The sequence below is a fragment of the Paramisgurnus dabryanus genome, chromosome 19, assembly GCF_030506205.2.
Source record: "Paramisgurnus dabryanus chromosome 19, PD_genome_1.1, whole genome shotgun sequence".
Classification (NCBI taxonomy): Eukaryota; Metazoa; Chordata; class Actinopteri; order Cypriniformes; family Cobitidae; genus Paramisgurnus; species Paramisgurnus dabryanus.
The window spans coordinates 26,843,112-26,915,200 of record NC_133355.1 but is presented as its reverse complement, the minus strand read 5'-3'; positions in this window follow the sequence as shown (position 1 = coordinate 26,915,200).

The following is a 72,089-nucleotide window of genomic DNA, read 5'->3' as shown; positions in this document are numbered from 1 at the left end:
TAATTTGCGGACATCAGGAGACGCTAGGAATATGCCGGAGACACCCGTAACTTTCGGGAGACTTGGGATGTCTGCTATCGTGTATCGGCGATCTCACAGGCTTACGATAGGGCGATTTCAATCACCCAACACTATTATCTAACTATCTTTCAAAGTAACTTCCCAAATACAGTTTTTTACATGTTGGTACAATTGACATCCTATAAGTTCATACGAAATTGCCACCATGTAAAACAAATACGTTTTAAATGAGATCAGGTTGGGAAACACAGAAAGAAAAGTTCATTATGAAGTAGTCGTGGATCACAACTTGCTTATCTAGTACTGTGATATTAAGTAAACAGACTATTTAAGTACACTAAACTACTTGTATTATTTCTTTTCAATACAGATTTAATGATGTTTATCTTTATCTGTCATCCAAGGTTTGTTTCGGCCAAATGCATTCTGGGATATTTGCTAATATATTTGGCTAAAGAATGAATCTTAAGAGGCAGAATAATTATGCAGCGTATCTTTTGGAAGAGACTTTACATCTGGAACACGACTTTAATGCCTGGATATGGCGCCTGCGTCGACAGCTCACTAACTTTTGGAATGGAGAAACTGAAAAAGAGAGTTTGGACTGGAAAAATGAGCTAAAATGGAAATGATTTCTCGAGACTATTTCAGTGTTTCCTCCAAACCATAGCTTTATGTAACCTCTCAACTTGCTTTCTGTTTTCATCTTTTCCTGAGGGAAGGGAACTTCTCTGGGTACTTGAAGTTTGTCGAGCTCGGAGCCAAGCTCTCATTAGAGTCGAAGCGGATGATTGACAGGTGTTGTTTGCAGACATATTTTTGTCACTTTAATGTCATCAAACCGAATGCACTTGTCTGACCTGACAGATGTAGTTAATTACACTGAAAATGCATGATATCAATCTTGTTATCTAAAACAGAACACCAAACCAGACTCCCTTCATTTTCAGCCCCCCCCCTCTGGGTTTTTCAACATATTCCTTTGCTTCATGCTTATCTCTGTGGACGCATATTAAGATTCAGTAATGCATCTCCAGTTTAAAAGTTGGACACCCACACAGAGACGCTCTGCTAAGAAATACTGTACATATGAATCATAACCCTTGGAGCCTCAACAGAAAGAGAAAGAGAGGATGAGTTTCGGGTGGAAAGCGCGAAGAGGAAAATGGGCCTGACCCGTAACCCACTGAACTGTGAATCCCAAAGCCTTGCTGATACATGAGCTTGCCAAGAAGAAAGACAACCAGCCAAACCAACACGCACACATGCCGTATGTCTCTATTACAACACTCATTCCCATAGCAAATCCACACAACAGACAAAAACTAAAGCTATCCAGATTGCCAGGACCGGCGGACAGATGTGAGCATATGCAGCACATAAACAGATGTTTACACATGACTCTCTCTGAATAATGGCCCTCTTACGTCCCAATGAACTGCTTGTTTTGTCTTTGCATTTTCTTGATCTATCTATAATGGCTTCTATTGTTTCTCTGGGATTTCAGTGCAACTCACCAAACTTTGCTTTAGAGGGATAGTTCAAAAATTTTAATTCTGTCAATCATTTTCCCATCCTCATGTTGTTTGAACCCGTATTAATAATTTTATTCAAAAGTATGCAGTGCCATAGGTACATCTCTAATGTTTATAACAAACCAAACCGCAGCCAGGTGCGGACGTCGACCTCCATTGGCCAGCAGCTTGGGCAAGACATCTAGCATCTATGAACATGAGGATGACTGCAAGATTTTGGGGTGAACTATCCCTTTAATAAAACCACCAACACCTATCTACAGTACAAAAAAATCCAATAAACTTTTTTTGTGCTGTACTGAGAACAGAAGTTGTTTACATAATTAATTCAAGCATTGTTCAATAGTTGGATACATGCATGTATTTTATGCCTATTTAAAGATACCTCAAGGTGTGGCTGGTTAGTATGCTGGTGGATGCTGTAGGTTTACAATATACTGTTTAATCTCTTCTGTTGACATCCTTTTCCATTTTTTGTGTTTTCTATCAAAATTGAATTTTCTCATATATATATTGCTTATATTTGAGAATGCTATTGGATAATGCTGTGGGTTTGTGTCTAGCAGATACATTGAAAAATGAGCATTGTACTCCCCCACTGAACTCCAGCTGTACACACACGCATCGATACACAACAAATCAGATTTTGGCTTTTCACCAAACACCGGCTTTCGATTTCTTTCTGGCATGCAGCAATAGCCCAATGAAATAAAAAACATGTGTTTTTAATCTATACCATATTTTAAACCCTCACATCAATTTCCAACTTTTATCAGACGCACACGCGTCGTTGCGGTTTGACGTGTCTGGGCGGAACTGTTTGTTTAATGGTCTGACTACCGGCTGAATGTCTTACTTAGTATTTTTGTCTTGTTTTCTAATATAAATATCTAAAAATTCTTAAATTGAGATATATTTACTTGGTAAGCAAGTGACTTAAGATATTAAGTATTGTTAATTCACAGCAAAAAATTATTTTTAAGAACAAAAATCTATTCTTAGTATTCTTAGTAGTTGTTTTCAGTAAAAACATCTAAAAATTCTTAAATTAAGATGATTTTTCTTGATGAGAAAAACGACCCAAGAAAATAAGTCTAGTTTTAAGACCAAAAATATCAAATTTAAGTGATTTTGTGCATAAAACAAGCAAAAAATCTGCCAATGGGGTAAGCAAATTTCAGATTTTTTCTTGAATTTAGTGTTTAAGAAAAATGTTCAAGATTTTTTGCTTACCCCATTGGCAGATTTTTTGCTTGTTTTATGCACAAAATCAATTAAATTTGATATTTTTGGTCTAAAAACTAGATTATAACGTTATTTTCTTGGGTCATTTTGCTCATCAAGAAAAAAAACTTAATTTAAGAATTTTTAGATTTTTTTACTGAAAATAAGACAAAAAATACTAAGAATATTTTTTTCTTGAAAATCATTTTTTGCAGTATTGAAATAAATGATTAAAGTCAAGAGGTTTTTTTTACTTAAAACAAGTCAAAATATCTGCCAGTGCAGTAAGAAAAAGTTTTATTTTATACAAGACTTATTATCTTAAGCCACTTGCTTACCAAGTAATTATATCTCAATTTAAGAATTTTCAGATATTTATATTAGAAAACAAGACACAAAAACTAAGTAAGACATTTATTTTTGCAGTGTAAACTCTGAATTTGGTTTCCTAAAGACGAGGAGAGACAACGATAATGGATCACCACTCCGTGAAGGCATCCAATCTGTAGTTAACATTGTATACATTAATTTTAAACAGTAACGTTAGCTCAGTGTAGTTTTTGATACGCTTTAGCTATGATTTAAACGAAGGTAATCTACTTGTTATTTATTAACAGTAGCTTGTTTTCAGAAATAAACTACTCTAAAAGGACTGTATTGTTATTGATTCTTTGCATAAGCTTACCGAAAATTACGCAAAGACAGCACACCACACACAAACAGATTTTCAACCAGAGTCTGGACTGTGAACACAGGAAATCTCGCAAAATCTCACGAGACTTCAGAATAAACTTGGCGGACGGTATGCAGGAAGAAATGTCAATGATAGTGCTTGGAATGATTTTCACAGAAAATTCAAGCGGAAAAATTAAAAAGTTTTGGGTGAAGTCGTGGAGACAGCGGGAACATGGTCTATACAAGTTCACTTTGCATTAACTTCACTTTGTGCTGTGCCATGACTGCTTTCATCTTCCATCATCTGGCTCTCTGATTGGATATTGTTTCGTTTCACGTGATAATCTCAAGAGCGTGCGCTAGTTTGTCCGTTGGGTTCCCCCCACACAGTAGGATTCACGATCTGGGCGGCTCTGACGTTCTTCCGATCAGATTCGGACACTCTTAACACACCTCACACCAAGGGAAAATCTGATGAGATAATCTGTAGAACCATCAAAATAATAGGGTCATAGCTAGGATTAGCTAGGAAATCGGCTCAAAATCATCCTGATTATCTTTTGGTGTTTACCCAGCATAAGTTTAAAAATTGATCTAAATTTCATGCAATTCAGTCATGGGTTTGATCCCCAGGGAACACACATACTGTTAAATGTAAACTTTGTATTGCACTGTAAGTTGCATTTGAGAAAAGTATCTGCAAAGTGCATAAATGTACAATAAATAAGCATGCAATTTGGCATGGATTGTTAAAAAAGAAAAATACTCCATACTGTTCACTATTCTTTGTCTTATTGTTTATTTTGTTGTATTTTTGCTCTTATCCATATGTTTTAATGGTTGGCCCTCTGTCCTCCACGATTTAAGCTGTACTGTACAGTAGCTGCCGCAAATCTAAAATGATATCGATTGGCGTCCTTTGCAGCCTGATAACCTTCTGGTAATGGCGTTTCAGGGGTTGCCATGGATTTTTCAAAATAAAAATCTGTCATTTTCTATGATTTATTGTTCGGATGAGCACCAATTAAAGCTGCAGCGCTCTACTCCGCACCAGCTACGCTAAAGCATCATGGGTAACTGTGGCGACCTGATTTATTCGAACCTGTGTCCATTTCTAATCATGTCCATTAATCAAAACACTGTCAAAGTAGAAAGAAAAACACATTGGCGTATCCACCACCAGGCATCAAAGAGAGGCCATTTTCTTTTAGTAGGGTTTAATTTTCGCCTTTTCTTTCTCGCTCATCGCCCAGAACTCATAGCTGAAAAACAGAATGGCTCTCAGTCGCATGGATGCTTCCGTGTCCCAAACAGAAAGGCGACCGGCTCTAACAGATGGTGAGAGAGAGGGCGTGAAAGCCAGAGACGGAGTGTGGAGCGCTGTACACGGTGACACCTTCATAAAAATTTTACCGCTCTGTCCAATTGCATGCGTTTTTCTTCTCTCTCCTTCTCTTCTTTCGGAAAACAGAGAGAAATGTGGACAGAGGTGCTATTCCTTCTGTGTACTAATGTAAAAAAGCATTAGCATGTGACGGCATGAATTATTCTCGCCGAGGTGAGCCGCCAGCATCCATATCCTCCTGAAATACAATATTATCATCTATTATGCATCTTTACAGTGAGCATCCATTAGCCCTCCACTTATATAGATATATTTATGGAAAACTGTCTGCTCGGTATCCATATTGGAAGAACTTTTGCTGAATCGACTGATTCATTTGGACGAGAGTATATTTATCAATCCCAGCGGCCGTATACATTTATTATGCACCCGATTACAGCAATTCACCAGCATCGCTGCAGTGACCTACCTAAACAGGAACTTTTTGACAACGGTAACTTTTCCCGAATGTTTGCCCTTAAAGAGCCTGTATTGATCTAGCAAAGTGCCTTAAAAGGGATATTTGTCAAAAGATAAATTATGGATTCAAGCTTTTGTATATGTAATGAGTGTTTGCGATCGGGTGCGAAAGCACGAAGAGTCCGAAGAGATTCGGAGGAGAGCGACTATTTCTTTTATTTATTCTGTCCTCTGCCTTCGCACACATCCCTCAAACAGAGGTACATCTGAAAACACAGGCACTAGGGACCATCAGACTGCATCTCAATGAAGAAGACATCGCTCTGAGATGTTGAGTGGGATGGAGCGATGAGATGTATGTGTGGTGTTAGACTGAACAAGAAGCTTGAACAGGGGCACGTAACCTTTACTTGTTATGAAGTTGGCAATAGTTTATTTTATATTTTAGAATATTCACTCACCTAAAGGATTATTAGGAACAACATACTCATACTGTGTTTGACGACCTTTCGCCTTCAGAACTGCCTTAATTCAACGTGGCATTGATTCAACAAGGTGCTGAAAGATTTCTTTAGAAATGTTGGCCCATGTTGATAGGATAGCATCTTGCAGTTGATGGAGATTTGTGGGATGCACATCCAGGGCACGAAGCTCCCGTTCCACCACATCCCAAAGATCCTCTATTGGGTTGAGATCTGGTGACTTGTGGGGGCCATTTTGGAGATGAGTGGTACCCGGTGGGGTCTTCTGCTGTTGTAGCCCATCCGCCTCAAGGTTGTGGCTTCACAAATGCTTTGCTTCATACCTCGGTTGTAACGAGTGGTTATTTCAGTCAAAGTTGCTCTTCTATCAGCTTGAATCAGTCGGCCCATTCTCCTCTGACCTCTAGCATCAACAAGGCATTTTCGCCCACAGGACTGTCCCATACTGGATGTTTTTCCCTTTTCACACCATTCTTTGTAAACCCTAGAAATGGTTGTGCGTGAAAATCCCAGTAACTGAGCAGATTGTGAAATACTCGGACCGACCTTTCTTTCCCATTCTGACATTCAGTTTAGAGTTCAGGAGATTGTCTTGACCACGACCACACCCTTAAATGCATTGAAGCAACTGCGATGTGATTGGATGATTAGATAATTGCATTAATGAGAAATTGAACAGGTGTTCCTCATAATCCTTAAGGTGAGTGTATGGCCCTGTCCCAAATGGCGCACTTCATGTGGACTTTCGGTCTTGTGGCCTTAAATTGCGCGTGCTCGCTTAGTCCACGAGTCCGTAGGGTGTCCCATCTGTCATTTTTATGCTTTGAAGTGTGCTCATCAGCGCCTCCTTTGCCCCCTTGATGCGGTCTTCAGCGAAGCACGCACTGCAGCAGGCTTCGCGCACTTTGCCAACCCAGAAGTCCTTGCGAAAGGGCAATCAGACCAATCAGACGACGGAAGGGAGGAGTTCACGCTGACGGGCAACTTCTCTACCTATTTCCGGTGTGATGCTCGAGTCTGTCCCAAAATACGACTCCGGTGCACCCACGTAGACTCGCATCAAGGGTCCCTAAAGTCTGGACTACGTGATGTCATCAAAGTGTGGACTCTGAGGAGGACCACAAGTCCGGAGTGTGCCATTTGGGACAGGGCGTAAGTGCGTGTGTGTGTGTGTGTGTGTGTGTGTGTGTGTGTGTGTGTGTGTGTGTCTGTGTGTGTGTGTGTGTGTGTGTGTGTGTGTGTGTGTGTGTGTGTGTGTGTGTGTGTGTGTGTGTGTGTGTGTGTGTGTGTGTGTGCGTGTGCGTGTGTACCTGGTAATTATCACGTTGTGGGGACCAATTGTCCCCACAAAGATAGGAATACCAGTGTTTTTGTGACCTTGTGGGGACATTTTGATGTCCCCATGAGGAAACAAGCTTATAAATCAAACAAGATGATGTTTATTGAAAATCTAAAGTACAAGAAAGGTTTTTGTGATGGTTGGGGTTAGGGAATGGGGCAGGTAAGGGGAATAGAATATACAGTTTGTATGGTATAAAATACATTACGTCTATGGAATGTCCTCACAAAACATGGAAACCAGAATGTGTGTGTGTGTGTGTGTGTGTGTGTGTGTGTGTGTGTGTGTGTCTATATATATATATATATATATATATACAATTATTTCCAATGTTTTCATAAGGAGACAGGTAGGAATTTAGTATGTGGTTTCTGTTTTGTATAGCACTCAGAGCCACTGAGACCAGCATGTGCTGCTTCTGGGACGAGACACCTCATTTGTAACCTGTTAATTTGGGCATTGAAATGAACACGCCCTATTCATGCTGTATGTGTGAAATAGGCGTAACAGCGCTCCGTTTCTGCTGCTCCAATTCGGCTTCCCTCAATAGCTGACGAACCGATTATGACACTGTGACTCCAATCCACAAAACAGTGACACTGCAGCCTCAATAAACTTCAGTGCTCAGTCAGACACCTAGCAATGAAACCAAGCTATTGCATACTGTACTGAGAAATATCTGGAAATATCTTCATGGAACATGGTCTTTACTTAATATCCTAATGATTTTTGGTATAAAAAAAACTATAATTTTGACCCATACAATGTATTGTTGGCTAATGCTACAAATGTAGAGTTTGGTTCCAAAACGCAATAAATCCATTTTGACTAATTCAGGTAAACTATACCAAGAAAGGTTTTTAAAGATGAAAACCACAATTTCTTTGACAAACTTTCACATAGCATCTTTAGGTTATAAAACATTCCATAACATCCATAATTTAATTTTCAAAGATTTATTATAAAAACTGAAATTTTTTTCAGCAAAATGCAATAAATCTATGAGAAGTTTTTTTCAAATTGCTATAAATCTATTGAATCAATATATAAATGTGCATTCATCTTTGCCATGTTATATTCATTTAGTTGACTAGTGGTATACACTGATAAAAAAATAAACATTAATGGCATTAATCAAAACACTTACTTTGTCATATTAAGAACACTATCATTGCTTCTGTCATCCTTGGGATGTCGTTGCTTTCGACCGCGATCAGCTGTAAAATGTTTTGGTCTTGCACAATTTTCGTTGACTTCAAGTAAAATAATATTAAGTTTTTTATAAGATCCCCTGCAGGTCAATGTGTTAGCATGACAGAAGCTTGATGCTGTCGTGTCAGAACAAGCAACAGCCGGCATTTTCTCATGTAAACTACGATGTTGATGGCTTACGTTTCTTCCCCGCCACAGAAAACCACCACAGGTTTATCAATGCTATCAAAAGTATTATTTTGTTTTTTATCTACAAAGTAGATGAGGAAAACTAGGATTCCATGTGTATTCAAAGTGCCGCCATTGTTGTTTAATAGTGCGCTGTGATTGGTTGAGCGGATTTTGTTTCATGTTAGGTAATGCATTAATCAATGTTTTGCAATCCAGCGATCAATCCAGCATTTAGGTTAGGATTAGGAGTCTGAATGCCGTACAATTTTCAGTAGAGAAGACAATGAGAAAATGAGGATGAGCCAGGGTGGACGACCATGGAACCAAAGGCCAGACTTAAACTTGCATCTTCCATATAAAGCACCACAGCTCAATGTGTCTGTAATGCAGAGGTTTTATATTACAGATTTACAAGCATATTGAGAACCACGACACACATCTCAAATAAACGTCAGCTACCTTAATTTAATCACTTAGTGCTAGATTAAAATCCCACATCTGGATGATCCATCACTCAAAATAACTTTCTTAAGCCCAACGGACAGTTTCATTTTTCCACTGTTTACACTAATTACCTTTCTAACACATTTCCAGGAGTCTGTGATTAGCTAATCCCACCCGTGATTGATGGACTAGTTAAGGAAAGGAAAGTTATTCGCCAGTGGAGTGATAAATGGTTGGTTTTGTATTACCAGCTTAATCTTTTATCTGAGTCACTAATTACCCCTCTGTCACCAGCCCTGGCAATGCTGACCCGCACGCTGCCGTCTCTGGGGTCTTGTTAGCGTGTCGCTAGCAGCAAATTGTGGCCTAATCGAGAGCGATTGGATGGCCCTAAGTCTTACAGCCCTCACGCTGTCACATCAGTCACACATTTCCTCCGGAGACAGTCAGTCGGGCCCAGAATGTGAAAAAGTCCTGGTGGAAATGCTATTAGTATGGGGTGGAGGGCCGTCGAGCGTGTTTGGGAGTCAAGGCTGATGTCTGGAAGGGGGATTTCGGAGATTTGAGTGGTCTGGCCGTGAAGCCTGTAGTGATGACTGAGGACACCTGCGAGGAGACCACATCAAACATTCACCCAAGGACAGTGTGTTGGATCTGTATCAGGCTGTGATGGTGCTTTTGCAGACTTTTTGTGTATGTTTATGATAGATATAAAGATACATACTGCTGGTTACACCACTGAAATATTTGCATGTTCATCTTTACAATGTACACAAATGCCTTACAGACAGATTTCTTACAGATTGCCTTCAAGAAATGTAATTCAGTAGCAATAAATAATTGGAATTTTAGGACAACACTACATTTTAGTAGCGTTGTTTCAAAGCCACAACTGGCCTGCAATTTGCGGCTTACCTATAGTTGCAAAATCCGGTGGCGGCCAGTGACTTTTCTTCCGCGGGGCGCAAATTCAAAATATGTGTTCAGAAGTGTTGTGTGTTGCTCGTCATGTCAAATATGTGTTCGCTGCATCATGTGAACCATGTGCATCATGCGTCTTGTCAAAATACATGCATGCTGCACACGTGTTAAAAGGGTTTATGATTAAAGAGACGCTCACGTTCACAAAATACACGCAAGACATTCCCTTAACACTAAACTCTGATTAAACACGTGAATAAAAGAGTATCAGGCAAAATCGAGCGTCTCTTTTTTATCATTAACCATTTGAAGCATCTATAGCAAGTTTGTATTTTGAAAAGACGCGTGATTCACATTAGTTTACATGACTCGCCGTACACATATTTTGACATGACAAACCACAAACAACAGGCATGTTGTGACGAGTTTCGCATCGTGAGCTCTCGAAAAAAAGAAGTCACCGGCCGCCACTGGCGCCATCAACTATTCTTTCACTTTAGTAATAGCTAAAGAAAACAAAATAATGAAGATGTTTATGTCCCCAGGTTTAAGTCCTTATAAATAAAAAAGAAAAATTGATTGCTCTAATCCGAGTAAGAAAAATAGTCAAAGACATTGAACAGAACCGGTATATACTTGCCTTTGAAATATACTCTGTATTTTTCTCTTTTAAGGAAAGGCATATTGGATGCGCTGAACTTCATTGCAGTTTTTTTCGGTGCTCTGTGGGATTTGAATATTTCATTATAAAGAATAATGAAACTAGAAACTCAAACAGAATAGAGCAAGTAGGAGGATAATTTTCACGCTGACACGGTTTCTCATAAACCATAAACTTCATTGAAAACAAGGCAAATATGTCAAGTGAGGTCTAATGGATTTCCCAAATAAAGTGTTATCAAATGTTTCTGGAGCTGCAGCTAGATGTTTTCATTATGTTTTTGTACATTTATTTTATTAAAACATTGTACGACACTTGGTATAATGTAAAGATTTTGAGGAAAGAACTTAGGAGCAAGAGTAGGGTAAAGAGGAGATGGTGTCTAATGTTTTTCTTCAGGTTCATATAGTTTTATATTGATTCAGTGCTTTAACCTGTTAACCTGAATACCTGCTTTTGAACCCCCCCAAACAAAAAATGTCATATCCAAGTAAAAAAAAATGTCATAGCGTTTATGAAGCTTTTGCACTAAAAGTATAAGTTTGGTCTCGTTTAAAAGCAGACACTTGGTCAAGAGCAACTATGGTCCGATTAACGCTTTTACATTTGGTGTGTAAGTGTTTTTTAGTACATGTTAACAATATGCAAAAGGTACATACCCAAAAGTAAATAATGACATCAACGTAAATGTCTTTGCTTGGACTACAACAAACACACGAATTGAAGGCAACAGTTTACTTCCTGGGCCTGTTCACATGAACAAGACCGACATTATCATTATTCCTCCTGCTTGGACTCTCAGCCTGTAAGTTAACTCCAGTTAGCATTGCATTGTGAGCGAATTAATTCCTCTCAAATTTTATTCAATGTTTTAATCTTTTAATCTAAATAATTTTTTGATCAAACGTCTCAATTCACTTTCTTTGTATCAAATGCTTTATTTTACTAAAAGAAAGCAGTCGAAATTATTCCTAAAAATATATATCTCATATCTCCAGACAGCAGCTGTTTACAGAACAGCTAGCACATTAGCTTAGCACACCATCAAAATGCGACAAATAAAGGGACTTATAATAAAACTCACTTTATAACATCAAATGTCGAGTGCTTTAAAGGGGAAATATCATGAAAATCTGAGTTTTTCCATGTTTAGGTGCTATAATTGTGTCCCCAGGGCTTCTATAAACCTAGAAAATCTGAAAAAGACACATTTACTTAGATAACTTAGACATTTACATTTACCCACTAACTTAGTTTTGGTAAACCATTCTTTGCAAGCATGTGAAAAAAATAGCTGATTGAAATTTGGCTCCCCTTGTGATGTCAGAAGGGGATAATAACGCTCCTTAATCTGCACTATCCAACCACAGCACTGCCATTTACTGCAGAGATCAGCTCATTTGCATTTTAAAGTACACACCCAAAAATGCCACATTTTTATTCACAACTACAAGTGTCAGTTTTTAACGTTATAATAAATTATCTATATGTTTTTTTTAACACGAACTTCACATACGTACTTTGGGGACACCAGATTTATTTAAGATTTATTTGACATCTTAAAAAAGTCTTGTGAAATGTCCCCTTTAAACAACTATAAGTAACCTGATGTGGCTTCGGATCACAAAATGAGACAGAAAATAATAATAAAGATTAGCATAGCATTATAAATATGCAGTATTGTTATGAAAATACTCGACATAGCGTAAAAACAGATAAACCTTATATAATCTCATATTTTTGGCTCCATACTTCTTTAGCGATTTTGCGTCCTTGTGTTCTCGCTCTACGAGAACACAAGGACGCAAAATCGCTAAAGAAGTATGGAGCCAAAAATCATTAACCGTCGAAGTTCAATTCCAATTCTCAAGAACGCAAGTACAGAGGACACATGAAAATACCTGGATGTGTTCTTGATATCGAGGATGCATCGAGTGCAGAGTTGCACACTGAAATCGCTTAACGCCCCAGAAGTCATTGCGGCAAAACAATGGCGGAGGTCAGGTGACCAACAGGAAGATCGCACACATCTCAATTCTCACAAGTGCGTTCTGTGTTATCACGACCTTCTGAGATCCCTCTTTCAAGATCGCCTGGCAAGACCGATCTCCACAAGAATGCAAATCCGTTCTTGGAATTGAGAAACAGTGACAGACACATCCGACACTATGTCTTCTTCTATGAATGTCATAATGGATCTGTCTGGCACTATAGCGCCCTCCTGCTTCACGTATGAATGAAACACCCTGAGTGTGAATGACTGCAGCCTCCAGCGCTGCTCATATCGCTGTGTTTGGAATAAATTTGGATAAAATATTACCTTCCCTTGAAGCAAACACATAAATTGAATCAATATTTATCCAAGTATGCACATTTTAAATTAAAAGCCCCGATGGATGTTGTTTTATTGAATCCTTTCATGACGATCATGCAGGAGTATTTATTATTTTGAGGTCGTTGCAATGTGCAATCTCACCACTAGATGCTGCAAAAATAAAATACAAATAATCATACTGTACCTTTAAAAAGTGCTTGTGTGCTGTCTTTAAAACTAAACTTAATATTTTGACTTTGATATTCAAATGAAATGAGTTTTAATGTAGGACCACTGTTTAAATAAAACCTTTTTGGTCCACTGTATATTGTACATAATATAGTTACTATTCTGGATATCAGCTAAATTTGATTTGGGTATTAAGATTCAGTGAGTACATTGTCCAATTTGATCAGTAATTTCAGAAATGTGATGTTCTCTCAGCGCCGTCTGTCCCCAGCTGCCTCTCCTGGTTGGATGAGATCTAAACCTTGCCAAAGCTCACACAGGTGTTGGGCTGAATATTCATTAGGCTCCGTTACGCCGTCGTGTGAGGAAGAAGGTACATCGGTATGAGAGAAATCAGAAAATCGATGCGCTCCCTCCCTGCCTCGTTCACCTCTGGTTAGCCACGGTGGATTAATCCACTGCAATGCAATCTACTGCGGCTGTATCAGATTACACAGGCTGAAATCTCAGACAAGGCCTTGCTAATAGATAATACATGCAGTCCTGAGAGATGTGAGGAAACCACTGCAGCAATAAATATTGTCTTGCTACAAAGGGATGAGCAAGGTTGGAAAGAGAAAGAGAGAGGGGCATGGGCGTGAATCGATATTTGCCTTGAGACGTATGGAGAGAGTCAGGCAGTTAAAGCTGTCCTTTATTTGTTTGTGAATTGTATTGCTGTTTTTTTTCTTTGGCCTTCTTCCACGTATTAACTGAGGCAAATATATTATCAATCCTCTAGAGGGGAATCGATAAGGTTTATCACAGAAGCAAGGTGATGTACAGTCCAGCTTAGAAAGAAACAATAATTTTTCCGTATCATGCAGGATCTAACCTGATAGTGACAACAGAAAATGTTTATTTGTGTTTTTTTTATTTGGCGTACACATAGCGCTGTCAAAACAACCCCCGTTTACTACACTTTTTTTACTGGGGAGTGATGCAGATACAGTAAATCAGTCAAACAGTTAATGGTGACCCCGAGATAACTGTGGTTACCCATAGCCACTACAGCAAACACAGTTTATCTTTCATTTTTGTACCAAAATATGGCTTCAGTATATAAATGGCTATCAATCTGCTAAAAACATAATTACTACACTGTAAAAAATAAAAAGTTGACTTAACTTACATTTTCAAGGCAACTTGCTGCACAGCTTTTTTGAGTTTACTCAACTTTTGGATGATGTAGTTCACCCAACTCAATTTACTGAGCAATGACAACTTACACCAAAAGTTGAACCAACTTAAACTGATTAGGCTATTAGCAAATTTCTAAGTTTACTCAACTAGTGACTTAAGTCCTCTCAACTATAACAACTTGTATTCCAGCATCTATCCATAAAGTTAATACACATACAAGTTGGGTAAAGGACAGTTCTTGTGTTCCTGTGTAGCTCAGCTGTAGAACATTGTGTTTGCAGCGCAAAAGGTCATGGGTTCAAACCCAGGGAACACAAGTACTGATAAAAATGTCTAGCTTTTAATGCAGTGTAAGTCGCTTTGGATAAAAGCATCTGCATGTTTTGGACTGTGGGAGTGAACCCACAATGTCACAGAGAGAACATGCATACTCCACAAAGAAAGGTCTCCTTAACAAAGTCTTTATCTGACTTAGTCCTTTTTTGAAACAGAGACCTTTTTTTGCTGTGAGGCAACATACTGCGCGCTAACTCATTGTGCTGCCCTCTACACTGAACACACACTTCTCAATCATGGTAACAATGAACAAACATAATTCTTTAAAAAATACTCTAAATACAACATATAACTAACATTAACAACATAACAACATAAATAAAGCCAGCAAACATTAAAACAGTCATCTTTTTTAGTAAATATTAACTAAAGAAGTGAACATGTCGCAATGCATGCTGGGAACCATTCCAACCATTGTTTTTTTTTTTAAATTGCTTGTTCAGATTGCTTAGTTTGGCAAGTTGGGTGAACGAATTGGACAAACACTTATACATCTAAGTCCAGTCAACAAAATAATATTTGTTAGCTGCAGGGGCGGATTTAGTGATTTGGGGGCTCAAGGCGAACCATGTGTCGGGGCCCTAACTATGCACCCTTTATGCAACCTTTACTGTATTTTTCTCTCCTTCTCATCGCCATCTCTTTTTTCCTCTAGGTTACATACGTTTCAGCCCCCAATGAGGTTGAGATTAATACTGTTTGATAATATGATTGGATTTTATACTAACCGCAGTACTACATGGTAAAAAGATGTGTATAACAATTATGTACTTTTTATTTTACTTTGTGTACTTAATTTATTTAATACATTTTCATTTAATGCCACATTATATCCACAATATATTTTAAATTAAAATACTTTGTATTCAAATGAACATAATATGATGAGAACAAACCCCTTACGAAAATTAACCATGGTTTTATTGTGGTAAAAGTGTAGTAACCATGTTTTTTTGGCGAATTGATTACTATGAGCAAAACCATGGTTTTACTACACTAACCATGGTTTAACTATGGTTTTTGAAAACCATGGTTGTCAAAACCATGGTTATTTTGTGGTTACCATGGTTTTACTACAGTAACCATGGTTTTTTGGTCTTAACTGTAGTAAAACCATGGTTAATTTTCGTAAGGAACATAATATGGTTTTAAAATAATGCAATCATAGGTGTTAAGAACTCGAAATAAGATAAACAAGGGGTGAAATTTGACTTTATATAGTGGATGGTAAAGCGTCATGTATTGCTTCTGCATTACATTATGTAAACAGTTTTTATATTATTGAACTATACAGATGTCATCTATGTACACATCTTGTACTTTGATGTTCGCTAGTGATATACAGGGCAAAGCCGAAGCATGCTACCGTTTTCATATGAGATTTAAATGAGACTAAAGCGATCACAAATTCGTGTGCAGATTGGGGATGAATTACAATCTTTAGTGGTGCTGGGCAGACATTTCGGCGGACTAAAGATTACCTAAAGGCTACTGTACCTGAGATTACACGCTAATATTATATAAACTGTAGATCCTGTATTATTTGCGGAGCATACTCACCGGCACACTATCAGTGTCCGTGGCCGAGAGAGAGCTGTGTCTGACGTGACGGAAAAGAGGTTGCTGAGAGCAGCACAGACCGTGCAGTGTTTGTGTGGAGAAAAGCGGAGACTTTTGCAACATTTTTGTGTGAATCATCTTTTCTGCTCCATTGGTGTAGCTACGTTTCACTCTTCATTCTTTATTTCACTACGTTTATTTCCTTGCAGCTTCGCTCTTTTAATGTATCAAACTCACTCGCTGCTGCCTGCAGCTCTGCTCGCTTTGTTGATTTGAGCTACGCGCGCATACAGTATCCGGTAGTGCATGGAATGATCCACTCTAAACTATAATGGGGGGCGCATTCGTGCAGATGTAATAATAACGTTCAAACCTTTTATGGGAATATACTGAAAAACACAAAAGATGTTTAAATAGAATTCTTAATTAAACAAAATTATGCTAGTTTTCTGGGAATCTTGATGATAAGCAGGGGCAAAAAGTGGCAGCTCACCAAGTACACCCCTGCGTTTTGGGGCCCCTTGGTAAGGCGGGGCCCAAGGCAACTGCCGACCTTTGCCTAATGGGTAAGTCCGCCCCTGGTTAGCTGAATGATTATGCTCTTTTTATTCAGTGAACACAAAATAATTAACTGACGCCCTTCAACAAAGAAATCTTTGTTCAAGTAACTTAATGTTCTTTGTTGAATGAACATTTTAAAGTTGGATTTTTTACAGTGTACACTTTTACTATATCAAACGTCACAGTTTATTAATTAAATAAATCACATAAGCATAAGGAACATAAATAAATGCTAACATTTTCCCAAGAAACATGTTTAGTCAATGGTGTGAAAAATGGCAACCAATGGCATTTAACAAAACTTTTATTATATAGTATAAGAGGGTATTCAGCATCCAACAAAACATTTTAAGCGGGGAAAGGGTAGATTCCTTATTCTGTATCTGATGTTGTGGAAGAATACAAAGTCGATACAGTCGCTAAGAACAGAGTTGCAACACAATTTGATCTTGATTTGTTTTGAATAGGTTTAAAGGGAAAGCTCACCCAGACATGAATATTCTGTAATGATTTACCCACCCACCCTCAGGTTGTTCAAAACCTGTATTAAATCTATTTGCTCTGATGAACACAAAGGAATATATTTGGAAGAATGTCAGTAACCAAACAGATCTCATCTCATATTTATTGCCATAATAGAGAAAATAAATACGATTGGGGCCAATCAGGGATGAGATTTGTTTGGTTATTGACTTTCTTCCAAATATATTCCTTTGTGTTCATCAGAACAAAAACATTTGCATGTATATCGGTTTTGAACAAGATGAAGTTGAGTAAATGATGACAGAGTTTAAATTTTTTGGCAAACTATGATAGAAGAACATCAACAACTATTTTCAGTAAATATTAATGTCACAGGTCGGAGCGGACCACAGACTGTGTGCGTCTCGCTCCTTCCCAAGATCCACCTCGAGGAGGTCCCGAAAGCACCCCAATGACCAAACAACGAGAGATAAGTATAATAAAAACAGTAAACTTTATTTAAATTATTTAAAGTGCCCGTATTATGAAAAACTCACTTTTTCTGGGTTTTGGGGTGTTCATTTGTGTCTCTGATGCTCCCACACGCATACAAACTTGGAAAAAAATCCATTCACGCTGTTTTGAGTGAGATACAGGTTTCTGAATGTCCTCTGCCTTAAGTCTCAGATTGCGCGAGTTAAAACTCAGCTCCGTTGTGACGTAACAAAAAGTTTCGTCACATTCAGTTTGAATTTTCCCGCCCACCACCCCACTCGCAGGTCTCCACCCACCAGGTAGCTAGAGAGCATAGAGCAGTCACTTGAATGAGACCCTCTGTGCTGTTATCATGTCTCACGGAAATAAGAGCGCTATTTGGATATTATGGATTATAATCCCACCTACTTTTAGAAACAAAGTTTTAACGCGTGGTTATTGGAACCCGGAGTAATCTTATATACAGTGTGTTACGACGCAAACAGTCCTCAGATTGTAGGCGACAAGACCTTCATGCGAAATCTGATGTAAACAACAGACTATGTATCTATATTTCACGGATTATACGCATTTGTGGACAAAAATGGTAATTGGATGTATTTTATTGGACTTTCATGGATCATTCACACATCTGAAACAGACTGGATTCGATTCGCGATCGCGTTGTATCATCTCAAAAGGTACGTTAAGTCACGTTATATTTTGTATGTTGTCATCTTCTGTCACAAAATACTACATTTATGATGCTAGAGCTAAAAGCTTTTTGCCAAACTAACCGAGACCGTACGCCCCGGCTTTTCTGACGAGGCGAGCCTCTAATAACTTTACGGTCCGCATAGATATATAAGTTACACGGTCCGGACCCCCCGCTAGCTTCTAGCAATTAGCCCGCGGTCCACAAGCAGTATACATCCCCCAGCGGGTCTTAATTTCTGTAATTTGCGAAAATAATGCGTTTGAAAATGTTTATAACGGGAATATGTTAGTATTGTCCAGAGAAAATGAGTGTATTGTTGAGACTGCTACATCACAATTTACGCTGGAATCTTTGTGTCATGATGAGTTTGACACACCGAGACCGGGCCTTACAGCCCCGGCTTTTCTGACGATGCTAACCCCCGAGCCTCTTATAACTTTACGGTCCGGACCTCCCGCTAGCTTCTAGCAATTAGCACGTGGCCCACAAGCAGTATACATCCCCCGCCGGGTCTTAATTTCTGTAATTTGCGAAAATAATGCGTTTGAAAATGTCTATAACGGGAATATGTTAGTATTGTCCAGGGAAAACAATGTATTGTTCAGACTGCTACATCACAATTTACGCTGGAATCTTTGTGTCATGATGAGTTTGACACACCGAGACCGGGCCTTACAGCCCCGGCTTTTCTGACGATGCTAACCCCCGAGCCTCTTATAACTTTACGGTCCGGACCTCCCGCTAGCTTCTAGCAATTAGCACGTGGCCCACAAGCAGTATACATCCCCCGCCGGGTCTTAATTTCTGTAATTTGCGAAAATAATGCGCTTGAAAATGTTTTATAATGGGAATATGTTAGCATTGTCCAGGGAAAACGAGGTCTGTACTGCTCACGATACCACTGAGCACGCGCACGGGCGCATGACGTTAGTAGTGGGGCGTGATCAAAGGAGCAGCAGCTCATAAATATGTAAGACTAGCTCAAAACGGCACAATCTGAACTGCCCTGAAACAGAGGCTACTAGAGATGGGTAACAATCTTTTCCTACAAGCTATTTCGAGCAAATAACTTTTGAAACATGCTTTATGGAACTCATACACCTATATAACTTGTGGAAAAGCAGTCATAAGATGGGCACTTTAAAAGATAAAGGGGAATAGGGGAAGGAAATCTAAAATATAACTTCTCGCCCTCAGGGGGAACACTATGGGGCCAGGGACGTTGGAGGGGAGAAGTCTACTCTGCGGGACCAGGGGATGGCAGGGCAAGGGCCGGGCGGAGCTCCTTCGTCCTCGGCCCACCTCCTGCGTGGAAAGGCTTCCCGTGGTGCGCCTCGTTGCTCCTGAGGGCAAAATAAACACAAGGTAAGTTCTACGTTGGACGAAATCAAAATAACTCCTTCCTTCTAGGTGCCTGGGTCGTATGGAGTCGATTTGGCAGGGACTCGGGGCAAGGTACATATCTCTTTCTCCACCGGTTTCTCCCTAGGTCTCTGAAGCGGGTCGAGGGACTTCAGTTCGCAACACAGGTGAGTATTTTCTTTCTCTACAGGTTTCCTGGGTTCTCGGGATCGTACTGGGTAGCTTAATTCTGGCTCAGGACCAGATGAGTATCCTCCTCTTCACAGGCTTTCTAGGATTTCGAGTCGTCGCTGGGTAAGTTAACTTTAGCTCAGGACAAGGTAAGTGTCTTCCTCTTTACAGGCTTTCTAGGGCTGTGAGTCGTTGCTGTGTAAGTTAGCTTTAGCTCGAGATGACATAAGTATCTTTCTCTATACAGGCTTTCTAGGGCTGTGAGTCATTGCTGGGCAAGTTAGCTTTAGCTCGAGATGACGTAAGTATCTTTCTCTATACAGGCTTTCTAGGGCTGTGAGTCATTGCTGGGTAAGTTAGCTTTAGCTCGAGATGAAGGGAGGTTCTTCCTCTTTACTGGCTGTCTAAGGCCGTGAGTCGTTGCTGGGTAAGTTAGCTTTAGCTCGATATGGCGTAAGTATCTTCCTCTTTACAGGCTTTCTAGGGCTGTGAGTCGTTGCTGGGTAAGTTAGCTTTAGCTCGAGATGACGTAAGTATCTTTCTCTATACAGGCTTTCTAGGGCTGTGAGTCATTGCTGGGCAAGTTAGCTTTAGCTCGAGATGACGTAAGTATCTTTCTCTATACAGGCTTTCTAGGGCTGTGAGTCGTTGCTGGGTAAGTTAGCTTTAGCTCGATATGGCGTAAGTATCTTCCTCTTTACAGGCTTTCTAGGGCTGTGAGTCGTTGCTGTGTAAGTTAGCTTTAGCTCGAGATGACGTAAGTATCTTTCTCTATACAGGCTTTCTAGGGCTGTGAGTCATTGCTGGGCAAGTTAGCTTTAGCTCGAGATGACGTAAGTATCTTTCTCTATACAGGCTTTCTAGGGCTGTGAGTCATTGCTGGGTAAGTTAGCTTTAGCTCGAGATGAAGGAAGGTTCTTCCTCTTTACTGGCTGTCTAAGGCCGTGAGTCGTTGCTGGGTAAGTTAGCTTTAGCTCGATATGGCGTAAGTATCTTCCTCTTTACAGGCTTTCTAGGGCTGTGAGTCGTTGCTGGGTAAGTTAGCTTTAGCTCGATATGGCGGAAGTATCTTCCTCTTTACAGGCTTTCTAGGACTATGAAATAAGCGTGTCGTCAACTAGGCACAGGAATACAACGGAAACTGAAACCCATACGTCACGATCACCATCTGATGCAGCAGGGGGCGGGAGGGGCCTTTTCTGGCACTCGGCTGTGGCAGACACAACAATGTCCCATTGAAAGTATTTCAGGCGGCCATTGATCACACGTCTTCTTCCCTAGGGCAGGCAAAGATCTAGACGAGAAAGCAGTATTTATCATGCATTTGTCTCACACACAGCGTACATGTAGGTGCCCAGATCCCCTATCTCCCTTAGCACTTTCTCTGCTGCTAGGCCGTCAGGTATAACTATGGTATTCCTCACAGTACCTTACTTGGCGGTTCCGTCAAGCTCCTGCTGTACACAGTTACAGGGCGTAATTGGCTTGGCTGGGCATGCACTGTCGTAGCGGCTCCCGATGGTCTCCACAGGGGTTCAATCCCTCCTGAGGTGAGTACAAACAACAAGGACACGGCACAACACTACAAAAGCTTTGTGTACTCCATCAAAATAGATCACTCACACGTTGCACAGCACACACTCCAGTGAATAAGTTAAGGTCTGTACTCCTCTCCTGGGGGGACTATGCCTGAATAGGGGAGTGAGATCGTACTTCGCTACGTCGTGGGGTGTCTCCACCGGGTTCGAAACCCTCGCTGTCCAGCGTCGGCACAATGCACATCTTTCGGCTCGCCCACCTATCGCACACACCTGGTGGGGCCACTTATAAACAGGTTACACTCTCCTTTAATAATGTAAGTATTCAACATACATCAATGGTTTGCTGTTACTCACGGCTGGAAAGTCTCTAATCGATCTCTCTCTTCCTATTTCCTCCTTCTCCAGGGCATACTCCAATGTAAACAACTTCTTCAATGCGACTCGCCCAGTCCTTCATGCAGACACAACAATAACAAAGATGTCAATGTGTTCGTTCAACTCCAGTGCTCACCCTTACTTGGCTTTGAACTGTTCTTTCTCTCTCCACAGATCCCAGAAGCGGCCAACAGTGTTGTACTCCAGCATTTAAAAGACTAAACCCAGCAGGTACTCACGGCGTCCGTCCAACGCAACCGAACACTGAAAAGTAACTTCTACTTTTGCCTCTTTATATCCTCCTCCATGGCGTGGCTCGCCCAATCATCGCTCGCCCCGTCATTTATGCAGCTGTGCCTTGTTTCGGCGATTGCGAGGATTCCCGGGAAACCCGACAAAAAAGTGTCATTTATTTGTCATTTATGTTTAAATAAATACTATCTTTTATAGTTATAGATATAGTTCTGTCTTAAGGGCGGTTTGGTTGGTTCTTGTCACATGACCTGCGGTGCACTTGCGGCATTCTGAAAAGTTGAGATGTTTTTAACTCGATGCGGTTTACAACAAAGTACTTTTTAAGTAGTTTATTTATATAACAAGCAAAATAAACAACACATAGATTACCTAGGAAACCAAAATATTTGTTATTTTCGATGAGGTATTTGTTCAAGAGTTCAGTTTAGCAACTAGTCAGACCATTAAAAAAACTGAAACTGGAAGTAACGTTCGGGCCAGACGCATATCGCTTCGACGCATGTGCGTCCAATGAGAAGCGGTCTATTCATGAAAATCAGCTGACGTCACTCACATCCCGAACTTGTCTTCTGCCATTTTAAGTACCTAAAGTGGTCGCAAAAGAACTAGAAGCTATGCCTTCAATATGTATTGAGCAACAAATCGCTATTTTTACAACACTAAGAAGGCTCGACACAACATGATACTTTGCTCGAAGTATCGCCTGTGTCTCTACACGTGATCTCCAGCATTGAGAACATTGTTCTTATACACAGAGTTTACTAAAAAGAAGGTTTTGAACAACTGACTTTGGTTGTTTTGGCGTCCGCTCACCGCCATCTTGCCAGTCAAAATGTATTGATCTCCGAATGCGACGTAAGGACGGAGGAGAGTAAAGTTTGATAGCTCCTAAAGCATAGTTCCATATAAATGCACGGATAATTTGTTGTTTTGTCGCAAGGCGGAAAAGGAGCCTCATATGAGATTCATTAATTTGCATTCGGAAATCGATTATTTATGTCTGGCAAAGATGACGAGCAGAAACCATAACAGCCAAAGTCAGTTGTTCAAAACCTTTCTTTTAACTCTGTGTACACAAACAATGTTCTCAATGCTCGCGTTCATGTGTAGAGATCCAGGTGATACTTCCAGCAAAGTTTCATGTTGTGTCGCGCCTTATTAGTGTTGCAAAAATAGTGGTAGTTCGGTAGCAGCGGCTTGAAGAACTCATCAGGGATCGAGTAGACATCACACCTTAAATATTGTTTTTAAATTAGTGTTTCTTTTCATGACAGTCGAGGTGCGAAATGTTGTCTTTCGTAGCCATTTCCCGTATCCGTAAGAATCATAGACAGTAAAAGATAAGAAATTTGTAAATCGTAGCAAGCTAGCCAATGCTTGTCAGTAGCCTATTGGTAGGTATTCTAGATGGCGACAGGCAACTGGAATGACGTAAAAGGTCACATGACTGATATTCATGAATATGACTCTGAAACAGAATAGAAGTATCATAGCAACCAAAGCGCCCAGCTGAAAAAAACACTGGCAAGTGCCCACAGTTGGCATCTGCCTGGCATTTTCAGCCCTGTTTAATCGTTTTTGTGTACACACCCCTAAATGCCGCATCAGAACAGTCTGATTTTTTGTTTTTGCACTGTAGTTATTCTCCTCCAAATGATGAATTCCATTCATTACTTCTACAGACCTGGGGGTCAACACAAGCCACGGCTAAACAGATTTCATTAACCAGGAGCAAGGCTGATTGGGAAAAAAAAGCAGTGCTAGTCGACCTTGGCTGTAAGGTTACACGTTTATTGATTGTTATCCCCTCCTTTTCATCCATGCCTTTCTTCGGCGGGCTAGCGGGTCAGCTCGATAATGTTTCGCCCTTTCTGTAGAGTTTGGGGACTGTATCTTGTTATGTCTATGGGTAGAAAGGTGTAGAGATAAAAAGGCTTGTATTTTGTGGTAATGCGGATTTCAGTATAGATCTTGGGAGTATGCAACGTGGCATGCAACGTCTGCCAATAAACAATGGATGTTGTAACTAGAATTGGTAGAGGGTCCTTATGTACTCTATTGTTGCCTATGTCAAATACGATTGTCACACCTCTTTTGCTCTTGGTTTCGATCAAAACCCTGCAACTTGTTATTAATGTTATGATGTAATAAAATATCAATTGACACTATTTCTTTCTTTATTACCCCTCTTTTTTAAATAATATGTCACTTGGAAATATATTGCATTATAGAAATATATCATGCTATGAAATTAAATTGACTTCCTGCACTTTCTTAACATTGCGTATCTTGTATTTTATATGCGAAAATGGTATTTTAACATTCTTGTATGGACTGCAATGCAGTGCAGTGATAATCTCTTGGTGGAAGATCTCACTAGATTTTACTATGTTATGTGTTTTCAAAAATATATACTATAAAGCATGCTATAAAGCATGAAAGCTCTCTCAGAGAGCCAGACCACACCAGGGGTCTCAGCCTTCACAGGCAACTACAAAGAGCTGATTTTTAATCTCAGTCTGGTGGCGAGTAACATTCAATGATGTGGACTGGTGTGAGATGGAAACCATTCTTCAAGACTCCAAATACGGGGAGCAATTTAATTTGTATGTATGTAATGTACATTTCTCAGCATTCTGCATGCAGATTCGGTGTGATGCATTATTTATGAAATCTCATAAGATAGATGGAAGAATGTGCATGTGAATGAACATTTAGGAATCCCAGGCACAGCCTCAAGACAAATGCACTCTTTAAGGAAAATGCAAATGCATCATGCGTGAAATCTGTTTTCTGCGGGGTGTGACCTCAGTAATTCACTTTTATAATGGAATGAATAGCAGTAATTGTTATGATGAGACTGTAGTAGGCACATCAAGTTCACACTTGGGTTATAAGGGAAGACATCCTATAAGACAAATCACTGATGAGATTGCTTTACTATCAATATGGTTTCTTCTAGACAAGATTAGATGGAAAGCTGATGGAGACAAGCTTCCACGTTTTCAGATTTTTGTGTTGAGATTTTCGTGTGTAAGCTAATGATCTCGACAAAATGTGCTCAGATCAGGTTAGAAACTAGGGATGCACCGAATCCAGATTTTTTGGGTTCGGCCGAATACCAAATCCACTGTTTAAGATTCGGCCGAATCCGAAACCGAATAACGAATCCTACTGTACTCGCATCCTTATTCCATTAACACAGTAAAACACATTAATGAATACAACGTCCACAGCAGTGTATTTTTCATTTTGTTAGATTTTAACTGTAAATGAAAGGATAGGCAAAATTATGCCAGACAAGTGGGAAAAACTACTTTGACAATTACCATAAGCCTATGCATAATGAAAGCGATGCGGTGTGATGCCATAGTTTTTTGCAGGTACGTCCACGAAATGTGAACCGCCCCTAAGGCTCACCGAAAAAAAAAAGAACTTATCTCCACGTCAGCACCCTATGTGTGTAATCAACGGCCATGTGACGTTGCAAGCCTAGGGTTCGGTTCGGTGGGAAAAAAAACTAAGAATCGGCCGAACCCGAACCCCGTCAAAAAGGATTCGGTGCATCCCTATTAGTAACAAAACTTTGCAATCAAGTTGGAAGCATTCTTGTTTTAATGCAAAGGTTTATTTTTTGCAAATTATGTGAACAATCTAAGCAAACATACAATAATTCAAATGTAAAGTCTCTTGATATACAAAAAGAATGACAAAAAAATTGTAATTCAAAATTCCTCTAGGATTAGTCATTATTTAGTCACATATTCATAATTTCCACAGTCATGGAATTCTTTTGATTGTCTTTCTGTATTCTAAGTACCCATTCATAATTAACCTACAGACACGACCAGTCAGATCTAAGCAAAAGATACGACTGATCACAACTGACCTACTGACACGAACAAGCGTGCCGCACAAGCCCTGAAAAGTGAAGACAAAACGTCTCGATTGCCCCCCAGTGACTGGTCCCAGTATAGGTCATTAGCCCCGCCTCCCCCATGTTATTCAATGGGACTTGAGACCAACTAAACAATTTAATTACACTTCTTAATTATCTTTTTTCCGACGCTGGTTTCTGCCATTTATTGTATTTTTTTCACGCTGATGTAAATTCAAGTGTTTGTTTTTAAAATAAGTTTGTTTTTAGTTAGTTATTTAATGCTTTAAAAACGGTGGTGTCACATCATGATTGACAGCTGTGAAATGCGCATTCTGCGAGAGCGAGGGCGGGGCCTTGATTTCGCGGCTTTACTTCCTGCTCACTACTGGGCAGGACCGGTCCCGAAAACGCTACTGCGCAGACTCAAGACCCAAGATGTCAGCGCCGTATCAGGACACTGGCGGCTTCACTTTTTACCAATGGAAGAGAGCGAACGGGTGCCATCCATCTTTTTTTACAGTCTATGGACACAACCAATCACAACTGAACTACAGATACAACTGATCACAACTGAATTACTGACATGACCAATCTCAACTGAACTACTGATACGACTGATCACAACTAAACTACTGAATCGACAAATCACAACTGACATATTGGCACGATCAACCACAACCAAACATAATAAACGACTGATCACAACTGACTTACTGACATGACCAGTCACAACTGAACTACATATATGACTGATCACAACTGAACTACTGACATGAACAATCACAACTGAACTGACCAATCACAACTGACCTATTGACACAATCAACCACAACCAAACAACATACACAACTGATCACAACTAACTTATTGTTTGGACACGACTGTCCAGAACTGACATACAGACACGCCTTATCAAAACAGAACTACAGATATGACTGATCACCATTGACCTACTGACATGACCGATCATGACAGACACGACTGATCACAGCTGACCAAAACACCAGACTAAACACAATTGAACTACAAGTTGAACTACAGACTTATAACCACTTTCATGACCGTACATGCTACAGTACATGACTAATCACAACTGACCCCGGACATATGACCAATCACAAATAATCTACAGACATGACTGATCACAACTAAACTACTTTCACTGAGCTACTGACATGACCAATCACTAATATACTACAGATATGACTGATCACAACAGAGGTACAGAAACGTCCAATCACAACTGACCAATAATAGTTGTCTTTTTCACATGGTCATGGAAATACTCTTATTTTCTTGCGATGTCCTTCTGTTTTTCAAGGGCACGATTACAGCTTACAGACACGACTGATCTACAGGCACAACCGATCCCAACTGTTACCTATAGACACAACTGATCATAACTGATCTACAAGCCCATTTGTAGTAACTGACCTAAAGTCGCCTTTAATTTGTATCAAATGCTAATTACTGTTCTGTCTGACTGTAACTAATTAGGATCAACTTTTAAGTACAGACATGAGTGACAGCCCAGGGCTTTACCTCCTGCTCTGAGGCTCAAATTTAATCCGCAGCACTTTTACGACTGCTGTTGGGTGAACCTGACAGCGCTTATGGGGACGTGTAGCATTAGCGGGATTTGTTCTGCTGGAGTCATCTTCTTGCTTTAAACTACTGGCCTTTGATGCAGGATTATGCCTCTGTGATTGTGACTCATGCCCTCGATTAGTGTCTGTTTTTGGACTGTAAATAAGAACAGGGAATGTAACATTCACAGCTCAGAAGTGTGGCAAAGACGTGTAAGTCCAATCATCACTTTGCGTTGGCATTTTTATCACCCAGAGGGGGAAATTATAACCATTGTTATACCTCCTGTTGGCAAATACACATGTTTTAGGGGGGAGCAGGTTTAAATAGCACCTCATATTGAGAGCTGCTGAAAAGTCCCATCCTTTATTAGCATTTTATGCCTTTCAAGACATTTTTAGACAACGTCAGATAAACAGCTTTCTGAAGGAAATAAATGTTCAGCCCGAAGCGGTAATTTCTTTACGATCAATTCTGTTTTTATTGTTTTCTCAGTCAAACAGGAGCAATGTGTGAATACCAGTTCACATACATGTGTCTCTATGCTGCCAGTAATTTATTGCTTATGTTGATGCCACAAGCTTCCAGTTTGAATGTTCAAAAGCAATCCAGATGCTGCCTGGATATTTGCTGTTATGCTGTACAATTTCATGTTCAGTCTTATAGAAGTAGAAATAGGAAACCAATCACAGAATGGGCAGGGGCAGCAAGACGGTGACGACGAAGCAGTTTTGTTTATCCAACACGGCAGCAGACGCAAAGTTACTTTTCAATGCAGCCTTAGATAGTGTTCAAAGTAGTTTTGTACGCAAGTTTATTTTAAAAAAGAGCAACTTTTGCCGTTTAACAATTTTATATCCAAGAAGGATGTTTGGATATGGCAAGACATGATAGCCACGAAGTTTTATAGGACCAACCTGCTAGGCATCGTTGTCGAAGTCCATTTAACTTATAAATGGTAAGCAGTATTTATTATTATCATATTGTCATAATGTCTGTACTGTGGTTGTCACAGTGCCACTAAGTTGTGTTGCTTTTCAATATCAATACACAACTTCCGGTTTAGTTATATAGCTTTCAGCTGTGTGCACACGTACATGATAAAAGTTGTTTACGTTTGAATTTATGCCGTTCTACATATGTCATCTGGTATAATTGAAACGATTGGCTATGAGCTACGTACAGACACATTTGATAGACATTCGTAGCGCCAAATAAACGGCTCTGGGCGTTCGTAAACCACGCCTCAAATATAAGAAAATTATCATTTGGTTCCCAGACCATGTCTCATTCTCTATGAGACTGGTCTGGTTTTAGCAGGCTAATATTTAATGATATCTTGGATACAATTTTAAAATCATGCAATTACCAATTTTTTGGGGTGTAATGGAAAAGTAATGTAACTAGTAGTGTAACTTATTACTGTTGACTGGGAGTAATAGGTAAAGTAATAATATTACTTTTAAAAGGAGTGACTAGTACTAAGAAATATATAAAAAAATTACAGACAATAGCCCAACAATGGTAAATGATGAAAAATGCATAATGAGGTGTGAAGAGGTAATGAAGTTCCCATTATTTATACAACTGCACCATAAAAGAGTACAAAGATGTTTACCCCGTTGCTTAACTGCTCCTTGCAGACCCCTTTAGGCCAGGAGAGGTACCGCATGTGTCCAATACCTACTATGTAAGCATTAAATGAAATGAAGTTTGCGAGGAAGTGCATAAAAAATAACTATGCTACCCCCTTTAATTGGTGTGACTGTGCTAAACGGTGGGCGTGTCTGTTTTTTTGGGAGAGGAGAGTGACCTTTTCAGCACTACACAAACAAGATGTCTTCATTCGAGCATGTTCATGATGATATGGATCATTAGCGATCCTTGGTCCTCACCTTCTCAAGAAAACATTATCAATGAGAGAGAAAAAGGCCACAAGAAAGGTACCAAACAGAGGAGGGGGAGGGAGGTGGAAAAACTGTGATGATTTACTTTACCAAATCCATCTTTCTGGAATGTCACTAAGGCTATTTAAACATTCCTTTGGAAATCCTATTCACCTGCACTGAGAAAGAAGTAATTTTTCTTCTCTGTGTACTATGTGGGTGTATGACGTGTGGGGAAAACTAAGCTATTACTATAGGCATAATAGAAAATAAAGCAATTCATTAGAATCCCTATGATGTATTGATGAAAAGCATGGAAACATTTCCAAACGTAGCCTGCATTTTGTGTTTAGATTGCTGAGTTCACCGGTAGATTTATGTGATGGCACATATGTGTGTCTGCATTCTTTATAAGGCTGCAGAGAGAAAGTGGAAAGTGAAGTGGGATGTTAAGGATGAAAGAGCTCCAGCCTACACCCCTTAGCTTTCTGTAATGAGTATAATTAGTGTGCTGTTAATTTGCCATTTGTGCTCCTGGCCATGATCTAGTGCCTTCATTTGCATCCTGAAGGATCTTTTTCTCCACCAGCTGACTGGAATACCAAGAGGATGAGGAGGGATGAGAGGACAGATCAGAACACGTGGGATTGAGCCAAATGAATGCAATAAAATTTCTCCTTAAATGGTATTTCTTCAATGCCGATCTTTTGTTGATGATTGTTCTGTCTCAAGAATGGCTTTTTGTAACATTTGTTTTTAAAAACTACTTAAATATCCTAATATAACTAAAGTCTAGTCCTGGATTAATCAAAAACCCTGTCCAGAAAAAAACTCCCAAATGCTCCACCTTAAATTCTTTAGATCTTATTTAAACCTGCAGAGGTAATGGGATCTTTATTATCTGTAGGAGATTTTAAGGAGAATTTTATTTACAAACCCTAATATTAAATAAAAAATAAGATTCTTTACCAGAATAAATGTGAAAGTAATATAAAGTAATATTTTAACACTATATTTACAGTACTCTGAAACAATAACTGTGATTGACAAACTCTCATATCAAATATAGTGCATTTGGCTCAGATATGACATTTTTATTTGAGTCATTTTTCTACTTTGACAGCCCATCATCACTTTGAACTGTCATTGTATTGTAAAGAATCAGTTTGGCCAAAAATATTGCCAAAATAGGTTTAATATTGGAAAGCATTTTTAGAATGCAACTTGCTTTTCATTTAATCCATCCTGATATCACAAACCTACTTTTTTATGTGATGATTTCATATGAATTAGTATGATGTGAAGTGTACAAAAATCAGGGATGCACAGATATATTGGCATTGGCAGATAAAAGCATTTTCCCCCACTGTCGGACATCGCAGGATTGTTTAAAAACAGCTGATGATTGGGGCAGATTATATCCTGGCAATCAGAACTTATGCATTATTTTGAATTGGGTGACAATGATAACAGTACTGTAGTTTGTATTGTCATGGAAAAGTTGATCTTATTTTTGCTGTTTTATGATTTGAGCATTTATTGCTGTCTATTAAGAGTTTTATGGTCGAAGGCGCTAAATTAACTAAGCCACATTTTTCTGTCTTGACCTTAAGTTTAGTTGGCTACGCGACATATAACCATGGAAAATTACTGTCTTACTGTTCAGACTTAATGTTTTGTACAAAGGTAAAAATAGAAAGAGCTTTAAAAACAGGATGTGTATGTGTTTAGCAAAACGGAAGCAGCTCAATATAAAACGTGTGAACGCGTAGTTTTGCCATCTCTCTGTACACTTTAAATGGTGCCGATTGATTGCCCTTGCAAGGTATTAAAAATATTTCAAACAGTATTGGGTTATGACTATAACTAGAAAATGCATTTCCGGAGGAACTGCGAAAGTGTGCTTGCTCTGGTGTCACTCATTTCGTTTTTTATCTTATGCATCCTCACATTGGAGTCCCAAGTTCATGTACAAAGTTTGGTTTAAATACGTGAAAGCGTTCCTGAGATATGGACGACTTTCTGTTTTAGTGGCTTCGACGTACATGACCTGGGAATATTTTTTTTGTTTTTTTGTTCAATCCAATATGGCTGAAGAACGACATGGATCCGTGACGTCATCTTCTCAAGCAACTTAGACCGGCACTGCCCAAACGTTTTAAATTTTGAACGGGGTCTCGGTGTCAAACGGCCTAGTCGCAGGAGCTGGCCAAAAATTAGGGCAAAATAATAATAATAATAATAAGAAAACTTATGAAGAACAGTAATTATTCATGTGTTCAACAAGGAAAAAATTTCGCAACTGTACGCTCTGCACAGGATTATACAACATAATAGTAGTAAAAAGGAAAACTAGTGGTATCTATCAATATCGGCAGATGTCATTCTAAATAATCGAATATCGGTATTGGCACAGAAATTCTATATCAGTGCATCTCTAATGCAACCAGGTTAATTATGTGAGAAATAATTGACGACAGGCCATTGAATTATTCAAAAATAATGCACACCCAAGGTGGTAATGTGGCACGGCGCAAAGTGTGCATTATTTTCAAATAATTCAAAGGACCAGTTATTGAGAAATCAATTTTATCACTTACCACGGTTACCACAAACATTGGTTATTTTAAGACATTTGACAGGTTACATGTGCGGTTAACAGAAAAATCATCAACACCCGTGGAACATTTCTCAGAATAAAGCATTCAAAAAGCCTGTGGTATAATAGTAATTATTAAACGACTCCATTGTCCAGTCAGGACATTTTTAGGCTTGTTCCCTGATAACAACTGTTCAAAACAGACTGATCTCACAGAAAGTCATGTTATAATCACAAAAAAATTTGATTAATTATTTGTGTCTAAGGCACGAAATTCAGCCTTTTTTCGTCCCTTGAGCACAAATGTCTTTTTCGTGTCACTCGCACAAACTTCTATAAATAGTTTTTCATGTCCATTGCACAACTTTCTTTTTCGTTTCATTTTATGTATTGTTTCTCATTGTTTTTTTTTTTAATTTTCTTACCATTGTCGCTTGGGGTTGGGGTTAGAATCACTTTCTGTTACATTTTTAGACATCACAACCCCAACTCTAACCCCAACTCCAGGCAAGAATGGTTTTAAAAGCGGAAAAAAAACATGTAGAAACCAACACATAAAAGTACATCCTAACCCAAACCCCAAATCTAACCCCAAGCGACAATGATTTAAAAATAGGAAAAGAAATGAGAAAACAATACATAAAGTGACAAGAAAAAGAAAGTCATGCCATGGACACGAAAAACTATTTATAGAAATTAATAAAAAAATTATGATAACACAACTTTCCGTGAGATCATGTTCACTCAAAACTAATAACACACAGTAACACGGATGCTGCAAATCATTTTGACAGGTACAGTTTAATATTACATTAAATTGAATACAAATATGTCTAATAATAACATACAGTGTTGGGGCTAGTTACTCAAAAAAGTAATATATTACATATTACATATTACTCTCAAAAATAGTAATGCCTTACTTTACTTTATTACTCCCTGGAGAAAGTAACTAGTTATATTACTAGTTATATTACTAGTTACATTTTTTTTCTGGACAAGAATGTTTATTTTGGCAAGCCACGGCCAAGAAAATGCTGGATTCCTTACCCGCTACTGGACGTGGGGCACAGCGTTTGGAGAAACATTAAAGAGTGTGCACTTCACTGTCAAGTTATTTTCCTTCCGTTGAACATAATAAAATATGACTGAATCTCCACCCGTCGAAACTAGCTTTCTGTTGCTGGGAACCTTCCTCTGAAAAAGAGCTTGCCGTTGTTGACGCTTCCATTTACCCGATCTGTCTTTGAGTGTGCCGCTGCCGCTCTGTGCTGCTGGCTGCCGGGTGTCGACCAATCGGTGATGGTAAATGATACCTCGTGCCAAACTTAGACCAATCACTGTTCCATTCACGCCCTCCTCCCCTTCCCTTTTGTTCTCTGTGTTTTGTGCCTTGTGTGATGAAGGTGCTACTGGCGAATGTAACTTAAGTAACTAGCTCGGGAAAACTGTAATAATATTACCATTTTCAGACGGGTAATGCCTTACACTACTAGTTACTGAAAAAAGTAATATTATTACAGTAACTTGTTACTTTGTAACTAGTTACACCCAACACTGATAACATATATAACATTATATTTACAAATGATTCAACCAAATAGTGTTTGTGATATATGAACGTCTAGTCTTATCTTAAAACCAAAAGTAAACAAGTTTTCCTCGCAGAAGGTCTGCATTTGTTAAAAATGAGCAAATTAAATATTTCAAATACATTATTTAATGCTCCTTACTGTACCTTACTTATGAGGTAAATAGCCATGTAATAAGCAGGATAATATATAGGTAGCCAGTTGTTATCTCGAAATAAGCCCCTTTGTGTCTGGTCCTGATCACACTGTCGGGGTTTATTTCTGCGATAACAACTTGCTGCCTATACATTATCCCTTACAAATCAAGTCTCAATACAACCATCGCCTGGACGAGGCAGATCGTACAAAAGCAGATGAATTAGCTTGTACAAATTTAGCTAAAACATAAAATAGTAAACATGAGGTTGTGTTTTCAATCTCATTGTTATTTTACAGAAACAATTTGAGATTTGCTTTTTGTGATTATTTTCTTTCCTGCTATAACATACAGATAGACAGTAAACAGTCTTGTTAGTGTGTGATCTATAAGATGTCTTTGTTTGTATACGGTACCATTTTGCCAAAAGTGTATTTGTTCTCTACCCAGCAATAAACCACAACTCCACCTTGAGCAGATCTGGATTTGTGACTCGTTTTGGCAGCAGTTTTGTTAAATGTCACTGCTGTGTGTGTTAAATTAGATCTTGGTGACAGACACGTCTAAATATAAAGCTGTATTATTCTGCTCTGTTTGGGGTTGCTACTCTGCTTTTGCCCAGAGACTCAGAAGACTGAGGGCTCATTGTGACCCTCCATTTACTCTCATGCACCGGGGGGATAGATGGACACATTTGACTCCAGACCCCTGTCGTTGACAAAGAAATCCCAAGCGCATAAAGAAAAATACTTTTTGTGTGTCAGCTCGTATGCACTTTATGTATATATGTCAATTTCCAAAGTAGAAAGCGTAGTGTGTGCGTTAAAACACGACCTATATTCCCCACGAACAGCTCAAGCAGGGTTAGTGTGGATCTCTCGCACTGTTTTTTCGAGGTTGGTGTGTAAATTCAGGGCAGTGGTCATCTCTCAGCGGGACATCATGTCCTCTGTCTCGGCACCAGAGGCGCCGGCCTTTCAGGTCCAATCTCTTTATCTGACGCTTTGTGGGGAGGCGAGCTTTGCTCACAGAAATACATTTATGCCAAACAATAGCAGATAGGGCGCAGAGAAGAGTGGGTGGTGGTATGGCTTTGTCCTGCTGAGCGAATCAGTGTGAGGCCAACATTGTGTACACGTGTGTGTGCGTGTGCTTTATCTATCAGAGGAACAAGACGATATAACCATCCCAATCAGTTGAGAGATCAAGGCATATTAAAGGGATAGTTCGCCTAAAAATGAAAAATCTGTCATTATTTTCTAATTCTCATTTTGTTCTATATGATCTATATGAATTTCTTTTTTTATAAGGAACACAAAATGAGATATTTTGATAAATGATGGTAAGCACACAGCTGATTGTAACCATTGACTTCCATATTAGGAAAAAAAATACGATGGAATTCAATGGGTACCGTCAACTGTGTGCTTACCATCGTTTATCAAAATATGAAGAGCTTCGTTGCAAAACGAGATAACTCGTTTATTATTATGTTATTTTTTTGTTTTATGGTGCTACTTAGCTGTATTTTTTAAGTTATGAAGGTTTAAATCAAAACAAACCAACTGCAGTTGAATTGATATTAATTGGAATGCACAAGCAAAAAACGAGATTTCTGGAAAAAAAACTCTTCATATCTTCTGTTGTGTTCATCAAAAAAAAAAGAAATTCATACAGGTTTAAAACCATTATGATCTCACAGCAAGTCTTGTTATAGTCACGAAAAATTTGATTAATTTATGTGTGTCCATGGCATGGCTCGAAATTCAGCTTTTTTGTGCCTTAAGCATCAATGTCTTTTTCGTGTCACGCACACAAATTTCTATAAATAGTTTTTCATGTCCGTGGCACGACTTTCTCTTTCATGTCATTTTATGTATAGTTTTCAATTTTTTTTTAAATGATTGTTGCTTGGGTTAGATTTGGGGTTTTGGTTAGGAAGTACCTTTATGTATTGGTTTCTACATGTTTTTCTTCCGCTTTTAAAACCATTGTTGCCTGGAGTTGGGGTTAGAGTTGGGGTTTGGGTTTGGGTAAAGATGTCTAAAAATGTAAGAGAAAGTGATTCCGACCCCAAGCGACAATGGTAAGAAAATAGGGTTACACTTTATTTTGATAGTCCACTTTAGACATTCTACTAACTATAAATAACTTTGCAACTACATATCAACTAACTTTCAATAATTTGCAACTATACGTCAACTAACAGTCATTAGAGTATTAGTAGACTGTAAGGGTTAGGGTTAGGGAAGAGGTTTGGGTTAGTCGAATAAGTTGACATGCACCTGCAAAGATACTTATAGACAGTTGAATGTCTGTTGAGATATCATCGCAATCAAGTGTTAGTAGATATTAAGCAGACAGTTTACTAATTATCTAAAGATTGGTAGTTGATAAGTAGTTGATAAGTAGTTGCAAAGTTACTTATAATTAGTAAAATGTCTAAAGTGGACTATCGAAATAAAGTGTTACCGAAAATAGGAAAAAACAATGAGAAAACAATACATAAAATGACACGAAAAAGAAAGTCATGCCACGGACATGAAAAACTACTTATAGAAATTTGTGCGAGTGACACGAAAAAGAAATTCGTGCTCAAGGCACAAAAAAGCAGAATTTCGTTCATGGACATGAATAAATTGATCAAATTTTTCGTGACTGTAACACAACTTTCCGTGAGATCAGTCTGTTTAAAAGTAAATGATGACACAATTGTCATTTTTGGGTGAACTTTCCCTGTAACATACATGCTATGTTCTTTTGCTGGACACATCCTATAATGTGAAACCCCAGCTGAAGGAATTTTTTGTTATTTACTATTTTGTATAAAATCTTAATACATAATGTACGCAACATTCTGTGAAAATATAACCTTGATAGGTGATCTACAGTCTATTTGGTTCATATTGTGCCCATGCAAAATGTTGATCACTTGCTGAATATCATGTAAGACAGTGATAGACAGCTCTGCTCTGCTGTATTGAACCAGACAAGATTTATGATGTTTAATACTACACTGTAAAAAACAACCTATAGAATTTACTCAAAAAAATTGTTGTAACAATTTGCACTCACTTTGTTTGAGTAAATTATATCTTATATATTTGATTAAAAAGTACCTAAATTTAATTACTATGATAAAGTAAAAAAAATTAGGTAAGGTCTACCTATTTTTTTCATAACTAATTACTTATAAAAAAATGAATAACATTAACCCTATTGGTATTAAGGCACAGATCTATTAAATTATTATTAATAATGATAAGCCATTAAGAAACATTACATATTACTTATTCAGAGAGGGTTGAATAAGAAAATAGTCATGCACAAGATTGCATAAATTGCTTGCTTTATTGACCAAATAACATTCTGTAAACATTTAAAACTAATTATTGGACGTATAATAACCCCAATACATTTCAAGTGAAATACAACATATCATAGTTTTACATAAAGCTTCTTGAACATATTATTTCATAAAACAAAATAAACCAAGGCTTCATGAGATGTTAAAAAACCATTAAAAGCAAGATTCCTAAATACTGTTCTTCACGTTATCATTAGAAAATTAAAGAAGACAATAATATGAGAGGAAAAACTGATCTCATTTACCTCAGTAGACTAGCATGCTATATCGATACAAACAAACATTTCAACTTCATTTAAAACTTATTAAGTGCAAAAATACAACTTCATATTATGCTATAACTCACAGTACACGTGCATAAAACATTGAACACTAACAAGAAGTACTTACATTCAATTTTAAGTGATTCAACTTCATATACAAGTCTCATATATAACATATGAACTCCGAAATACTTTTTTGAACAGACATTAAAAAGCGAAAGGCAACGTTAAGTATATATCCGTAAATGATAATAATAATAATAATAATAAAATGGCTTCATAAATGGATCCCTTCTAAAACAAAACTCAATATATTAACAGATAAATGCAAGAAAACTTTTACAGTAATTATCTAGCATCGACAGCTTTACCGTTGTTTGTTTGTCTGCTCGACGCCCTCCCGTCTGTATCGTACATCAACCGTCCGCTGCTCTCTCTCGTCACGTGGCTTGCTCAAGTTCAACCACTCATATTGAGCAGCTCCGCTGTTCACGAGATTCAGACATGTAAATAATAATAATGGAAGTTAATATTTTAATCATAAATATGGATATTTATTCGTATTCGCAGGTGCAAGAACTGGGCGATGTTTCATTCAAAGCTAACCTGACTGACATATTCTAACCTATCAATCTGTCAACAACAGAGACAGAGAAGCACGCAAATGACTAAACTTCTGGTAGATTTTACAGTTAACCAACTTAACATTTCCATTCATGATGATATCAACAAGTTAAATAAAAACTTACCTGTCAACAAACCGCAGTTCTCCCGCCGATATGATATGAAAAAATGGTGACTCGAGTCCCGCCTGGATGTTGATTCAGTGCCGGTCTTTCCTATACGCAAATTACGCAATTTGCATAGGGCCCCGGACCACTAGGGGGCCCCCTTGATCTCAGAATTATTTAAAACCATTATACCAAAGAAAAATTATTATTATGTTTAATGAAAACAAGACGCTATAATTTAAATAATTTGCAAACTTCCGAATTTATGCGGGTTTTTAAAAATACTTAATTATTTCTTAAATCACTGATATGTACTCGGACAATATGCAGGCAGTTTCTCAATCCGAAGGCTGCAGCCTTCAGAGGTCACATCTGTACGCTGCATATATGCATCATAAAAACGTATTTCAGAATATTAACAATTATAATGTTGACTATTATTCTTAGTTAATGGTTAATTGTTATATTATGCTTATGACTTGCAAATGAAATGCTTATTTAACTTAAATAAATCAGGCTTGATGACGTATGCAGCGCGCGTTTGCGACATCCGGAGGTTGCAGCCTTCAAACGGCCGCGTGCATGACCCAGAAGAGTGATTTGGTAACGATGCGCATATTATATGCCCCAGTGGCGAAGCTACGGGTGGGCCTGGCCGGGCCTGGGCCCGCCCACTTTGAGTTGTGGCCCATCCAATCAGAAGGCCATTTTCCAGACAAATGTGTAAATAATTTAACAAAAATAAATAATAGTACTACGAATAGACGTCTTATCACACTATAATTTCATATATGTAATACAATTATAAATATAATTAAAATATAAGTGCAAGTTTGCATGTTCAAGCAGTTTCGCAGTTTTCTTTTACCCTATTGGTGCACACGCTTGTCAACATGAAACGTTGAATATGATTCGTCAGTCATTGTTAGTTCCGCCTACGCGCGATTGAACTGAATTTGAAAACAGCGAGTCGCAAATCATCAAGTTTAACAACCTTTCCACGATGAAATCTGCTTATGCCTGTTTACTTTTGGAGACGGAGACTATTACATCACTCATGGAAATGTTGGATTACTGAGGACATCTTTTCAAACGTCAACAAAATGAAACGAGCACGTATTACGTTGATAATGACTTCATGCTGTGTTGAAAGACCTATAACGTTACGCTCATCGATGATAAATGCTCGTCTGAGAAATGTATTTCTGCTTTTCTTTGCGCGAAGGGACATTATGATCATATTGGACTTTGTTATTATGAACCAGAAGCCCCGTCTCAGACTACAGGACATGTAATGGTGAGTTTAGACATTTTCTTAATGTTTATAGTGGTGTCATTATTATTTACAGTTTATAGTCAGGAGTATTACTCCAATCAACTATTTAGGGGGCTGTATGATTTAATGTTGTTGGAATATTTACACTTAAATGACAACACATGCAATTTTGTATTGCGCCATGTTGTTTGATGGCCATTGTCTCATTACATAACAATCTTTCGAACGAGTTCTTTAGTAAAATCACTATCTGTTGAATCTGTCGTAGCCTATGACGCTTTCACGTCATGCATTTTGCTGAGGAGGAATGACATATTGTTCGGATCTACGTTCACGCAACGTAAATAACGTAAAAACTAATTCCGTTACTAATTCAGTTTATATTGAGTTCTGTGTTTTCAAGTGGGTTAATAATTTGGTGGGGCACTGCTCATAGACTGTATAAAACAGGCACAGCCCCACCTGCCCATATACTGTAGACAAGCTGGTTGGTTATTTAAGTTGTTTTATAAATTTCCCCTTGAAACATTGTGCTGCCTGCATGGCATTAAGGTAACTTGGCTTAGGTAGCGTGCACCAAAGCTTTTAAACCCGGCTGAAAACGCCTGGAGGACGCCAAATGCCAGCTGTTTTTTCAGCCAAGCGCTTTGGTTGCTGTGATACTTGAGCTGTGAGCCGGTTGGTTGTTGTGATATTAGTCCCGCCCTTTCACCCACTGTGATTGGACGGCTGTGTGAGAACTTACATTGACAAGCTAAGCTTTTCATCCAGAGTTGAATATTTTTAGACCACAGCACGGAAAAAATGGACAGCTGCTGGCTGTTTTGAAAAAAGCCGCACTTACATTGGGGAAAAAAATATACGCCGGCCATGGGCGTAAACACTCCCAATTTATGTACATTCTATGCTTTGCCCACCCTGTTTTATAAAGGCCCACCCACTTGAACATTTCTGGCTTCGCCACTGATATGCCCACCATTGATTTAAAACAAAGCTATCCGTCTTGGGCAGAATAAAGGGGGAAAACGTGAAGCAAGGGAACAAGATAAAGGATTTGCGCGAGCAGATTACACACAAAGTCAATGCAAAGACGCATCCACACGCGACCTAGCATGGGGCGATGCAAATGACGCGATAACAAGCGCTTTTCCCTTTGAACTTCAAGAACGCGCTCTCGCGCAGGATAATTTGACATGAGAGAGAGAGAGAGAGAGAGAGAGAGAGAGAGAGAGAGAGAGAGAGAGAGACAGAGGTAAGAATGTTGCCCACATCGAGAAAACTTAATAGAAGACTTGAAATTTGTAAAGGATTAAATTATATGTCACTCGTTTAATTACAGTATGTTAACTGGATAACACTGGATATAACTCATTGTATAGTTTAATAAAATAATGTATTTTGATTACACAAATCAAACTTAACTATATAATTGTTTTAGCTGCTGACCAGCATAGGGAATCTCTATGGCTAATTTATAAGACATGTTGCTGATACAGTACTGTGTGTTGTACCTTTTCTTGTTAATTGAGTCTTTTTGGGCATCTTATGCCTAGAATTATTCAAGGAGGTTGATTCTTTTAACTTCTTTTAAAGTTTGATCGATTGTGCATAATGACATGTGCAACAAATGGATATAGGGTGTCAAACTCATAGATATGCAATATTTAAAATCAGACACTCTTTTTAAAATATTTGGGGTCAACCTCTGGGACAGCTTTAAAGGGACACTTCACCCATTTGCATTAAGCTTTGTATATTTAGAACCCCAGTCATGTTTTTGAATGGTCATGCATCATTTCCTCAGTTGCCGCTGAGACAGGAGAAATACAGATTTCAGTGTTGCACTTCCTTCTTTCAATGATGTAAAAATCATAATTTTGCATCATTGAAAGAAGGAAGTGCAATGTCTTTGTTGAGGGAGTGAGACTACAAACACCCCTTTTCTCTGTCAAATAGGCACCAAATTCTAAATGTATGTTACAGTTACAGCTTTGCTTAGGGCCCCCCAGCATCTAGGACCGGCACTGTGTTGATTCATGCGCACTTTGCGGTGCTAAGGCCAATATTTTGGGGTATATGTTACTTATTTTTTTAGTATTGCAGTTATTACTGTTAAAAATTGGATAGTGAAGGTAGAATATACCCATTATTTTTTATTTTACTTGCTAGCTTATATACTTAATTAAATTATAACTAATTTTCATGGGTTAAATTTAACACCCTCCAGAGTAATTTTTTACAGTGTAGGAACACATACTGTATTTCAAAGGAATGAGAAAGACTCACTACTGCAGTACAGCCTATTCGAGAAAAAAACCTTATTTATTGAAAGTCTATAACAGAATGAAATCTTATGTTGAGTGATTCAGCAGTTTGGAATTACAACGTGAAGCCCACTTAACCAACAAATCACCTCCAAATGGATCAAGTACCAAAATCCTACACCCTATCTCTCTCGTACATCCAGAGGAAAATGTAGAGAACTGTAAGTGGAGCAGAAACAGGCAGAGATCATGTCATGTCTGGAAACACTTACAATCCAGCCCACATAATACATCTTAATGGAAAGAAGTTCAGTTAGAAACCATAAAAGCGACCCTGTGCCAGATGGTTATGGGACACTTTAACCCTGCATTAAATGCACCGCGGTCTCTTAACAGTCCTGGCCACAAAACAAACATAAAAACTTAGCAGACCGTCACGAATACTGAAACTGCTAAAATCGGAATTCTGGGGAAATACGTCAAAAAGGCTAGGAAAGTGTAATTGCAGGAACCTACAAAGCGATGATAGTTGGAGTATCCAGTTATTATTTACAGACTTTGTCAGAACTACTAGGCCGAAACAAACCTCAACCACATACAGAATGAGAAAACCACAGCTAATTGGCTATTATAAAAGGCAGGCACGAAGAACAAAGTAAATGTTCTTGTGGTTCTCGTGAATGAAAGGTTCTCCTCAATACGTGTTATTTTTTTGGTTCTTAAACTGGGGGGTGCAAGATGGTCCTAACTGGGGGGTTACAGTTTTATGAAATTTTATATAATACAATAATTTATCATAAATTCTGTACAATTACAGCTTAGAAAAATAAAACTGTACCAACAGCACTGCATTTTAACATTTAATATGTTTTGTTTATTTCAAATTCTAAATTTATGTCATAAGTTTTCTTTGGGGGGCACAAATTGATGCATTCTACACTGGGGATGCCGAAACATTTGAGAGCTACTGCCCTAAATGAATAGTTCAATGATGAATGTCAATTGTACTTGCACGTCTTATGACAAAGTATGCATATGATGGTTAGGTTACATAAGACATGTAAGAACAAATGAGATTGAACTTATCGCATTGATCTATATGTTTCTACGGACACGTGATGTACTGATTGCTAAATAACTTGAAAATATTAATTGTTTTCTCTCAGAAATCTACAGAAGACATTTATAACTAGAGTCATTTATATTACTTTCAGAATCAAGGGCACAAATATGCAAAATCCACTTTTACAATGTGTTTGGACGTAAATATGTGTTGGCAGTGTGTGAACACAACAACCCTCTAATGAAAAAAAATCCATGACTCCTTTATCCCTATTAAATCAAAGCAGTCTTATTAGACATGCTGTTTTGATTCTCTTGTTAATGTGACATCACATTAATAAAGCTCCGGCCATGGCCACTGACTAACTGGTTAATTTTACGCTAAACCTTTTCTTAATATGTTTGTTAACATGTTGTAGCGCTAATGCAGCTAAATGTACTCTTGTCTCAGAGTCAGGAATTTGAAACGAGGAAGAACCCAAATGCGGACGTGATGAAACACAGGACATTATTAAACAAACAGGGTAAAAATGGAAAACAAAACCCCACGAGGGGGCAAACAGAACAGGGCAAACACAAATCAAACAAGACTACACTGAACACTATTACTAAAACAAAACACTAAACATAAACTGGAACATAAGATAGTATACTGCAAGACTTACTGTAAGACACTTAGACCAACCAAGTAACACAGACGAACCCGCACTGGACAACAAACACAAGTGCTGCGTCCGAAACCGCCTACTACATACTATATAGTACGCGAAAAGCAGTAGGCGAGGCGAGTAGTATGTCCGAATACATAGTATTCGAAAAACAGTATGCGAAAAGTACCCGGATGACCTACTACTTCCGGTTAGATTTTGCAGTGTGCATACGATGGACGCTTCACTATCCCATGATGCCCCGGACGAGGAGTTATCCAACAAAGAAGAAGAGGCACGCGGCTGTTTTCGCGCTGAAATGACATGACGTGATGACGACGTATGTCACGTGATGTAGCAACATGGCGGATGTAGTACGTCCAAATCTCATTCATACTACCCGGATTCATACTATACAGTACCTACTGTTTTAACGCCAAGTAAGTAGGTACTTCATCTAATTCATAACCTACTATACAGTATGCGGTTTCGGCCGCAGCCAAGGACTCTTAAATAGGGAGAAAGTAAATGACATACACCTGGAAATAATCACAAGTAAGGGATCGGGGAAAAAGTGACGAGACCCGGGAAATGCGTGGTCAGAATAATTCAATACTAAAACCACACATTTCCCACATAGAACATGGTACTGCCAGGACCCCGAACACAAAGACTAGATGTAATAAAACACATGATTTCGGACGGATCCTGACACTCAGATTGTATTCACAGGAATCAGATCTATCTTGGACATGGTACAATAACTACCTGTGGGATATTTTGTTGTAATAACATGTGCCCTTTAATGATATATGCGCTTTTTGGAGCTTTGCCATGTTGACCCCCATATAAGAAGATCATATAAATGCATATTGATTTTAAACTATGGTAACATTTAATTGTACGGTATTTTTTACACATGCATGTACTTATCATGGTAATAACCACAAATAATGCATAATTACATGCAACTAATCCAAAGCTTTACCCAACCCCCAACCCTATTGTAAGTACATGTTGCTGTCAAAAGATTAATTAAGTTTGTGTTTGCATAATATTTTTGTGTGTGCATTGTGTGTAGTTATTATGTACATAATAAAAAAAATGGGTTGAGATCTGGTGACTTGGGGCCATTTTAGTACAGTGAACTCATTGTCATGTTCAAGAAACCAATTTGAAATGATTCGAGCTTTGTGACATGGAGAATTATCCTACTGGAAGTAGCCATCAGAGGATGGGTACATGGTGGTCATAAAGGGATGGACATGGTCAGAAACAATGCTCAGGTAGGCCGTGGCATTTAAACGATGCCCAATTGGCACTAAGGGGGCCCAAAGTGTGCCAAGAAAACATCCCCCATACCATAACACCACCACCACCAGCCTGCACAGTGTTAACAAAGCATGATGAATCCATGTTCTCATTCTGTTTACCCCAAATTCTGACTCTACCATCTGAATGTCTCAACAGAAATCGAGACTCATCAGACCAGGCAACATTTTTCCAGTCTTCAACTGTCCAATTTTGGTGAGCTTTTGCAAACTGTAGCCTCTTTTTCTTATTTGTAGTGGAGATGAGTGGTACCCGTGGGGTCTTATGCTGTTGTAGCCCATCCGCCTCAAGGTTGTGCATGTTGTGGCTTCACAAATGCTTTGCTGCATACCTCGGTTGTAATGAGTGGTTATTTCAGTCAAAGTTGCTCTTCTATCAGCTTGAATCAGTCGGCCCATTCTTCTCTGACCTCTAGCATCAACAAGGCATTTTCACCCACAGGACTGCTGCATACTGGATGTTTTTTCCTTTTCGAACCATTCTTTGTAAACCCTAGCAATGGTTGTGCGTGAAAATCCCAGTAACTGAGCTTGTGAAATATATATACACACATACATGTAAATATTTCTTGAATACATACATGCATGATTGTGTATTTATATATACAAAATCATTTAGATTAATCGCAATTAATCACACACAAAATAAAAGTTTATTTTGTGTGTGATTAATTGCGATTAATCTTTCGACAGCTGTTTTTGTTGATCATTATAACTCAGTAATTAAATGTATAATTACACTGCAACAAGGACAACTTAAAATAAATTGTAACCAAAATGTTTTGTTTGTGTTTAACTGAAGAAACAATGTCATATACATCTGTGATGTATATAAATTCATATTTGGGTGAACTGTAAGACAATTTCCTAAATAAGATAGCACCTCCCCAAAGGACACTGCATGGGGGCAAAGTGAGTGCGCGAGAAAAGCCTCTCTCCACGATTCACAGTGGACTTCCCACTGAGACACATTTGGGTTTCAAAGACACACCTTTAGGTGTCATACATTTGTATTCTTTTCTCTAAAAGCAAACTGTATATGAAATGCTACATGCACAAAGAATCTAAAATCTGTATCTTATTTGTTTTCTATTGAAATGTCTCATCGCAAGTGGTTACAATGGTCTCATATAACAACAGAATTCAATGTTAAAGTATATGTGAAACTTCATTCAATGTTGATAGACACCTCCCATTCTAAGCATAAACCAATCACTCACTGTATAGAGATTAAGGACAGCCCTTAGTTCTACAACAACCAATCAGTACCAAATTCCTATATGCTTTGTTCTCTGGTTATTTAAGGAGATGTGTAGAAGATTTAGGCGGGACTTTCAATATCGAGAAATGCACCCCCATGATGCTGTCCTTGCACAGCATCATGTATTGTTATTTTACTTTGAGGAATCTGTAACCAGATCTTCATCTCATTACCAGGTATGCAATGGGTTTTCGTTTGATTTTCGTATTCGAATTGGAATGTAAATTGGCTTCTGAATTATGTTTTACCTACCTGGTTAATAAATTGTTAAGTTTGATTTATTCTGTGTTGCTCGGTAAATGTTGACACTGCAAGTAATATCGTTGTATCCGTAGTTACCGTAAGGACTGAAATCAGGCTAGGATCGGCCCAAACCCAGTTAGATAGTGAATAATACATCAGCTGAGGATTTGTGAGATACGAATAGCAATTGGCGTTAGTTTAAGTGTACTTAGAAGCGTGGAGGCTGTGTTTCCGTTTAGAGTAACATTTCTGATTACTCTAAATAGGGTCAGCCTCAACCTCTGTTTATTTCAATGTAATTCTATTCATTAATCTTGATTAGAAATAATAATTGTAATAATTAAGTGTCACCTCTAAGGGGACTAAATAAAGTATGTTTAAAGTTGAGCACGCAGAAAGCGGCCGCTTAAGCGTATAGTCCAACCTCTGGCAGCGACCAACACTGATTCGCTTACGACCGTTGACCAGTATATTAATTATGAGGCCCGTACTAGGATCATGTGCGACTGTGAGAACCGAATGAACGAGTGTAATACCAGAGCTTTATCAGAATAAATAAACAAACATCCATCTAAATTCTGTAAGCTTTAAAAGTACTAATCAATCAAATTTGTAATATAATATAAACTAAATCTTTGTCTTTGGAGTCAGATTAGAGATAAATATACCTAAATTACGTAACGTCAAAACGTCATCTGCAAAGCGCCGGAAAAGACCGAACGCGCTATCAATCCTTCCCATGCGGTTTGGACTTCGCCATTGGGCCAAACGGATGGATGGGGGATATAAATTTCACCCCCTTACAGAACTATCCCTTCAAAATGCAGTCTTAGGCATTTTATCAACACAGCCTCCATCCTTGTTGCCACTGAGGTACAGTACATGAGTATATTAGCTATTCCAAGACTATATAAGTGCCGCGACTATATAAGCACTATATTACGCATTGCCAGTATTGTAAATCTTTACCGTCGTGCCAATAAAGCTTTGTCGACTCTGACTCTGATAGAGAGCGAGAGAAATGCTTTGTGATAGGTTTGCTATGTGGTCTCTGGTCTGTGTGTTTCTTTTGGCAGCAGGGCTTGTTATCCATGCGTCTACATTGATCTTTCCCCGCTGGCTGGCCTTACCGCAGCACCTTCACGGCCCATAGCCAAACCCATTAGAGAAAACATAAAGCCCACAGACACACAATATCCCTACACAGCACACAACCCCTATAGTCTCACCTAGCCGGACTTGCATGAAGTCTGGTCCACTCTATACTTTATTCCTGTCAAGAACCGTTCACTTAGACAAGAGCAACATGAAAGTGACCAACCACTGTTTATCTAAAATAATTGATACCATGATAATAAAGTGCTGTTTTAACAACCCGCTCAAATCACTGCACGGCACAGCGGGGTCAGTCCGTGACAAGCAGCGTTAACTACACTGAGGCCGAACAATATTTTTATAAGACTTTTATAGCTGCTTGTGTTTTATTGCAGGATTACAATAATACATTTTACTCTTCTGCATTAGGTAGGTTACGACTGTTTGATTAGTTATAAATAAGACTAAGGTGTTTGATAATAAGCATTTTTGCTCCATTACATATCTTCTAAGTGTGGTTTTGCAACAATTGGGGAAATGGTAATGAGCCGGAGCTTTGTAGGGCAAATGGGAAAAAATTGTATACAGGGTACTTGTAGATACGGTGTAGTATGCAAATGAGATGGTGACACTAATCCATTCATATAAGAGCCAAATAATGAAATATAGTAGGTATAAATTTCCAAATTAAGTTCAGTTCTTTTAAAAAGACAATTTACCGTAAATGGATGCTTGTGCCTATACCTTTCAAAAGCAGTAAGCTCCTCTTCATATTGTTGCTTTATTCCTTTGAGTGTGGTTTAAGGGCAGGCTGTAAAGTGCAATGTACATCCTGCAACATGATGGGCACTCTGGTGCCACAGGATCACCAACTAATGATATTGATTGGTGCTGTAAGAATGAATATAGGGGACCAAAGATGCATTAAAACACTAAATCTATATATGGAAAATATATTGCAGCTTGATATTACAGTTCAGGAAAGGCTAGAGTATATTTTATTTTTTACACAAATGCGCAATTTGTATGTGCATGTGCACTGCCAGATTTCGATCCTGGTCCAAGATAGTCTACAAGCTTCAAGGAGCTACATAATAGCCATTGCCTCGTTATTTTAAGCTGGATTGCACAGCAGGGAGTAGCAAGTACATTGTTAATATTTAGAAGTGATGAGGACGGTAGGCCTTGTATATGTGGCATCTGTATGGGAAGAGTATCTTAGCACAAGGACCCGTGTGAATAAAAGGTAATGCGGACGAGCACTTGAATGTTAATAGGGGCAGCGAAACAGAGGAAGAGTGAGGAACAGGCCCACTGTGTGTTCATAAAGCTCAGTGTAATCCTTACAGATGGATTGGGGAGGCCGGATAAAAGGAATGCTGTTCTGGCATCTTCTCCGCTCCATTAGCCTTGTATGAATTCTCCAGGCAAAGGTCATGCTCTATACGAGTGTCAAAAACGTTGACTCGCACTTTGAAATCAGTCGCACACAGAACATCTTTTTATGGAGGAGTCAAGAGGTAGACTTGAAGTTTACAATTGGGAAAAAAGGCTTGGGATTACTTCCAAAGGAGAAAAGATATAATGAAAACGAATGAGTGTTGAGTGAAATAAGGAGGCGGCATGAAGGAAGTAAAGGAATATTGTTGATGGGCTTCACGTCTGGGTTTGTCAGCAGTAACTTTAGTGTACCTGCCTGTGAGTGGACTTATCTGGTATTAGCAGGTCTGCCGACTCATTGTCCCTGGCCAAAGGCTCATGGGATGTCCATTTCAGCCAGCAAAAATAGCACACACCATCCACAGAAATTCTGCTTATTAGTGTAGCTTTTTTGCTACGGAAATATAAAGACTTCAAAATCTTCATTTTCTAAAAGACATGTTATATAATATCGATAATATCGGATCTTAATTTCTATGGGTTTAAACATATACAGTTTTTAAACAAAAGCTGTCATGCAGTGCCAGTGTTATATCTGAAGATTTTTATGGATGCTATAGTTTAAGTAAGTAAGTGTGGACAATTAAAAGCACAATTATATTAATTGATCATATTTTGGTTATGTATGGTGTGAAAACGTGTAATGTATCGGTCTTGTGTTTTTGGTTTATGGAATTGTGTATTTTGTATTGTGCCTTATGTGACTTCCTGTTGTAGTCCTTGTTCATGAACTTTGTAGTCCTGTCATGTTTCCCTGCCCTAATTGTGTCAAGGTGTTCCTTGTTTCCCTGATTAGTGTAAGTATATAACCCACATGTTGCCATAGGCCGTTTCTCAATCCAAAGGCTGCAGCCTCCCTAGGTCGCATTTGTAGGCTGCATACGTCATCAAGACTGTCTTATTTCAGAATATTAACAATTATAAAGTTGACTATTATTCTTAATCGTAATATGTACCAAAGTGAACTTCCGGTCTGTATTAATTTATTGGTCTGGCTAGTGGCTAAAACTAATCTCTGAAACAAATACCTTGTTAAAAATAAAAACGAAAGACGACGAGAGATGAGCATGGAGCAATGTGTGGAGAGGTTTGGCAGCCAGGCAGGAATTCAAGGAGCTGTAGCTAACATTGAGCTAGCGTTATTATGTAAAAAAAATTATACAGTGATACGCATTAGATTATGATATATGAATAAAGGCAATTTACTTGTCATTTGTAAAATTTTCTGCTCAACAAATCACAGCGCACCATTCCAAGCATTGTAAACAATAATGGCGGCGCTTCCTTATCTACTTTGTACTGCGTGATCAACAAACAAACAAAAACAAAATGGTAATTTTGATGGCATTGATAAACCTGTGGTGGTTTTCTGTGACGGGAAAGAAATGTAAGCCATCAAAATCTAATAATTTAGATGAGAGGCACTTGGGAGACGGAAAAATGCCGGCTGTTGCTTGTTCTCCCGAAATTGAGCTTCTGTCATGCTAACACATTGACCTCAGGGGATCTTATGAAAAACGTTATATTATTTTACTTTAAGTCAACGAAAATCGAGCAGGACCAAAACATTTTACAGCTGATTGCTTCTAAAAAAGTTCAGCGACGACGTCCCAAGGATAACAGCAACAATGACAGTGTTCTTCATATGACAAAGTAAGTGTTTTGAATGAATGCCATTAATGTTTATTTTTTTAATCAGTGTATACCACTAGTCAACTAAATTAATATAACATGAACGCAAAGATGAATGCACATTTCTCGTCATGGATTTATTTAATTTTTTCTATAATTGTTTGATTTTTTTGGAGTACATGTTTTGCATGAATATGAACCAAAACTTAATTAAAGTAAGGAGGATTAAATGTTTGTCTTTATAAATTAGATTTTTAAAATGTTTTTTTTTAAGTCCTTGAATGAACTGGGAAAATAAAGCAGGTGGGAAGAAAAAACAAAGAAAAAGGTAATTTTCCAGAGCAAATGTGAAAATGAAATGAAAATCGAATGTGATAATGGCACATTTTTTTCCTTTTCATGCTCACCTCAGTGGTCTGACACTCTTTTAGATGTGTGTCAAATTTTTTTTTATTTATTGCCTCCAATAGGTTCTACATTCTGCACATCCACTGTGCTTTTTTGGCCAGTAAATGAATCACACAAACACAAAAAAGATATTAGATTTATATTTCAGTTTTTACGTTAAGGTGCAATTTTTTCAGTGTTAAAATACTTCTATATTGCAATATGTAGAGACAACCATTATTAAGCCATTTGGAGGATGATTCATTTACATGTCACTTTTATGCATTTGGCAGACACTTTTATCCAAAATGACTTACAAGGTACACATGTTATGAGTATTTATATTACATGTGTTTGAATCTATGCCCTTGTGCCCTGTTAATGCAATACAGTACCGCTGAACTATACAGAAGCACACTCATCTGATAAACAGTGTAAACATTGTTACACTTCTAAATGTTTCGACTGGTTTCATGGTCCTGTATTAGCAGGTCACCAGTATAGACATACTGGGCCCGGTTCCCCGATAACGTTCACTCTTAGCGTGCTAAGAAGACTCAGAAAGATATATCTTACCAAAGTTGTTGATGTTCCTAAGTGTGTTCCCCGAAGTGTCTCTTAGGAAGCTTCTTAACACGCTGCCTCTAAGTTCGACGTACAATGGCGCTGTCCCAAGTGAAGGTGCTGAATTATTTGCGATCGATCACTCAGGGATCGATTTTCCATTTCACGCGAAGGTGAATTACGACGTTAAGAAAGACAACACGTTATATACAAATGGAACATTACTCAAATTATTCCAGTCACATTTATTTTAACATAGTTTAAGTTATCCGTAAAATATAGACTATTAATTAAATGATCAAATTGTCAGTAATACGGGTAGACGAACCGGGTATCCCTCGCTATTTATCCACCCTCCTTATCCCGTTGTGCCACTTTTGCCGCTTCTTGACATGGGTTTTGACTTTAAAAAAATATGTAATACACTTTTATACGAATGTTAAGGTACTTAACAATCAGAATTGATTGGCAAGCAGCTGCAGTATTTCTGTTTAATGCGGTATTGCTTACCATTAATGTTTTTAATAAAAAGCAACCTAGTTAGATAGAGAATATGGTCTGAGAAGATCTAGCAGCTCTTGGAAGGCGATTTTTTTATTTAGCCACGTCAGGCAAAATGTCAAAAGGTTTAAGGGTTGACGAATAAAAAAATTGGCATGGACTAAACAGTTACGCGGCCGGTGTTGTGTGGAAGTCTTTCCCCCTATGTTTCCCTTTATTGTTTTTATAGCGTTTTTATCACATTATATGTTTATTCTTTATATACATTGAAAGTTTTAATGGCTACTGAGATGTGTGTGTGTGTGCATTTATGTAATGTATCTTGATTGTTCTTGATTGTAAATTATTTTTACAGTATTACAGTATAAATCATATCATATTATATGTACAATATTTATTTATTATATATGGAAACATAACAGTTTTAAAACAAACAATAGAGAAAAAAAGGAAAAAAGACATAAAACTGTCAAATAAGAAATATTTAATAAATTGTATAATAGAATTCATGATATTATTGCTTTTAGTATAACAAATTCAAATCTTTAATCTTTCTAAATAGATTATAAATGTAAACGCTATCAACATAGAGGGAACAGACTTCGATGGAGAACAAACTTCAACACCGGCGCCGTCTTTGATTCATTCTGATACCAAATAAAGTGAACTGCATAAATAGCCCTGTATCCATTGCAAACATATTTTATTACAAGTCTTAAAATGTCCATAACATAAAATCATTGTCAACATACCATAGTTTGACTTGTACTGCGCTTTGCTGATTTCTAAAGACTGCGGCGATAGCGTTTTGCGCTCAAACAACGCTAAGAGAGAGCTTACGAATGGTCCAGACCAACCTTATGAAAGTGTGACTTACAGAAGATATACTTAGCATACGAACCTTTTGGGAATCGTGCCATAGAGTTAAGAGAGAGGTTAAGGAATAGGTTAAGAACAACTTAGCGATAAGAACGCTTTGGGCAACCGGGCCCTGGTCTTCCCATTAGGCTTCCTAACGATGTTATTTCATGGGGTGGGGCTATCTGTTTCTCCAATGGGAGTGTTCAAGAAACCTGTTTGTTGCCACTAGTAATCCAGAAATTACACACCTTACCCAAACAAGACTTCTTTTGTCAAACAACTCCACCAGAAAAACAAACTTACCAGCAACAAGTCAGCATAAGCAAATATGGAAGTTTACGGTCTAACCTAATCTTTTCAGTAGGATTTGAAAACCTTGTTGAACCAGACTAAGCTGATTGGCTGTTTTTAGCTGGTCAAGCTGGTTTTAACTGGTTAGACAGGGAGACCAGCTGAAACCAGATGACCCGCCAGCTTGACCAGGCTGAAAGACCAGCTTAACCAGCTTTGCCAGGCTGGGAGGACCAGCTAATTCCATTATAAACCAGCTACAACCACCCAACCAGTTTAGCCAAGCTGGCCGAGCTTCCAACTAAGACTAGCTAAAAAGTGTTCAAAACCTCTCTAAAACCAGCCTGCTACACCAGCTTAAACAATTAAAACCATGCTGGGAGACCAGCTTAGGCAGGTTTAAGCTGGTCTTTTCACTAGGGAATGTATTCATTAGATGACATTTAGCACTGTGAAAAGTCAGAATAGCTGTTTTTTTATTCCATTCACCCTCTTGTTTGCAGAGTTGATTCACAGCGGTGAACCACAGATTTTGTCCTGACCTCGTCTGGCACCAGAGGGGGCGAGCTTGCCAGTCTGATTAACTCAATACAACCAAACTGACAATGATGAAATCTAACTGAATAAAAATACTACACTGCTGAAAAACATTTCTGACATTCTTCTCATGGGAAAGATGAAAGACAGCAGTTTTATATCTAAATCATATTAACATCCATAAGCTTTAAGTCCAAATGATCCAAGGCCTGACGAAATTTTACATGACACTAACCTACTAGCATTATCTCGTCGCTGTGTCCTCTCACTGTCTCTATCTCTTTCCTTCACCAGTTTTTAATGAGTTATATGTCACTACTAAGGCTGAAAGACACCTCTGTTCTGGGATTGAAATGGAGACCATTTAAAATGCGTTTTAGACATTTCAGTAAATGTCAGAGCATTTGAAATTTCACATATCCAGCTAAATTTTCTTTTAAGTCAGTAAGTCTCTCAATTTTTTTCCCTTAAAAAGTGATCCACTGATTAATAAAACATTATTTTTCTTTATCTTAAAGGTTATCTTAAAAGTTAAAATATGATTTCTTTCGCATTTCATTTGTTAAACTCTTTAGGGTGAATTCATTTAGAGACTTTAAGTATAAATTTAAGGTGAAAAACTTTTTGTCATAAACACGAGGCGGAAAACCCAGATGCAGACGTTTTCACACAAACCTTCATTTATAATTACATAAAGGCCTGTGATAGGGGAAAGCAACGGTAACACTTTATTTTACGACCCGCAAAGTACCGCGTAATTAAACCGAATTTACAGCGTACCTATTTGTAACAACAGAGTACCTCTACAGTACGTACTTGTAGTTATAAGGGAACAATATTTTAAGTTTGGGGTAATAAGGGGGTAAGAATATATGGAAAATTATTCTCTAAGTATTTCATAACTACAGGGTACCTATTGTAATATTACGTGGTATGTATGACTTACGTCTATGGGTAATATGGTCTATGTGTAATATGTTTTTTTTTTTCATATTTGCTACTTACCTGATGAAGTGTTTTGTATAGCCTACAGTTGATGTCTACAAGCCACGTCGGCAAATAAAATATAACACACAATAAAGATAATAGCAACTTGTACCTCTTTGATCTGTATATGTATACAGGAGTTACCAGGTAACTCTTATATTTGCGGGCTGTAAATTGAAGTGGGGCTTATTCCCCGATTGTTCTGTGTATGTACCAGGTAACTCTTATATTTGCGGGCTGTAAATTGAAGTGGGGCTTATTCCCCGATTGTTCTGTGTATGTACCAGGTAACTCTTATATTTGCGGGCTGTAAATTGAAGTGGGGCTTATTCCCCGCTTGTTCTGTGTATGTACCAGGTAACTCTCATATTTGCGGGCTGTAAACTAAAGTGGTGCTTTGTTCACCTCTTGTTAATAAATGTTATAGGGTAAATACCATAAACATACAGAATATTGTTATTTTTATTTTAAAACAACTTATTTCAAAACATCTTTAAAACAATAACACTATAATTAAGCCAACACTTAATGTTTATTATCACATAACTTTTATTTAAAATAAAAAGTCATGACAATTTTTCATTGTTTTTGCGGCTTGGCTTCCTCTGTTGGTGTTCTTGTCCACTCGGATGATGAGTTGATGTCGTCTCACAAATGCTGTTCTGCATTACATATAAAAAACATAAATGAAAGCCTTCAGTAAATGTTTCTTCACTGTGCCTTGACAGAAACAGAGTTTTCTAAGCCAGTTACGTTTATAAATTTTAGGCTTACTTATGTGCTAGCTAACCTGCTACCGTTAGCTAGCAACTTTTTTGAAAAACATTGTTTGAAATGCGTGAGTCATGTATTAACAAAACCATTCACCTTATCCAGCATGCGGAACCTGCTAACATCACTCGCAGCTGTACTCCACAGTGTAGAACGTTTTTAAAACCTCTTAAAGAAATTTCACCTCAGGATCGCGTTCCAGCAAACCTCCTGCAGACGACCGCGCGCTCTACACCTGCGCAGTAGTCTACGCATGTAGTCGTCTTTTGCTTTAGCGGGAGCTGATATCTGCTGTTGTTTCATTCTGGTTTGCCATTGCATAAATTATATTTGGCTAAAATACTTTACAGTAAATAAATTGCAAAGCACCACTTCAAATATGTCCGCAAATGTAGGAGTTTCCTGGTAAATAGGGAATAAGTTGCTATTTTTATTGTACTTACCTTAAAAAAAAGATAACCACATTAAATCAGCTTGACTTTTGTTATTAAAAGCAAGTAATATAGGCTACTAAAATAAAAGTGATATGCTGTTATATTTATTTGCCGATGTGGCTCGTAGACATTGACTGTATACAACATTCAGTAGTCAATATGAAAAATTCACAATAAAAAATAAATAAAACATAATTTCCCCATAGACTTGACTAAGTCATACATACCACGTAATATTACAATAGGTACCCTGTTGTTATAAAATACTTAGAGTATAAAAAATTTATAATTCTTCATATTCTTACCCCCTTATTACCCCAAACTTAAAATATTATTCCCTTATACCTACAGGTTACCTACCCTGTTGTTACAAATAGGTACGCTGTAAATTCGGTTTAATTACGCGGTACTTTGCGGGTCGTAAAATAAAGTGTTACCAAAGCAACTTATAAATCTCATGGGACAGGAAACACATGGAATAACATGGCACAAAACGAACTTGCACAGGTATGCGTTCAGCCCCGAACAAAACAGTGATGCATTGAACACACTGTTCTAATAATGCAAGAGTTGCAACTACGGTAGCGGAGAAGGCCATTCTTTGTTATCTTTTTTAAATGTTTCCAGAGCCTGATGAAATTATTACAAATATGTGTTAAATACTTTAAATACGCTCAATGTTACAGACACTGCACTTCCATGTAGAATGAAAGAAAACATTCCAACTTAAACCCATTGTGCGAGCTGTCACTTTAGTACTGCATGGTTTATTTACATGTTGCTGCTGATTGGACTTCAGTTCTGACAAACCCACCAAACAAGAGAAAACAGCTTGCTAAAATTCGGAGCCCTCTCCTCGGACAGCACACAAAATATGCAACCTGATCTCACAAAATACGTGAAATAGTCACGCATTATTTTGCTCAGTTTTGCGTGACATTGTCACGTATTTCCACCATATTACGTGCCCCTGACACGACTTCTTTTCCGTGACAGTTTCACGTATTGGTTACTCAACTGTTTTTCCTATTTTCTTACAATTTTCGCTTCGGTTTGGGGTTAGAACAACCTTCTGTTACATAAAATGACATCCTTACCCAAACCCAACTCTAACCCCAACGTCAGGCGACGATGGTTTAAAAAGTATACAACTTTTTTTTATAAACCAATACATTAAGTGACATCCTAACGCAAACAGCAAATCTAACCCCAAACCGAAGCGAAAATTGTTTAAAAATAGGAAAAACAGTTGAGTAACCAATACGTGAAACTGTCACGGAAAAGCAAGTCGTGTCAGGGGCACGTAATATGGTGGAAATACGTGACAATGTCACGCAAAACTGAGCAAAATAATGCGTGACTATTTCACGGATTTTTGTGAGATCATGTTGAAAATATGCTTTATCTCATTCCCAATTGATTACATGTTAATGTGAACTCATGAAACAACAGTAAATAAATATGACAAGCAGTTGTTTTGGTCTCTTTATTATCAACTAATACAATAAACATGACAAATGTGACAAATATGTATGGGTTATGCATTCGAAAACGTAGACTTTTGACTTGTTGCCTCGCTGCCTCATGAGGCAATGACTTCAGAAACACTTCAAAGACATTTGAAATGTAAACACAACAGAGAGCGCCTTTGTGATAACTAATTACATATTTGAAAACTACAATACAAATTTTTTGCTAGAAATTCAATTAAAAGGTGTAAAAAGTGATAATACACATTTATTTACACTAAATTTGTGCTCCAGACGCTTTCTTGTTCGCCATTTTATTTTTTTGAACTCGACCAATCACATTCCCCATGCGCACACACACACAGAATTGTGGGACAGGACGATGGAGGTATCTCAAGAGTCAGGAAGTAAACCTAACATTGGATTCGGACATGCCTTAAAGGGACATTCCACTTTTTTTGAAAATATGCACATTTTTCAGCTACCCTATTTGATTCTTACTGTTTTGGAATCCATTCATCTGATCTCCGGGTCTGGCGCTAGCACTTAGCATAGCTTAGCATTATCCATTGAATCTGATTAGACCATTAGCAAAAAAATAACCAAAGAGTTTTGATATTTTTCCTATTTGACTCTTCTGTAGTTAATTAGCCTAGAAATCTAGACGCACCCTAGTAGCCACAAAATATATTCTCCATAGACTTAAGAGCTCCGAAAAACCAAAATTGTGTCAGGCCAATCACGTCGTATATGCGGGGCGTTTAACATAATGACGACAGAGTTGTGACAGTTCCCTGGCACTTGTAAACAAAGAATGGCTGTTGCTGGCGAACAGCTGTCTTTTGAATCGGCTTTGGTCGTGTCTCTGGAGGACTTGGAGTTATGTTTTTCATTGAGAAAAGAAAAAAGAACCCTACTGAAGTCCTTTTTAAGCAAGGAAGATGTGTTTGGAGTTTTGCCGACTGGTTACGATAAAATATTAACTTTCTCCGTTGCTCTGATTGGTCGTATCTTCTTGCGTGCAGAGGCATTTTGAGGGACACCTTTTATCCCGCCCCTCGGATTGAGCCGTCTATGTGACGAGTTGCCAGACCTTACATCTTGATGTAGGTCTGGCTAACCAGGCTATAGTGTACTAAGATCAACGGAATATTAAAAGCTGTGATTTTCTAGGCAGATATGGCTAGGAACTATACTCTCAAACTGGCATAATAATCAGTGACTTTGCTTATGTAATTTGGACCGAAAATAGTCCCCTTGGTTACTTTCAATAGCAGGGGACTATTTTCGGACAGTGCGTAATATCACTACGCCTGCTGCAGCCATGTTACAGCAGCAAAGTCCTTGATTATTATATAAAATCTAAACTCCTTGGTTATTTTTCAGCGCAGTGCTAATGGTCTAATTAGATTCAATGGATTGTGCTAAGCTAAGCTATGCTAAAAGTGCCAGCGCCAGACCTGGAGATCAGCTGAATGGATTCCAAAAACTGTAAAAATATGATGTTTAACTCTAGGGGAGCTGGAAAATGAGTATATTTAAAAAAAAGTGGAATGTCCCTTTGATGCCTTCCTGCCTTGGAATGCTACCTCGGAAGGCAGCAATTTAGAGTTTTTGGACGCAGCCAGGGATGCATACAGCACAAACATGCTACCACACAAGACAATTAGGGCTGTCATGATCCTCCCACAAAGAGAAAAAAATATGTCAAGAAGGCTGAACCATGACACTTTTTTTAAACAATTACTCATGTATAGGTAACACCTAAAATATTGAAACATTTTTTTTTTAATTCACTTAAAGTGAGAAAATTTCAGTTGAAAAAATAAACATTTAAATAACAGCCTCATGCAAAGCATTCTGGGAACCAGAATATGAAAGAAAAAACAGAATAAGGTTGATGAGGATTTCTGGTTCCCAGAATGCTTTGCATGATGCTGTTATTTAATAAATTTATTCTGTAAAGACTTACGTTAACGTTTAATGTTCATTTAACCTTGAACAAACTGTTGCCAGTAAATAACATCAATTTAAATCTACAGTAACTTACTGGCAAACAGCTGCATAACTACAGCCAATTATTTACAGTGTAATTTTTTTAATTGATCCAACTTTTACTTTTACAGTTTATGCAAAGAGCTTTATTTTACTTCTCAGACTCGCATGCATCTCATCGCCATGGGAACTGAAGAATAGATGTAGAGGTTATCCTCAGTCAATCTACGTTACAATCTGCCTTCTTTAAAATAAGTAGGTTTCATAGCATTGCATAACTACAAACATATATATATATATATATATATATATATATATATATATATATATATTGTTCTCAAAATAAGCCTGTCTGACTGCACGTTTGTCATTCTCAAAGAAATATAATCAACACATTATCTATTTAATGCAATTACTGAACATTGATTGCTTTTGTGTTTATTTCAAGATGAATAAATTCGATCTGATTGAGTGGTATGGACTTCCAGTGGATATCTTTACCTCAAAAACTGTTAAGAAGTTTTCTGGAAGAAAGGTTTGAACTCTCTGTCTGTCAAACACCATCAATCATCAAACACGTCTGATCTAACTGACACAGACACACACGGTCTCCTTTGGAACTGTTGTGGAAAAGTGGGCATGTCAGTCACTCTCCGAAAGTAAGGAGAGAAGGAAGAAACATGTTTATCGGCCACCACCGAAAACCATTTTTTGACCCCAGAGAAACCCTGGTTTAATGACAGAAGCTTGACCCACGAGTTTTTGTTTCACTGAAGATCCCATGTGAAAGAAAACGAATAAAGAGTGAACGCCAATCAGCAGAAATGTCAACTCTCATGTTGCAGATGTTTCTAAAATGGATCCAATGCTGTGAAAAACATTGGACACTCGCTTTCTGTCTAGATTAGCACTCGGCTCTTACTTACTCCCTTCAGTCCTCATTTCTTTTGTTTTATTTTCTCTCTCTCTCTCATTGCAGCCATGACCTGAAATGCACACTTTCTTCTCCCGCTGAGAGTCTGACCAGGTTGCAGTTGAGGACAAACTGCTTCATGCCGTCTGCTCCAGAGGGAAAATGATCCACCGGAGGGTTGAGTGTTCTTCCTGTCACAGAGAGAGGTGAATGTGAGACATTCCTACTAAATACATAAAGAAGCCAGCTTAATTTGGTTTTCTGGTTTCTCTGTCTGGTTCAGGCTGATTTTAGAGGGCTTTGGGGGACCAAAAAATGGTCCCAAGCTGTCACTGGGGTAGTAGCCTTCAAAAGAGTCCTAAGGTGTACCATTTAGGTACAGATTTGTATACATTTGCTATCTATATGCACTCTTTAGTTACAAAGGTGTAGTTTTTGAAAGGGTACCATATGAATGAGAAGCTAGAGGACCATTTTTTTTCTGACAGTGTAATAAACTTGAAATTCATACAGCGTATACTCAAGGTTATAGTCAAAACTGATGCAATAGAGGCTTCAAAAGAAGACCAAAACTAGGCTATCTTGTGTCTTTGATGTTTGTTATTTATTTATTTATTTATAACATTTTAGAAACGCTTTAATAAATTGATTGTTATAAGCTTTTATAACTTATCAAGTCATCAGTGCATCAAGGGTCTTAAAGGGGATATTTCACAAGACTTTTTAAAGATGTCAAATTAATCTTTGGTGTCTTCATGCTGCGTTTATAGACCAGCCACTGTAGAGGTGTCAAGCGCAAGTGATTTCAATGTTACGTCAATGTGAAGGTGTCAGAATCCTGCCGGATCCTGTTGGTATTTAGATCTAGTTTAACATGGCAGGGTTCTGAAAGTACATATGTTCTATGTGGGAAATGTGTGGTTGTAGTATTGGTTTATTCTGACCACGCATTTCCCGGGTCTCGTCACTTTTTCCCCGATCCCTTACTCGTGATTATTTTCAGCTGTATGTAATTTACTTTCTCCCTATTTAAGAGTCCTTGTGTTTGTTGTTCAGTGCACGTTCGTCTTGTTTCCTGCCTTGTTTTGATGCCTTGTCTCATGCCCTGTCGGTTCCTGTAAGTTTGTATTATATCCTAGTTTAGATCTGTTTTGTGTTTGATAAGTTTAATGTTAGTTTTGTCGAGCTTAGTGTTAGTTATCTTCTTGTTTTCCCTGTCTTGTTTTGCCCCCTCGTGGGTTTTGTTTTCCTGTTTATCCCTGTGTTTTGTAATAAATCCCTTTGTTTTACGTCCGCATCTGGGTTCGTGTTCTGTGTTACCCAAATCCTGACAGAAGGCACGCATCTGGAGGTCTCACAGCGTGAATGATTCCGCCTCATTCGTGCATCTAGTACGAAAAATGTGAACTTTGGTGAAAAAACGTGCCGCATTAACCTATCAGTAGCTTGCTCTAGTAGTGACGTGATTCTACCCAGTCTCACAAGGTTTCGTGATATAGTCACGTATTTTATTGAAATTTTTCGTGATATCACAAATTTCCACCTTTTTCCCGTGATCGTATAACGAATTCCTGCTTTCGTGGGATTATCACGTATTGGTTACTCCACTGCTTTTTCCTATTTTTAAACCATTGTCGCTTCGGTTTAGGGTTGGATTTGGTGCTTGCATTAGAATGTCACTTTATATATTGGTTTATACTATTTTTTCTGATTTATTTTATTATATGTCGCCTGGTGTTAGGGTTAGAGTTGGGTTTGGTAGGGATGTCATTTTATGTAAATCTAACCCTAAACCGAAGCGACAATGGTAAGAAAATAGGACAAAACAGTTGAGTAACCAATACGTGATAATCCCACGAAAACAGGAATTCGTTATACGATCACGAAAAAACGTGGAAATTTGTGATAATATCACGAAAACAGAATTTTTAAAAATACGTGACTATATAATGAAATTTCGTGAGACTGGGCTGGAAGCGAGCAGAGTTGCAGTAGCCCCTCCCATGACGTGAATTTCCTTGTAAATGTCTCGATGACTAAAATTTCTCGCACGGCTTTCACGCGTGAATGAAGCGAGTAAACTCAAAATGTTCAAGCAGCAAACTAGAAGCAGTGGACGCAAATTTGACGCCTCAAACACGGATGGTGTGAACCCACGGTCAGAGTACGTATGTAAAGTTTTAGCTTAAAATACCCCGTAGATAATTTATTATAGCATGTTAAAATTGCCACTTTATAGGTGTGAGCAAAAATGTGCCATTTTTGCGTGTGTCCTTTTAAATGCAAATGAGCTGATCTCTGCACTAAATGGCACTGCCGTGGTTGGATAGTGCAGAATAAGGGGCGGTATTATTCTGACATCACAAGGGGAGCCACATTTCAATGACATATTTTTTTTACATGCTTGCAGAGAATGGTTTACCAAAACTAAGTTACTGGGTTGATCTTTTCCACATTTTCTAGGTTGATAGAAGCACTGGGACCCAATTATAGCACTTAAACATGAAAAAGTCAGATCTTCATGATATGTCCCCTTTATCGTAAAATAGCTTAAGAATACTGTCCATTTGATCAAATAAAATTTGTACAATTCTGTGCCATTTCATGGTTATTTTTTCGTGGAGTTGTCATACAGCAAGCATTCCTGAAGTTTCAGTGAAATATGCTGCCAAGTGTTTTCAGGGAGGGATGAGATCGCAGTATTGTGTTTGTAATAACTTTATTTTCCATTTGCCTGTTTTGTCAACATTTTGCTTTGTTTCCCGAATTAATTTGCTCTTTGGCAGAAGGAAATATAAATATCAAATCCAATTTGCATTTGACTTTGTACCTGCTTAGCTTTCTCTGCGCCGTTTGTAAATCACCACTTTCTAATTAAATGCTAAAATATTTATGGATAAAAGCATGTTTATTTTGCCCCGTGCTTCTGATGTGGAGAAACAGTTTGAAAGCGAGTAAAGAGGTGAGATTTCCTGGTCACCATAAGCTGGAGAATTAATGAAAGCGAATATAAAAGAGACTGCTGAGGGAGAGATGGGGTGTCTCTAAGGAGCAAGGACAGACGTGGCTACTTCTGCCTGCTTTTTTTCCTCCCGTTTTTATTTCCCTCCTGCTTTTTAGTGTTCCACTTTTGAGACAACTGCCCATGGGTGACATTTTAGTTCCTGGTACACTCCTGAATTCAGGCTTCAATAGGCACCCTGTCCTCTAGCATCTGTCTTTGAATACCACTGGGGTCCACAGTCCCAGCAGACCCGTGCTTAAAGAGAAGGTCTCTTCAAGTTCCTTTCTCCTTTTCAAACTGGCTTTCCATATATACGGCAGATATGGGGCGAAATTCCCTACTGATCCTCTTTCTGGACACTTAGACACAATAAGTGAAGTTCTTTTTACAAGGTTTATACTCGGTTTATTGGGACATCATGAAATGGTGATTTTTTTTAGAGATAAAGCTACCAATGCCACAGTGTAAAAATGTAACTGGAGTCAATAAAGTTTGAATTAACATGTTAGCTAGCCTCATCAGTTTGGTTAAAATATCATTTACATATTTAGGAGAGCAAAATAAAAGATACAGACAATGTCTCATTTTGACATTATTAACTGGGATGCATAAAATCAAACTGCTGTATTTTGGCATCAATCTATAATTCACTTGAATTAGGCAGATGCCAACATGGACAAGTTAATCGACTTTCCCTATTTTTGGAAAATCATAATACATTTCAGTGATATTAAGGACAATTAATTACCTTTTAATGAATAACAATTTTGGTAATGCGTAAGGTCATCACTTAATGCCCAATGTAAAATCTCAACACATGCTCATTCACCGTACATACCTCTTGCCTACATTTCTGCATAACCTAAAATACGTTGCTCCATTTTTTTGATGGAATGTACACTAGAGGCGTTTGGTTTTGGCTATTAAAGTTACGAAGCAGACACACATAGAAAAATTAAAACCTGCTCATCTTTTATGGGCAATTTCATTCCAGAAAGTACAGTGAAAGTCTTTATTACCCAGAATAGTGCACGCACACACCAACCATGGCTGATACGATTTTAACGTTACCATAGAAGTGTGTTGCTGTTTATGAGGGACATTGAAGCTTGTTCAGCTTCCCAAAAAACCCAGCATTATGGAAACCTATATTTTATAGGCTGCGTCCAAAACCTTAGGCAGCTGACTTGTTGCCTTGCTTCCGGTGTGTTTGAGATCATCCGGCGCTGCGCAGACCGATCAGCGAGTTTTGCCGCTTGCAGTCGAGGGAGGAATTGAAGACGGAGCCGTCAAGCCGGACACCTGCTGCTTGCCGTAATGACGTGTGCGCCGTGTTTCCTTGTTTTTAATCGCAAATGAAGTGAATTTGATTCTGAATTTGATAAGAACAAACCTTTTAATAAAAAGTTTCAACCAGAAACATTTTATATCGAATATTTTAATTGCTGCTTATAATGTATACCCGAAAATAACAGGAAACAAGCATATATTATTAAAATACCAATAGAGTTTGTTATTTTCATTTTTATCTTATTACACGACACAATATAACATATTTAAGAATATTAAAGTGTTTTTTCCTGTTTCAAAACATGAATTCATAATGTTTATTAGTGTAACTAAAGGTTGGAATAAACTTGAAACGCACGTGATCGTTGTCATCAGTGAGGCGACCAATCACGTAAAGCTGTTACGTCATCACAACTCCGTGCAGCCGCTCTGGAGAAGCTGCACCGGCTGAGCTAGCCGGCTACTCTCGAAACGCTCTCGCGGTACTTTAAAACCATATGACACAGTCACGTGCCTGCAGCGCCAGCTGAAGTCGGACAAAATTTCTAACCGGAATGCACTGCTTCAAGTCAGCCGCCGATCGGTCTGCGCAGCGCCGCATGAAGTCGAACACGCCTAATGACTTTGGAGGCATAAAGGTAGCTCTGGCAAATGCATTCGGACAGACTACATAGGCAGCGTAACAGAATTCTGTATGAAATATAAATAGAGAGCGCCTTGTGATAACTAATCCTATATTTGAAAACTGTATTACTAATTTCTCGCTAGAAATTAAACCAAAAGGTGTATAGATCGTTTCATCGGGCGCACGTGCGGTGACGCGATAAGCATCTGGTCCGAACTTTACTTCTGGTTGCTGTTTGTTTAATGGTCTGACTAGTTGCTGAAACTGAACTCTTAAACAAATACCTCGTTGAAAATAACAAATGTTTTGGGTTCCTATGTAATCTACGTGTTGTTTATGTTGCTTGTTATATAAATAAACTACGTTAAAAGGACTGTTGTTATTTATTCTTCGCAGAGTTTACCCGAAGTTACTTAATGACCACGAAAGCCGCGTGTTTATGTTGTTACTGCTGAAACCGTCTATAAAGTGAAAATATAACTTTATTTACACTAAATGTGTTATCCAGCCACTTTCTTGGCCGTTATATATTTTTTTTTAACTCAATCAGGCTCGACCAATCACATTCCCCAGTCATGCCCACACATAAAATTATGGAACAAGACATAAAGGTATCTTAGTAGTCATGAAGTAAAGCAAACATTGGATTTGGACTTGCCTCGATGACTTCCTGCCTAGAAATGCTGCCTCCGCTGGATTTTGTTGAAATGGGGCGGTCCCACCTGGGTCATGAGTCACAGGTGGTAAGTAAAACTGCATCAAATGTCTGTTTTTTGTTAGCAAACGGCACGTAAGTGCATATAATGTAAACAACACGAACATGTAGTTATCTTGAGATAGCGGGATAATGTTTTGTGTGTGTTGCTTGCTCGTGACTCGCTGCGGTATGACTCCAGGAGCTTGGGTTTATTCAGGAAGTAGCTGTAGAGCTGATCTTTAGGTTTTTTATTAGGTATTTGAAGAGTTTGGTTCCAAAACGCAATAAACGCCATTTTTGAAAAAAATGAGTTACTGCCAGAATCAGTATTATATCAGGTCAGTATTAAAAAGTAAATTCTTAATTTTACGCAAAATCCAATATCCGCCGTGTTATTCTGTCATCTTTTCTCCCTTTTTTCCCAAAACGCAATAAACGCCACTCCTCCTTTTTCACAGAACGCAATAAATCCGTTTCAGAAATTACATGAGTACACGGAGTCCTAGTTTTCCTCATCTACTTTGTACTTCGGGATCAACAAACAAACAAACAAAAACAAAATAATACTTTAATAGCATTGATAAACCTGTGATGGTTTTCTGTAACGGGAAAGAAACGTAAGCCATCAACATCTAATAATTTACGCAAGAGGCACTCGGGAGATGGGTGCTTGTTTGCCAGGGCCGACAGCATCAAGTTTCTGTCATGATAACACATTGACCCCAGGGGATCTTATGAAAAACTTTCCATAATTTTACTCAAAGTCAACGAAAATCAAACAGGAACAAAACATTTTACAGCTGATCGCTGTGAAAAACGTTAAGCGACGACGTCAAGTATAACCGCAATAATGACAGTGTTCTTGATATGACAAAGTAAGTGTTTTGATTAATGACATTGTTTATATTTTTAATTAGTGTGTACAACTAGTCAACTAAATGAATATAACATGGCAAAGATGAATGACATTTATATAGGCTATTGATTCAATAGATTTTGAATAAAAACTTGTCATGGATTTATTGCATTTTGTGGAAAAAATTATCAATTTTTATAATAAATCTTTAAAAAAAATTATGGTATTGAATTTTTTATGTTTTTATAACCTAAAGATGCTATGTGAAAGTTTGTAACAGAAAATAGTGGTTTTCATCTTGACACTTTCTTGGTATAGAAAACACGTTTTTACCGAAATTTGTCAAAATGGATTTATTGCGTTTTGGAACCAAACTCTTCATTTGTCTTTAGAGTTTAGCCACTAGCCAGACCATTAAACAAACAATGACCTGAAGTTAAGTTCCATCCAGACTTGTAACCGCAACAACACGCACGCGTCTGATGAAACATCTATAGCCATATGCGCACAAACATATGGTATGCGTGACTTACACTGTCCTTGCAGATTCGTTTAAATAAAATACAGCTGACTAAAACATGCAGATGTATTTTCATCATTACTGTCCCTATTGTAAATCACCACTATGCTTCCTGTAAACAAAGTTTTTGACATACCTCAGCCGAAACACTTAAATTTATACATTAGTACATTAAGAGTCTGCTCAGGTAGACAATGCTTTGTAAGGTACAAAGGGCCTGTACCCTTCGTGTTTACAGTGCAACACAGTTTCTTAAATAAATGTGACCTTGCCTCTGGTGCTTGCTTGCTTTTATTACCCTTGTGAATTGGTTAGGCAGGAGTTATAAATCTGTTATATTAAATCTATAATATATAAATATTTGATAGACCAAGTTAGTTGTAGGTCCGTTGTTTAAGAGTTCACATAATCTTTCAGCCTCCCCAGTGAGTTGGAGACCTACCGTATTGAGTTTTTTAATGGTTTGTAAGCATGGCGGTTTTGTGGGATTTTTCCCTGGAAGAAAGGCATCAGTCCTCCATGCTGAGATGTTAAAGGGAAGTGTGTGCATGTGTGTGTAATTGTAAGTAGGTGAGCTCCTCTGTTAGGGGATTGTATTGATTTGCGGCACAGCAAGCCTAACTCGGATGGACGTCCTTTGAGCTTGGAGACAATGAGTAAAGTAACAAATCAATTCGCACAAACAGTGACACACACACATATGTCTTTTAGCTTTTACAACAAAAATGTCAACAAAACTTGATTTAGCTTCCTGTTTTTTTCCTACATGCTGCTTACGAAAGGGTAAAAATACATTAAATTAATAGTTCACCAAAAAAAAAAAAAATTACTACTATTTTATTAAGACTTTGTAAACCCAAAAATGTGAACCTGGACCACAAAACCAGTCGTAGGTCACACAGGTATATTTGTAGAAAAGGCAATAATAATAATAATAATAATAATAATAACTAGATAGAAAAGTTCGTCGGAACAAACTTTATGTTGGCTTGAGAAAGCCTAGTCTGAGAGTAGAGTTTGACAACTTAGCATGAAGCTATCATGATTTAAGATAAAGCTAGCATGATTTAACATGAAGCGAACATGATTTAGCATGAAGCTAGCATGATTTAGCATGAAGCTAGCATGAAGCTAGCATAATTTAACATGAGGCTAGCATGATGATAGCATGATTAGCATAAAGCTAGCATGATGCTAGCATGATTAGCATGAAGCTAGTATGATGCTAGCATGATTAGCATGATGCTAGCATGATTAGCATGAAGCTAGCATGATGCTAGCATGATTAGCATGATGCTAACATGATTAGCATGAAGCTAGCATGATTAGCATGAAGCTAGCATGATTAGCATGAAGCTAGCATGATGTTAACATGATTAGCATGAAGCTAGTATGATTAGCATGAAGCTAGCATGATGCTAGCATGATTAGCATGAAGCTAGCATGAAGTTAGCATGATTAGCATGAAGCTAGCATGATTAGCATGAAGCTAGCATGAAGTTAGCATGATTAGCATGAAGCTAGCATGAAGCTAGCATGATGCTAGCATGATTAGCCTGAAGCTAGCATGATGTTAGCATGATTAGCATGATGCTAGCATGATTAGCATGAAGCTAGCATGAAGATAGCATGATTAGCATGAAGCTAGCATGATGTTAGCATGAAGCTAGCATGATGTTAGCATGATTAGCATGAAGCTAGTATGATTAGCATGAAGCTAGCATGATGTTAGCATAATTAGCATGAAGCTAGCATGAAGCTAGCATGATGTTAGCATGATTAGCATGAAGCTAGCATGATGTTAGCATGATTAGCATGAAGTTAGCATGATGCTAGCATGATTAGCATGAAGCTAGCATGATGTTAGCATGATTAGCATGAAGCTAGTATGATTAGCATGAAGCTAGCATGATGTTAGCATAATTAGCATGAAGCTAGCATGATTAGCAGGAAGCTAGCATGAAGCTAACATTTATTGCGTTGCTAGGGTACTAAGTTTGGTTGCTAGGGAGAAAATTGCCATCCCATAATGATCACCCTTCAAGCCACAAGTAAAACGGTCCAACCCCCGTGTCTCTACAATGTTCTGATGCGGAGATATAAGGCTTTGTTTATTCCGTTGCTAGGGTACTAAGTTTGGTTGCTAGGGAGAAAATTGGCATCCCATAATGATCACACTTCAAGCCACAAGTAAAACGGTCCAACCCCCGTGTCTCTACAATGTTCTGATGCGGAGATATAAGGCTTTGTTTATTCCGTTGCTAGGGTACTAAGTTTGGTTGCTAGGGAGAAAATTGGTATCCCATAATGATTACACTTCAAGCCACAAGTAAAACGGTCCAACCCCTGTGTCTCTACGATGTTCAGATCCAGAGATATAAGGCTTTGTTTATTATGTTGCTAGGGTCTTCATATTTTGTTGCTAGGGGCGTGGCTTAATACCTCAATAAGAATCCCAAGAGACTGATTGGATGCCTGAGTAAAATGAGCCCACCCCTATGTCTCTATGACACTCTGGTGCAAAGATATCCATCTGGGCTTTTTATAATGGTAGTCTATGGGAGATGTTGCTAGGGTACCCAAAATTGTTGCTAGGGGCGTGGCTTAATAGCTCTGGGGTGATCCTAAGAGACTGATTGGATGCTTGAGTAAAATTAGCCCACCCCCATGTCTCTAAGACACTCTAAAGTGAAGATATTCCATCTGGGACGCTTTTATTCCCTTTTATGGGCATGTTTCCTGCCCCATTATAAGTCAATGGGAAATTTTGGGGGCCCCTTACACCCCAGGGGTACAGCTTACACCCCATTGTGAGGTATGTTCTTACAGAGCCTGTCAGCCTCCTTAAATGTGGTAAGCCACAAGTTTCTACAAGTTTCTCACTCGCAGCTATGACCCGTCAAAGTTTGTCTCAATGTTAAGTCAATGGAAATTTTGGGGTGTTTCAGCGCCCCGTTTAGGAATTCGGAAGGTCCCATCAGTTAGAAAAGATATAGCAACTCGAGTCAGATCAGACCGAAGGTATGTCCAAAGTTTGATGGCTGTAGCTTGAAAGCTCTAGGACGAGTTAGAGTTAGAAATTTTAGTCTCAGAAGAAAAAGAATAATAATAATAACTAGATAGGTACATTTCCTGAAGAAAATGTGAAGTGGTGCTTGCCGTGGCAAATTTCGGGGGACAATATATGATTATACTCCAAGCCAAAAGTAAAACAATTCAACCCACATGTCTCTACGATATTCTGATGCGAAGATATAAGGCTTTGTTTATTCGGTTGCTAGGGTACTGTATTTGGTTGCTAGGGAGAAAATTGGCATCCACTAGTGATTACACTCCGAGTCACGAGTCAAACGGTCAAACCCAGGTGTCTCTACGATGTTCTGATGCGGAGATATAAGGCTTTGTTTACTCTGTTGCTAGGGTACTGTATTTGGTTGCTAGGGAAAAAACTGGCATTTACTAGTGATTACACTCCGAGATACGAGTCAAACGGTCCAACCCCCGTGTCTCTGCGATGTTCTGATGTGGAGATAAAAGGGTTTGTTTACTCTGTTGCTAGGGTACTGTATTTGGTTGCTAGGGAAAAAATGGCATCCACTAGTGATTACCCTCTGAGTCATGAGTCAAACGGTCCAAACCCCGTGTCTCTACGATGTTCTGATGCGGAGATATAAGGCTTTGTTTACTCTGTTGCTAGGGTACTGTATTTGGTTGCTAAGGAAAAAAATGGCATCCACTAGTGATTACCCTCCGAGTCATGAGTCAAACGGTCCAACCCCCGTGTCTCTACGATGTTCTGATGCGGAGATATGAGGCTTTGTTTATTTGGTTGCTAGGGTACTGTATTTGGTTGCTAGGGAGAAATTTGACATCCACTAGTGATTACCCTCCGAGTCACGAGTCAAACGGTCCAACCCCTGTGTCTGTACAATGTTCTGATGCGGAGATTTAAGGCTTTGTTTACTCTGTTGCTAGGGTACTATATTTGGTTGCTAGGGAAAAAATTGGCATTCCATAGTGATAACACTCCAAGTCACAAGTCAAACGGTCCAACTCCCGTGTCTCTACGATGTTCTGATGCGGAGATATGAGGCTTTGTTTATTTGGTTGCTAGGGGACTGTATTTGGTTGCTAGGGAAAAATTGGCATCCACTAGTGAATACATGCTGAGTCACAAGTAAAATGGTCCAATCCCCGTGTCTCTACGATGTTCTGATGCGGAGATATAAGGCTTTGTTTACTCTGTTGCTAGGGGACTGTATTTGGTTGCTAGGGAAAAAATTGGCATCCACTAGTGATTACATGCTGAGTCACAAGTAAAATGGTCCAACCCCCGTGTCTGTACGATGTTCTGATGCGGAGATATAAGGCTTTGTTTACTCTGTTGCTAGGGTACTGCATTTGGTTGCTAGGGAAAAAATTGGCATCCACTAGTGATTACCCTACGAGTCACGAGTCAAACGGTCCAACCCCCGTGTTTCTACGATGTTCTGATGCGAAGATATAAGGCTTTGTATACTCTGTTGCTAGGGTACTGTATTTGGTTGCTAGGGGCGGGGCTTGGGAGTGGCCAATGATGTGACCAGTTGCTACACTCCGAGTCACAAGTAAAACGGTCCAACCCCCGTGTTTCTACGATGTTCTGATGCGAAGATATAAGGCTTTGTTTACTCTGTTGCTAAGGTGCTCACATTTGGTTGCTAGGGGCGTGGCTTGGGAGTGGCCAATGATGTGGCCAGTGATTACCCTCCGAGTCACGGGTAAAACGATCCAACCCCCGTTATTCTACGATGTTCTGATGCCTAGATATAACTGTTTGAATTTTATGTTGCTAGGGTGCTTAAAAGTGGTTGCTAGGGGCGTGGCTTAATAGCTCTGGGACTATCCTGATAAATTGATTGGATGTCTGAGTAAAATGAGCCCACCCCCATGTCTCTACGACATTGTAAAGCGAAGATATTCCATCTGGAACTTTTTTATTCCCTTATATGGGCATGTTTCCTGCCCCATTATAAGTCAATGGGAAATTTCGGGTGCCTCTTACACCCCAGGGGTACAACTAACACCCCAATGTGATGTATGTTCTTACAGAGCCTACCACCCTCT